Source organism: Lemur catta, chromosome 14 (assembly GCF_020740605.2).
Source record: "Lemur catta isolate mLemCat1 chromosome 14, mLemCat1.pri, whole genome shotgun sequence".
Taxonomy (NCBI): domain Eukaryota; kingdom Metazoa; phylum Chordata; class Mammalia; order Primates; family Lemuridae; genus Lemur; species Lemur catta.
Window position 1 is genome coordinate 23,316,332 of NC_059141.1, and position 72,089 is coordinate 23,388,420.

The following is a 72,089-nucleotide window of genomic DNA, read 5'->3' on the forward strand; positions in this document are numbered from 1 at the left end:
CGGGGGACTTGGCGGTGAGAAAGGCCCGGCCCAGATCGGAGGGTGGAATGGACGTGGGGAAGGGTTTGCCTGACCTCCCACCCCCCCGGCTCAGGCCCGGCCGCTCGCACTCCCCGCCTCCCTCACCTTTGCGCTCGGATCCCGGGCCATAGAGACAGCGACGCGCGGCTCCGCGGCCCCACGGCACCAGCTGCGGGAGGAAGGGGCCGCGGCCGCAGGCGGGGCGGGGAGCGGGGGCGGAGCCGGGGGTGGGGCGGGGTCCTGGAAGGCGGGGCCGACAGGGTGGGGTGCGGGGAAGGGCGCTGTTCTCCTTCGCGCCCCCCACCCTAACGCAATAGAGACTGACTGAGGGCGAGGCTCACACGCAGCCCTCGGGTATCTGACGTCCCCCCTCCTCCAGGAGCTGCGGCCCTCGTATCGCCCCCTGGTGGTGGCCTCACCACCCCATGCGTCCTCCACATGCTTATAACCCGCCCTCCCCTCCCGGTAACCCTAGGGCCCCTCCTACTTGCCCACTGCTGGGAACGTGCAAACCTGTCCTCTGGATGGGGGTGGGCAGCGCTTGCCCTCTCAGAGAGCCCACTGGCCTGTCCTTTAATCGGGACCTCACTTCTCGTGCTCCTGCCACCCCCCTCTGCTTTCGGCCTAGGGTACAGATGGCTACAGCAGGTGGAGACCGGACATTGGGAAAGCTCTTGAACACAAGACAGGGTCTTGATTCCCAGGTTCAACGGCCTGCCTCCGCCTGGCTGTTCAGCTTGAGGTCTGAGGGGGTGAGATGTGGTTAGGCCTGGAAGGGATGAAGTATCAGCTTGAACTGTAGTGCACACAGAAAATGCTCGTTTTCTGGATAAATAAGCCACAAGCTTTGCACCTGTTCACTCATCAAATCTTAGCCCTAACCCAGGTTCACTTCAGGGACTGGGTCACTCAAGACACCTGCCTTCCTCTAAAGCTCATCTTGGAGACCATTCTTACTTCCAGTGCACCCTCCTAGATAATCAAATATCCTGTCTCTCCCAGGTTGAACCACCTCACCCAGCAGCAATCTAGAAAACCCCTTCAGAATCAACTCCCCAACTCCTTTAACTCAACCAGCATAGTCCAGTGCAAACACAGGCCTCCTTCCCACCGCCTATTAAAGTGCACCCAGCCTATAGGGTCCAAAGGAAACCTGTGCTCTCACCATGACCCAGCCTAGTCCTCCCTCCTTCAACCATGATAGTATTGATGTGGGCCCAAGAGGGACCAAAATGATAAGGGCCAGGGGAACACATGAAATTGACTCTTGCATGTGCCTAGGAGTCTGTACAGGACTCAACCAGCATATTTCACTGAAGAGACCCTGGGAAAAACACTTCATCCTTCTTTGTGGATTCCCCAAAGCTTACACAGTTTGGCACATAATCATATACAATCTTGTAGTTTGGGCTGGTGTGTGTGACTGCAGACTGCTAGACAGCAGGGCCCACATCACACTTCCACCTCCCCCAGCACTCTGCAAATAGGAAGTGTGTGGGGTGGGGAAGGGAAACTAGCAGGGGAGAAATGGAGTAAAAAGTGTACAAATATTTTTACAAAGAGTGTCCAGTTTTCTTTCTTTTTTTTTTTTTTTTTGTGAGACAGAGTCTTACTCTGTTGTCTGGGCTAGAGTGCCATGGTGTCAGCCTAGCTCACAGCAACCTCAAACTCCTGGGCTCAAGTGATCCTCTTGCCTCAGCCCCCCAAGTAGCTGGGACTACAGGTACATGCTACCATCCCTGGCTAATTTTTTCTATTTTTAGTAGTTCCTGGTTAATTATTTCTATTTTTAGTAAAGGCAGGGTCTCGCTCTTGCTTAGGCTGGTTTCAAACTCCTGACCTCAAGCAATCCTCTCACCTCAGCCTCCCAAAGTGCTAGGATTACAGGCATGAGCCACCGCGCCTGGCCTCAGCTTCATTTTTTACTTGTATCCTTGTCCCATCCTGAGGAATTAATAGCCCCATGTCATGGATGAGAAAAGAGGCTCTAGGAGGTTAAGTAACTTGCCTTGAAATTCATTCTTGTGTTTGTTTAGAGAGAACAATCAAGACTGGTAAAGTCTGAGAAGGGGGAAGCAGGGTAACCCTGAAGGGGAAATATTAGCAAAGGCAAAAATGTGCAAGTTTATGCACAGACTTGTGTTGGGGGATAGGGAAGTGGCATGAAAGAGGACAGTGAGTTTGATTTGATGGGAGGGTTCCTAGTGGGAAATAGAAGGGGAAAAAAATCAGACAGTAGTTTGGAAAAGATCACAGAAGAAAACCCAAGAAATGCTGATGGATTAAGTAAGGAAGCCTGGGCTGGGGGCAGGGCAGGAAGACTGCTAGACCCACGGTACCAGATAGGAGAGAAATTAAACTGCAGGGGCCCAGTGAGCTAAGAGGCACAACTGCCCAAGTTCTCAGAGAACCCACAGTGCTGACTTCAGATACCTCTGGTGGTGGCAAGTAGGCCAATGTGGTAGGTTCAGTATCTCATTCAACTTAATTCTATGAGCCAAGCCTTGCTCCTCTGAGGTGCTGATGGCAAACTCAGACATTTTTAAATGAGCAAAAATGTATGATTTCAATGCTGAGTTCTAGATGGCACTTGCCAAACTGTCACTGGGCAGTTACTTCAGTATTTCTGATAATATAGATCCAGACCACAGTCCATTTCTCTCTGCTGTCCTCCCACTGAGATCTCTGAACCTAATGAAAGTATCAGATATAAAGGCCATTAATTGCACTGCCTATAGGAAGCCCCTTGGTAATATTTCTCTATGCAAATCCAGCTAATAAAATGTGAATGAGGTGAATACTGACAGTGGAGAAGAAATCAAACCACGAAATGAATCCTAACCTAACCATGAATTTGTGCCCTGGGACACAGGCCAGTCACTGTTTGAGCAGGCTGCTATAGGATCCCATTTGGAAACCTTCTGGAGTACTTCACACACACCCCCCCACAAATTTGAGTTTTGCTTTTGCTAGGCTATTTCCCCAACTCTGACATAAGAATGCAGCTGAAGGTAGTGCTGGCTGTCTTCAGCAATGATTCTCAGCCACCTACACGCCAGGGTTTACCTCCAGACTTTGCACAGGGCAGTTACTCACTGTAGCAGGGATCCTAGGTGAAGGGGGTGGGTATGATTCCTGAAACTTGAGCAGGTTCCCTGAGGCAAGAGAATTCTGGCCTAGTCAAGTTGTCCTGCTTCCTGTTCACTGTGGCAGCATTTCTGTTCCTGCTTTGCCATCTCTCCACCTCTTGTTTGCCCAGCACTTTCCCTTTAGGTGGTGTGATCTTTATTTTGGCCACATATACAGCTGAGGCGCTTCTTCAGTAGGGACTGTCACCAGTGCAACAATGCTGTAGTCTCACAGTTCGACTGTGCCTCAGAAGCCTGTTTTGCCTGTTAAGTTTTCCTCCCAGCAAGTCGTCTTGGAGTCAGACCCAAAGGTGGGTCTTCTTGTTTGCCCTCTCTTGACTCCAGCCTAGGGAATGGTTAGCAAGGAAAAGGGAGTGTCAGGACATGTCCATAAATGCTGGAAAACTACCACCCACAACTGATTTCTCAGCTTAGCATGCTGGGTTGTTTAAAAAATTTTTTTTTTAAACCAGCAGAAACAGAGCTGGACAGAGAAGCCTCTGGAGCTCCCTGTGTCCAAAGGAAGAGAGTACAATTACAACTATAGTCTTTGGAGATATGGTTTGCTCAGGTGTCAGTACACACTAAGGTATCTATATTCTTAAGATCAATTTTACTTGTCATCTGAGAAGAGCCTCAAGTTAGAGCTAAATAATAACAGCTAGCATCTATAGAGTTCATGCTATATGCCAGGCACTGTACTAAACACTTTACATGCAATAGCTCACTTAGTCCTCACAAACCCTGAGGCAGACACTGTTATCATTCCTTTTAACAGATGAAGCAACTGAGGCTCAGAGGGTTTAAGTAACTTGTCAAAGATCAAATGGCCAGTATGGTGAAACTGGGATCTGAGGTCAGGCCTGGGGGCAAGGTCAAGGTCCTTAACTTGTACAAGACTGTGCTGTCTGCCCCCTGGTAAGTACTTATGGCAGTGTCTCTGCTTCTGCCTGGGCTCTTACTTCCCCATCCCTTCAACCCACTGTTGGAACAAAATGCTCACAGGTCATTTCCTCCTAGCCAGCCTGTCAGAAAGGAGAAAGAAATACTGGCATGGTTCTAGAACTCGAGGCTTCTGAGCAACAATGCCTAGCCTTTCTATGAGCTCGGAAGAACAGTTTCTCCTGGGAGAAGGTATCAACCTCTGTCTCCCCCCAGTGGGTATACTCAGAGCTGTATCTGCTTGGCAGGTTGGAGACGGTCCTGCCTCTGCACTGTGTGGCTTCCCCTTTCTTGGTTTCAGGACCTAGAACAAGGGAGTCAGGACAAGGGTATTCTTTTCCAGTTTTCTCTGCCCAAGAATGGAAAGTATTTACTATGGATACCAGCAGGTAAGATTCATGAGAGCCTTGTGTTCACTACTGAGTCCTCACTGAATCCTAAAGAATATCTAGCATGTAGTAGGTACTCAATTGTCAGAATGAATGAATAGCTGAATGAACATAGTGAATTAAGAATGAGATTACTGAATTCCTGAGTACAAAATATACAGCAAATTATTAACTGGGTTATATAAAAGTGAACTGCGTACAACTGTGGCTTTATACTTTCCAGAAACAGGAGACATTAAGCTAAAAAAACTGGATAATCAAAAGCAAGAGGAAGAAATCAGTTTAAAAACTAGGGATGGGGCCGAGGCGGGTGGATCGCTCGAGGTCAGGAGTTCGAGACCAGGCTGAGTGAGACCCCGTCTCTACTAAAAATAGAAATAAATTATCTGGACAACTAAAAATATATATAGAAAAAATTAGCCGAGCATGGTGGCACATGCCTGTAGTCCCAGCTACTCGGGAGGCTGAGGCAGTAGGATCGCTTAAGCCCAGGAGTTTGAGGTTGTTGTGAGCTAGGCTGACGCCACGGCACTCACTCTAGCCCGGGCAACAAAGTGAGACTCTGTCTCAAAAAAAAAAAAAAAAAAAAAAAAAAAACTAGGGATGGGGCAGGGGAGGAAACAGGGCGTTCTAGATACTTAGCCATCCCCACTCCCAAACAAATATTACCAAACACATGTTCAAACCGAGAAAAAGCAGTTTTAATAACGCACACACATACATTCATAGGACTTTAAAACAAGATGTATAACATCTTGAGGGAAAAAAAAAAGAAAGAAAATAAAAAGGAAATCTGCCATTACTGTCTAAGAGCTGGTGGATCGACTGGCTGACAGGACCGCCCAGGGTAAACAAATGCACAGATAATGAGAACCAACACCGTTAATGAGTAAGAGTAACATCCACAGATCATGCTAACTGCTCTACATGCCCAGCCACCTGTACCCTACTCTTGCCTCCTTAGAGACAAACCAGAACAGTCATCTCCTAATCTTCCAACTCAGTCGCTTGTTAATGGGCCACCTCCTAAAATTTCTGTTTTTTTAAATTTAAAAATTACTCTTGGCTAAAAGACTCCACATATTATTACTGGCCAGTCCCCACCAATTATATTTGTTTTGATAAAAATAAAAATGCAAATGCTCTAACGGAGCTTGGATTATAACACACCATTTGCTATCTTTTATATCTGGGGAGATTTTTGTGAAGTCCAAAGCAAGCTACTATTTGCGCTTCAAAACAAAAAATGCCAGTCTCCCAAAAGATGACAAAGGTACCACTGCCATCAGGAGATAAGACAGAAAATGTACAAATGCTGTTACTTGACTGCTACATAGATGCATTTTGTGCATGGAGAGCCTCTTCACTTAGCATGATATAATAGAATTATATTTTCAGATAACAAGAAAAGCAGTTTAGAAAAGGCAGTTACACACAAAAGCATAAACACAAGTACCTTGATTTTCAGCTTGCAAGAAGGGTAATAAGCTTGACATACATATCCAAAAATTAGACAAGGTGATTTTTGGCACAGTAATATTGCCAAACACACCGCCACTCAGTGCAAGCTTTGTTTGCCAAGTCCCCAAAGTGGCCTGACATTCTCTGTGCAATGAACATTTTCTCCCTCTCCACTATCCCATTCACTGGGCAATAACAGCAGGAGGGAGACAACGTGTGGGGACTTAAGAGGGAGAAGGAAAATACTTGATTTGAGAGAAAAACCATGGGCTACTTGTGCTAAAAGAGAATCACAAAATTTTTATGAGAACCCAAATGCAAATACTGGACTGTAACCTGGAGACTGAAGACCTCTACCAGAGTCATAAATACAAGGGCCTAAACTGACGTCTGGCCATTTATTTTAAAGGGACACATGAAGTATTTTTCTCTAATGGAGAAAAACAATTAAAAATAGAGTTTTCTTATTGGAACTGTTAAATAAAAATGTATCAAAGTGGTTTTAAATTTGATGGGCAGTTATCTGTTGAAACTGCAATATAAAAGGGTCACTTAAAAAAAAACCTGAATAACCCACTTGTCCCCCCATCAATATACACGATTAGAAAATATTTACACACTGTAATTACAAGCAATATAAGCAGTATTTTATACTTTTCAGGTTTTGTACACTTTACACAATGCAAAATGAGAAAAATATGAACACTTATAAAATTACACACAAATAATGTATCTACAAAGTATTAAATTACAGAGTGAAAGCCCCCATTGTTGGGCAGATAGATGCCAGAGTTTCAAGGTTCTGTCAAATATAACTCTTTGTATCTATCTCTTTTACCATAAGTGGCATTTTGTAACAATACCCTTGAGAGGTAGTATCAAGATAATATTCTTACCAGTAAACTCAACACAGAATAAAACTTTGTTGGTCTGACTCTTAGAGCCTCAGTCAGCGTTAGGTTCTTGGAAACTGGACTTATTTATTCTTCCTGATAAAATCTCTAACTGCCCAATGCTTGACATGAGCTCAAAAGTTACTGATGCTTTTTTAAATGATAAATTGAAGATAAAATGTTTTTTACTCCTAAGCCTCAATTTAGAGGTAGAAAGTTATTTTTCAAAATTCATTTTCTCAAACCATAAACATCAAGTCCAGTTCCCTTCCCCCTCCGTCATCTTTCTCCTGCACAACTGGAGACACTAGAGTGCTCAGGAGAACAGGTCACCCAAGCCAATATAGAACAAAAAAAAGTTGGCATTCTCTTTCAGCAAACAAATCCTCCTAAAAGGGACACTCAGTCAATAGAAGAATTTTTCAGTTGGCTAGTGAGACTCTATTATTACCAAAGACTTCAAAGGGCCCTTGGCTAAAACCAGCATGTGCACTTCTCCTAACCCTGCACCATTTAAACCAAAGGATGGCTTTCCAGTGTTTAAGAATTTAGAGCAGCTGGGGTTTTCAAGTGCAACAACTTCAGGTATAAGCACATGTGTGCACACACACACACACACACACACACACACACACACACATACACATAGTGTCCCAAAGAATAGATATCATCCAGGTCTCTGCCAAAGTTATATACTCAAGAAAAACAGGTTTTTGGAAACATATTCAGATCTTTAGGCTTTTACAATATAGACTTCTGTAATATGGTTATCAACAGCCAGGATTCTAAGATTTAGCCAAGATTCTAAGATTTAACCAGTATTTAAAAAAATATATGCACTTAAAAGAAATTCAAAACAAACTGCACATGACTGTTTTGGCATAAAAACTGAGCCACTATTTTACAGCTTAGCTTATTCCCCTTAAGGGGATCTGACAATATATCAAACTTGTGTTTCTCAATTATATATTTAAATGCATTTTTTAAAATCTAATAGATTTTTAATCTTGAATAGTGAAGGAAAATGCATGGATCGAAACTTTCCTGTGGTTTATAGGAGTTAAAGAAGAGATTTATGCGTTTTATTACTAAACTCAGTTCTATGCTTTCCCTTTTGATCCTAAAATAACAAAGAAGGAAAATTAAATCCAAATGGAACTTGGTCTTGGTTTCCATGTCCAACTCCTTAAGTTGGTCCAAACTCATTTCTTACATATTTCCTGTCATTCCCCAGTGCCACAAATACTATTCTAAAGAAAGATAATGGCTTACAATTTAACAAGAGGAGTTAATAGGGATAGGTCAGACATTTAAGTATTAGCTGCTTTTACCCCTCCTCTTTTTATAAGACTCTGCTCTCTTAAAAGGTCAGTTGCCTTAACAGTTAAGCAGATCACATTTCATATCTGCTTCAGAAATGACAACTTCTTCATTACCAGCATCATACTAGATAAGCAAGTGGCACATTGGCTGTACATTTTCTTAGCATTCCATTGAATTCTGTAATAATCCTTTCTTCTCCTCTAGGAAAGGCTCTTATTTAGTTTCTCTTGGTTCATATTTTTGCTGCTGCAACTCCTGTTAAGAATCTGGTACCCAGAAGTCATGAAGCTGCCCCTAAAAAAGGGAAGGGGGGAAAAAAGAAGATAAAGGAAAATTTAATCATATTATGAATTAATCCTTATGAAACATCAGACAATAAACTTTGATAGTGGAAGTAATAAAATCTTTATATTGTACATGTCACTTAAAAGTTATGGTGATCAGATTCAAATTTCACATTCTGTGGTTGAACAATAAAAAAAAGTCTAAAATAAGTACAGGTTATTTTTCTCACCCGTAGGCACTGAGAGGGACATATTTAAGGAGATTAATATGTTAAGCTAGGCCGGGCGCGGTGGCTCACACCTGTAATCCTAGCACTCTGGGAGGCCGAGGCGGGTGGATCACTTGAGGTCAAGAGTTCGAGACCAGCCTGAGCAAGAGTGAGGGCCCCCCCCCCCCCCCCCCCCCCCGTCTCTACTAAAAATAGAAAGAAATTATCTGGCCAACTAAAAATATATATAGAAAAAATTAGCCGGGCATGGTGGCGCATGCCTGTAGTCCCAGCTACTTGGGAGGCTGAGGCAGTAGGATCGCTTAAGCCCAGGAGTTTGAGGTTGTTGTGAGCTAGGCTGACGCCACGGCACTCTCGCTAGCCGGGGCAACAGAGCAAGACTCTGTCTCAAAAAAAAAAAAAAATATGTTAAGCTAATATAGTTTTGCTATTAAATTATTGTTTTAATGCCACATCAGCACAGATGGCCAGCCTTAAAAAAAAAAAAAAAACCTACTGAGGTTAGAAATTACAACAATAGCCGGGCGCGGTGGCTCACACCTGTAATCCTAGCACTCTGGGAGGCCGAGGCGGGTGGATTGCTCAAGGTCAGGAGTTCAAGACCAGCCTGAGCAAGAGCGAGACCCCGTCTCTACTAAAAATAGAAAGAAATGATCTGGCCAACTAAAATATATATATAGAAAAAATTAGCCGGGCATGGTGGCACATGCCTGTAGTCCCAGCTACTCGGGAGACTGAGGCAGTAGGATCGCTTAAGCCCAGGAGTTTGAGGTTGCTGTGAGGTAGGCTGACGCCACAGCACTCACTCTAGCCCAGGCAACAAAGTGAGACTCTGTCTCAAAAAAAAAAAAAAAGAAATTACAACAATCACAAAACATAAATTAGTGGGATTGCTCTTCCTGGTTAATATTCAGTGTTCCTGTTATGTTGATAAAATACAAGTAACTTCCTGGCCCTGGCTACTCAAAGTTTAGTCAGTCTGTGGACCAGCACCATTGGCATCAGTCTGAGAACTTGTTAGAAGGGCAGGCTATCTATCTCAGTTCCCACTTCAGACCTATGAATCAGAATCTGCATTTCAGCAAGTTACCACTTGATTTCTATGTATGTTAAAAAATTTGAGAAGCATCATTTTAGACAGTTCTCCATAAGTTAGTTTGTAAACAAGCAGGATGGAAAACTTATTAGCAGGTGTTAGAAAATGCCCCTCTTAGGCAAAGCCTCCTTAGATATAACACCAAAAACATAAGTGACAAAAGAAAACAAAATAATAAACTATACTTCATCAAAATTAAAAACTTTTGTGCTACAAATGATACCACTGGGACAATGAAAAGACAACACACAGAATGGGAGAAAATATTTGCAAATTATATATCTAATAAGGGATTTATATCTTGAACATGGAGAATTCTTACAACTCAATAACAAAAAGAAATAATCCAATTAAAAATGGGCAAAGGATCTGAATAGACATGTCTGCAAAGAAACAATACAATAAATGGCCAGTAAGTACAAAGAGAAGATGGTCAACATTATTAGTCATTAGGGAAATACAAATTAAAACCATCTGAGATTCTACTTCCCACCCCCAATGTGGCTTTAGTCAAAAAGAGAGACAATAAGAATTGTTGGTAAGAATGTGGAGAAATTCAAAATCTCTTACATTCTGGTGGGAATGTAAAATAATGGAGCCACTTTGGAAAATAGTCTGGTAGTTTTTTAAAACGTTGAACATAGAATTACCACATGGCCCAGCAATTTTACTCCCAGGTACATGCTCAAGATGTTTTCATTTGAAAACATATTCACACAAAACTTGTATACAAATGTTCATGGAAGCATTATTTGTAATAGCCAGAAGGTGGAAACAACTCAAATGTCCATCTAATAAGTAGATAAGTAAAATGTGATATGGTCATACAATGGAATATCATTTGGTAATAGAAGCCACAACATGGATTCACTTATCATTATTGCTAAGCGAAAGAAGCCAGTCACAAAAGACCACACAGTATATCTCAATATATCTCATTTATAGGCAATGTCCAGAATAGGCAAATCTATACAGACAAAGTAGATTAGTGTTTGCCTAGGGCTTGCGGGGAGTGAGGAGGAGAATGAGGGTGGTGGAGAAATGGGGAGTGACTGTTAATGGGTACGGAATTTCTTTTTGGGGTGACAAAAATGTTCTAAAATGAGATTGTGGTGATGGTATTCACTCTGTAAATATGCTAAAAAACATTGTACACTTGGAGTGAAATGATGGTTTGTGAATTATATCTCAATAGAGCTGTTAAAAAAATGTTCCTCATTGAATAACCTCCATTTGATGCAATCTAACATCTTAAAATGGGCTCAACCACTCCCGGAAATAAATTAATGACTATAAGTCAAACAAAAACTAAAAAAATACACAAAGCATGTATTCTGTTATACTGTACTTTGTTTCAAATAATATGAAGAGTACCATTTAGCAAAGATATTAAGAATAAAACTATTTAATAAAATGACACCTGAGTAGGCCGACAGTTCTGGATTATTTCCTGCCATTTCCCATGTATCCTGGCAACCAAGTCTTTCACCTTAAAAGTAATCAAAAAGGGAAAAAGTGATCAGATCAAAACATCCTCATCTACAATCAACACTTGAAACAAAAGATCTGATAGTTGTGACAAGCCCATACCCAACAACTCAATTTGATTTCTGTCAAGAAAGAGGAAAAAAAACTACTCATCTTTTGGAGGGGCTTTCAAATCACAGCAATTAATAAGACTTTCCGGCCGGGCTCAGTGGCTCACGCCTGTAATCCTAGCACTCTGGGAGGCCGAGGCGGGTGGATCGTTTGAGCTCAGGAGTTCGAGACCAGCCTGAGCAAAAGCGAGACCCCGTCTCTACTAGAAAAAATAGAAAGAAATTATATGGACAACTAAAAATATATATATAGAAAAAATTAGCCAGGCATGGTGGCACATGCTTGTAGTCCCAGCTACTGGGGAGGCTGAGGCAGGAGGATCACTTGAGCCCAGGAGTTTGAGGCTGCTGTGAGCTAGGCTGACACCACGGCACTCTAGCCTGGGCAACAGAGTGAGACTCTGTCTCAAAAAAAAAATAACAAAAAACAAAACAACAAACAAACAGAAAAGACTTTCCTTTATCACCTTTATCATTGAAAACATTCAATACTAAGAATTCAATTTTTCTGTTAATTATTAAATATCACCCAGGTACATTCCATTTGAGAGAGGTAGAAATTATAAAAAAAAAATTAAAATAAGATAAACAAAAAGATCACCCAGAAAAACATAATCCCTGCCTTCAGAGGAACTTACACTTACTCTTTAGACTTGCTGGCTTTTGAACACCCAGACTGAGAAGCTGAAGGGTGCTCCGTGTTATAGGGCCCAAGGCTTTGGCTGTTCCCTGCCTTCCCAGCTTTTGAGTTTGAAAGACTCAAGGCCACAAAAAATATTTGTCATTTGTTCCTTTCCACATCAGAAGATCCAAAATTCACTGTTACTTCTCTCCATGTTTTTGTCAAGTACTATGAATCCTCCTTAAGTACCTGATATATTCCTACGTTAGGAGGTTTAGCAAGTCTCTGTACTAAACTCTAATTTTACCACAATAATAAAACTGTACCACTCCAGAGATTCTCAATTAGCTATTGAACATAACTGCTAGAGAAAAATGTTTTAAACAAGTCAGGAATTTTATAGCTGGTTTAAGTTTATAAAGTAAATTGCAACCTCTGCTTTTTCTTCCATCTAGACTTCAGTAAATTTTTTCTAAAACAATCACCAACTTTTCTACAAGAGGCTTTTGGAGAGGCACAGGACTCACCTATTTCAGCAGGACCATCCCCTGAAGCAATCTCCACAGAGCACTGTGTCACTCTCCACACTAAGTAAGAGGAGCCCTGCCACCAATCTATGCCTGGGCTCTCGGCTTTAAGAAGCATAAACTTTGGGTGATCCCCTTTTAGCATGTCTGTCACCAACACCCACTACCACTGAGTTTTAAAGGCCAGTAACTCTAGTCAACATTCAAAAGCATGTGCTTCTGAAACTAGAGTTTCTACTCTAAGCTATCCCCTACATATATTTGAAAATCTGAAATCTGATATAATTTCAATAGCGGCTTACTTTTATATTTAACCTAAATTTAATAAAACAAATACTATACTAAATCCAAATGGCACTGTTCAAATGACTAACCTTTGCAGCTAATTAATGTAAGATATAAAGTTACAAAGCTAAGATTTCATATTCAATGACTATCCAAACACAAGAGGCAAAAAAGAATCAGCACTGCATTACATTGCAAAGCTAAAAGATGATCTGGGAATAAAAAAGTCCTTAGAAGAAAGTTTTAAAAAAGAGTTGTTTAATTTTATGTTTCAGGAAAAACTGTCATTCTATTGATACTAAAGTTCTGGGGTGAGAGGTTGGGTGGATGATGAGAGATTACTTAATGTGTACAACTGTTTGGGTGATGGATACCCTAAAAGTCCTGACTTCACCACTATGCAATCTCTGCATGTAACAACATTACACTTGTACCCCATATATTTAGACAAAAAACAAAACAAAACAAAATAAAACCCCTAAAACTGCTTTCCTACTCCATACTCATATTTTTGGCTTTTCTACTGACTTCAAATATATAAAACTTTTAGGAAGAAAAGCTTACACACTTACTGCTGAATTATTTCCATCCCAGAGCTCAGACTGGGTGATGTAGGACCCACAGATTTGAAGAGTCCTTCCTTTAACACATTCTTCAATGGAACATTCAAACAATAACAGCTAATCTATTTCTTCTCTATGAATAAAACAAGTTTTCAACCATCATAAAATTCATAACCACTGTTTCATAACTTGTATATTTACTGAAACAATGCTTCAACCCTTGAAGCTAACTTAAACATGAAGGTTTTAATTTGTATAATGGAGAAAAACTAAGAAGTTTCATTAATATTGGAAGAATCTTTGTCCTTGGGTAATAGGAGTTTCAGAACAGAAAGTAAAGTGAAAAGTGTATTTGCTTTGAGATTTTTTCCTTTCACTTTCAATCTAGCTAGAAGCATTTAGCAGAAGCTGATTTCTGTTATTAAAGGGGAAAGTCATATTCCTAATCTTATATGTTCTTTTTTTGATAAGAGGCTTATATGCTTTTCTTCCTTAAATATTAATGTAGCCAAGATTAAACAAAAAACTAATATATAAGGAAAAAAATACTTACCTTAGTTCTATAAAAAAGTCTTGCATCTTCCCTAATATCACATTTAACATGCTTTTCCAAAGCTCCACAGAGTAGCACGAAGTGTTTCTGTGCAACACAAATGCAAGGGATGAAAAACAGCTCTGAAGCATTACAAAGTAACAAAGAAGAGATCATACATTTGGAGCAACTAAATCATTTAAAAACCTATCATTTTCCAGTCTGATGTTAACCATCCAACATAATAGCAGTCATATCAGTAAAAGTAGTCACTTCCATGACAATAAGACTGCTATAATTTATTCACAGTTTTAAAAATATGCACAAAAATAAAAGTTGTTTTGCTACAGATTAACTCACATTAATGAAAATTAACCCTAGGGTTCAGACTGGGTGATGTAGAACTCAAGAAATTAGAAGAGTGCTTCCTAATACATTTTCAATCTCTTTCTTTCTTTTTTTTTTTTTTTTAAAGAGACAGGGTCTTGCTCATCCAGGTGGAGTACAGTGGCATAAGCACAGCTCACTGCATCCTTGAACTCCCGGGTTCAAGTGATCCTCCTGCCTCAGCCTCCTGAGTAGCTGGGGCTACCAGTGTAAGGCACTATACCTGGATAATTTTTACATTTTTTTGTAGAGATGGAGTCTCACTATGTTGCGCAGGCCAGTCTCGAACTCCTGGCCTCAAGTGATCCTCGCACCTTGGCCTCCCAAAGTGCTGGGATTATAGGCGTGAGAGACAGTGCCCAGCCCTTTAACACAGTATCTAATGGAATATTCAAATAACAGCTAATCTGTTTCTCTCTCTATGAGCAAAACAAGCTTTTATTAATAGAGGACCATACTGAACCAAAACTTGGAAACATTAAGTGAATAATGAATTTGAGAAATTAAGTGTCTTAAGTTTTAGAACGTATAGTGCTAAACAGATACTCTCATACATCCTTGGTGAGAATATAAATGAACACTTTTTGGGAGGGAAATGTGACAATAACTGTTGTAAAATAATTAAAATTTGAAATATTTATAACCTTTGACCCAGGAATTCTACTTCTAGTAATTTATCCTATAGATATACTTGCACAAGGGGGCAGAGATATACATGAATAAGCATATTTATGTTAGCACTATGTATAATCACAAAAAATGTGATGTTCATTAATAAAGGTTTTGAAATATCATAGTTATTAGACAGAAGTGCTAATATCTTAAAGTGGAAAAAAAAGACAAGTTGCAAATAATACTAACAGTATGATTCCATTTTTATTAAAATAATTATGCTAGTATATGCATAAATTATGGAGAAATTTACAAGAGGACACTGGATTGTAAGAGTCTTTCACTTTCTGCCTTGTATGGTTTTATAATAATCACTGACTGGTTTTTAATCAGAAAAAACAATTTAGAAAATATTAAAACCATAAGAACATCACAAGATAGATAACTATATTAGATTCCAATCAGGAGAACAAACATAGTTCTATGTACTACAGCACTTATAAAAACACATGAACCAGTCTTGTGTCCCTTCTATCATACCTAGGAGGTACTAAGTTTTAAAACAGGAATTGGAATAGCTAAGATATGAAACGAGGAATGAAACAAGAATTTTCCCCAGGAATATGGGAAGACTAGAATAATTCAAAATGAAAACCTTAATATGGGGAGATAATTTAGAAATACATTTCTAAAGTAGCCTGACTTATCATCAGTGCAATGCTGAAGGCAAATGTTATTCCTAAATTTAAAAAAAAAGGGTGGAAGAAGAGATGGGATGGGAAGAAACCAGCTACAAGCTGACCCATTTGGGTGACCTTGGTATCTTATGAATATATTACACTGTTGTCAAGTTATGATAGTTAAGTTCCACTACAATAAACAGAACTAACATTTGCTGGCAATTCTTTTCAGTATGATATGGCTACAAGGTTACTATTACTCCCTTCTTTCCAGTGTACATTGGGATTTCTATAGCAAAACTAGTTAACTTTTATTAAGTTTTCTCCTATATAAAGCATGCTGATTCAGTCCATCGATAGTGCCACCTATTTAAAAACAGAAACAACAACAAAAACACTAAACACTACCTACCCGTTGTCCAGAAGAAAAAGAGTGAGAACAACTAACTTCACCGACTAAATGAAGAAGAATGTAGGTCAGGTAATATGCCTGTTAGAGAAATGAAAAAAATTAACACCCATGAATTAGCTAACATAGATGTCATGACAATTTATACATTAGGAAAGTTTCCCAGGAAAGATAAAGGATATCCTAAAGTTAACCCAGCTGGTAAGTAAGTAGCGCTTAAACTAGGCTTATGATTTCTGACTCAAGGGCATTCTTTTTACCACCTTGTGACTGACTGCCTTTATAAAGGGCTACAAAAAATACTCTCAGTATTAAATTACCAACAACCATCCTTTGTCAACTCTGAAGTTTACTGAAGAATTTCATAACAGTAATAAATTTAAAAAAAATCATGTACTTCATAATTATGTTTGCTAGACTATATCTCATCTCCAAATCCAGAAATGCCCATGCTATCAGTCTATGGTTAGGAAGTTGGTATCAGTTATGTTCACAAGTACTCTTTGTGACCTAGCCCTGGATACCTGCTTTTCAAGTTCTAAATGAAGACTGTCATCAATAGTGCCGTTTGGTTGTTCAGCCCTTTTCTTCAAGACCATTTTCTTTAACAAATCAGAAGGCTTCATCTGTACAAGATAACGATGTAGGACCGATATCTATCAAAAGAAAAAGGAGACAATGAACAATACTAAGCAATACAATTGTTTTCTCTTAAGTTATTTTTTCCCAGTGTCTTCCCTGTTCATTTTGTCCCTTTAGCTTTCTCCATAGTCCAGTGATATCCATTTTCCCTTTACCTAAAACTCCTTAATTGCTTAAAAAGGATTTTAAGTTAAAGATTTATTACTTGTAGTTTAGGATAAATGCTTAGGAGGAGACCAAATGATATTACAAGAGAGGCCATAGGGATTGTTTCCTCTGTGAAATTATTTAAAAGTGAACAAAGTCGAATCTCCTTATAGATAGAAGTCATTGAATTCTGAAAAGAAACACTACAAGTTGCGGTAAAAATCACAACTAGATTGTGTAATTTGAATATCAACTAGTGAGTCTGAGGGTTAATTATCCATGCAGTTTTACATGGGCAAAAAAGGAAAAGGTAACAGAATAAAAGTTAGGAGGAGATGGTAGAAATCCTATCCCTGGATCTCTTTTTTTTTTTTTTTTGAGACAGAGTCTCGCTTTGTTGCCCGGGCTAGAGTGAGTGCCATGGCATCAGCCTAGCTCACAGCAACCTCAAACTCCTGGGCTTAAGCGATCCTACTGCCTCAGCCTCCTGAGTAGCTGGGACTACAGGCATGCGCCACCATGCCCAGCTAATTTTTTCTATATATATTTTTAGCTGTCCAAATCATTTCTTTCTATTTTTTTTTGGTAGAGACGGGGTCTCACCCTTGCTCAGGCTGGTCTCGAACTCCTGACCTCGAGTGATCCACCCATCTCGGCCACCCAGAGTGCTAGGATTACAGGCGTGAGCCACCGCGCCCGGCTCCTGGATCTCTTTTGATGGCAGGAAATATCACTGACAGGAATGAGAGCTATTTGCTAATTCACCTTGGTGGCTCAAGAATGGTCCCCATATATCTGGAATCAAATCTACTTCAACTCTACTAAAGCAGAAATCAGCTGTTGCCATCAGTCTCTCTGTACCATAGCACCTTATACATACTTCTATCACTGTTACTACCACACTAACTCACAATGGTTTATTTTGTTTCAACCACTAGATTATGTTTCTAAGGGCAGAGTCTCTAATCTAATCCATTTTTTTTAAATCCCCAGAACCCGGTAGAGTACCCTGTACTGAACTGTAATTCAGACAAGAAGAATGCAAGGACATCCATATCCAGTTTTATGCTGGATTTTCAAATTTATGTAAGAGTAGCTCTATTAGTGCTATCAATGTTTATAAAAAGCCTTCAGAACTTCTCAAAGAGTATGACTTCCAAAGGACATGTTTATACACACTTATATACACATGATATATTGCCTTCTAGAAGGCAACCACATTTTAAGCTCTATGATCTAAAAAGATTAATATTAAAATAGGTAAAAGATGAAATTAATGTACAGCGGTTCTGCAATTTCTAATCTTGTGATTAAATTGCTTGATAAGTGGAACTAATTCCATAAATGATGTCATATTCATATAACTGCACACTATGATTTTCCCAGTAGCTTATTTACACATTAATTCATCTGATTGTCCACAACTATCCTATGTGGCAGAGGGTATAATACTATTTCCATTTCACAGATGAAGAAATTGGATCTTGTTAGTTAAGTACTATGCCTAAGATTACATGAATAGTATTCATGCCTGTGAGTTGAGATCTAATTCTAGGACTTCTGACTTAGGATTTATCAATTTTCCTTACGCTTCACTACCGCTCCCATTTATTAAAAACAAAAATGTACATATACCTGCAGATTATTGGCATTAGGGACATCTTCATGTTTCTCATCCAAAAGCTTTGAAATAATCACTAGACTGAGGCACTGTCTCAGTTGCCTGGAATTAAGAATTTAAAAATATTTAGAAGGTATTTTAATCAATACTGCTTGAGAAGCAAATGAATGAGTCAATAGGAATTCTAGTTCTAATTGGAAACACAGGAAATGTTTCAAAGGAAAATTGTACAAGAACATAGAAGCTGCTAGAGAATAGTAAAATTTTCATATAAATATTTGCAGATAAAGTTAGAATTGCTTAAAGTTCAGTAAATCATTAAGAGCTTTTATCTTTGCTGATTTACTGAAAGAAAACCTATTTTATTGCTGGAATTTCCTTCTGCTAAACAAAGAAAAAAAGAAGCCATTTCATTCGCTGTTATAGAATGTGTCGTCTGTATTAAGTTATCAGATAAACTAAACTTTAAAAATTAAGAATACTACATAATGATCTGAGTTAAGAATCAGAATTAGGCTATCAATGCCTTTTCCCACATACTGAATATGAAATAAAAATCTGATCTAACATTCAAAGAATGATGAATGGAAATAAAGGATCCAAACCATTTCAATAATGTAAACATTATAAAATCTCTTAATGTTTAATTCTCACTTTTCAATACCTTCCACGTGATGTCCAGTTAGGAACCAGCTGTACCAACCACAGAAGGTTGTGGGGATGACTGGAGAGTTCATTTATGCCCAGACAGAGTTCAGGCACCTGAAAAAAAAAGAACAAGCAATATTGTTTTTCAAACAGTACAGCAGAATCAAACATCCAGCAGATCATCTACATCCCTTCTTGCCCTAATGGAAGCATTATTGTAAAACAGAGCACTCATTTTTAGAAATAGCATGGAGTCTAGATAACAGGTAATATGCCTGTTAGAGAAATGAATAAAATTAACACCCATGAATTAGCTAACATAGATGTCATGACAATTTATACATTGTGTGGTAAAATGAACACAATACACAGATTCAGTTTTGTCTTAAACAGAATGAACAGATACATTGATCAGAATTTCACTTGGCGTTCATGTTTTGTGCTACGTCATCTCTTCATCTATATTTAAACAGTCCTCCTTGGAAAAATAAACTGATCTAAACACAAGTACCAGTTTCCAAATGTGCATAATGGGAGTTGTACAAGATTATAGATGTTCCTGATCTGGGATTTCTTACATTTTAGGGATCCTATTCCAGTATTTTTAAGCCTAACACCCTCAAAATATATACAAATATTATCAATTTTTTAAAAAAGCCTAAAAGTTGCTTCAAAATAATCTGATGAGTAGAGGAAGGAAATATGGGGTAGGCTTAACAGATTAGATAAGATTGATTATATCTTGACAATTATTGAAGCTATGTGATAGGTACTTAGGGGTTCATTATACTTTTTGTCCCACTTTTTACATGTTTTACATTTTCCACCAAAAAAGGTTAAAAAATATAATTTTTTAAAAGGTCTAACAAAATATTATATAACAAAAACTACATATGTTCCTCCTCCACAAGGCTGCAGAAGTTCAACTTAAATTTTTGTTGTAGGTATGACTCATCCCATCATTTTATTTAGGTCTCTGCTCAAAGGTCATTTCAGAAAGACCTTCCCTGACTGCCTCATATGAAATAGCATACCGTCCTTGCCTTGCTACTTTTTATACCCATGCCCTGCTTTCTACATGTACTTATTATCTAACCCTTTGACTAGGACACAAGCCCCATGAGGGCAAAGGCTTTGTCTTTTTCACAGCTGAATCTCAAACACTTACATTAATGCTCAGTCTACAGGAAATCTCCAATAAACACATTTTTGTTGAATGAATAGCTGCAGTTTTAGAAAAATTATCATAAATTTAAATAATACAGCTCCATCAAACACAGTCTTTTCTCCTGTTCATTTTTAATCTGCCAAAGATCTTAACTAAGGTTAGAAAGGGTATTAATTCTGCATGCACTGTAAAAGCAAAATTGTGATGCTTTGCAAAAAACGAATACTGAAGTTTTAAGTAATGTTACCTTTGTATTCCAATCTCTGATGTTTTTCATCAGGTTTATCAGGAGGCTTTGGAAGTCTACTAGAGGAATCTGTTTCAGCTGCTTTTCCAAACTCATTTTAAACAACATTAAAATCAGCAACATTATTTCACGATCCTGGTAACCTTCTGGATGTATAGATGTGCACAAGCCTAGAAACTTTTTGACATAAATGCATAAACAAAATAACTTCAGGAGATACATTTTACTTGAAGAGTTTTAATTATAAAATCTTTTTGATAAAAGATCCAAAAGAGAACTCTACAGAAAACTAATATGTCTAGAACAAAGAAGGTAAGAAATATTCAATGTTAGTAGTTGAATTAAATGGTATTCTCTTCTTCATTTTCTGTTTTCAAGATTTTATGAATGGTTCAGTATCAATGATTTGATTCAGCTGCTAAAAATGTTTTCACAGTTACTAATTCTTGATCCTTAAGTTATATTGTAAATAATACTTTTTTCTTCATATATCACACTGCTAAAGATTACTGGTTTCCAAACTATTTTAATAACATAACCCTGACCTAAAGTTCCCTTTCATTTCTAATATTAAAATAAAAATAAAAATAGCAATAACAACTTTTATTGCTAAGAAATTTTAGAGACTGGAAATCAGCTGGTAAGAAACCAGTGATTTTTTTTTTTAAACCATTAACCACAAGACTAAATGGTTCTAATTCTGCACAAAAGATACACAAAAATGTTTTCTCCTACCTTAACCACATTTAAAATGTTGGTTTCAGGAAGAGTTGAAAAAATTGGTTTACAAGATGAATTTTCATTCCCTTTGTCCCCTGATGTCGTCTGTGTTTTAGAACTATTGAGGAGTGAATAAAGCAATGTGAAATTAGGCACAAAATAATTACTCACTTTTAAGAAATATTGAACAACTTTTTTAAACAACTTTTTAAAAACTATTTTCGTGAGGTATATTTTATATACAATAAAAGGAATGTACCCATTTTAAGTTTTGATAAATATGTGTGTGTATATATATGTATATATTAATGTAACCACTATCTGAATCAAGAAATAGAGCATTTCCATTACCCCCAAAAGTTCCTTCATGCCACATCCAAGTCAATCCAATATCCCCCACTCAAGGCAAACACCAATCTAATTTCTAATCTATGCATTAGTTTTCCCTTGAACCAGCTACTTTTTATAAGGTATTATCTTCATTGCTCTTGGTATCAGAAAGCTATGTAGAAGGTGGCTCTGACTATAAAGAACTCAATAGTTAAAGGATTCACAGTGGCCTAAAGAAACTGCCATAGTGTATAAACAAACAATTTAAAGCACTCCAATTCTGGTTGAGGTTATCAGTGAAGTTTCTCGAGGAAGAGATGCATGAACTTGGCTTTGAAAAGATAGATATTTTTAATTTTTTGAAAAAAAATAATACATTCATATGGCTAAAAAAATCAAAAGGTACAGTATGCTGTGATAAACCACCCTCCCAGCCCAGTTCTTCAGCTACTCATTTTCTTTCCCCACAGATAATTACTACTAGTTTTAGTTCTTCCTTCCACAGGCATTTTATGTACAAACAAACAAATATGAATATTTATCCCACTGTGGTATAAGAAATATATTTGGTCTTTGTCCCCAGTTCCTGGCACAAAGCTCCTAAAACCCTTGGAACTTCAGATGGGGGTAAGAGCAGCCTCTTTTGTTAATCATATAAGCCCCTTTCAACCACACCAGGGTTTATGCTAATGAAATGACTCTTGAAGTACTGGCGACCAGTTGTCAGAGCAACCAAACAAGTGATTAGAGGGTTGAAACTTTTAGTTCAACCTAGAGGTCTAGGGATTGAGTTAATCACCAATGGCCAATGTTTTAATCAATCATCTCTGTGTAATAAAACCTCCATAAAAATCCTAAAGTTCAAACAGCTTCCAAGTTGGTTAATGATCAAGATGCTGGGAGGGTGGTGTACCTGGAGAGGGCATGCAAGCTCCATGAATTCCCATCCCCATACTTTGCCCTATGCATCTCTTCTATTTGACTATTCTTAAGTTGTATCCTTTACAATAAGCCAGTAATAATAAACTCTTTTCCTGGGTTCTGTGAGCCATTCTAGCAAACTATCAAACATAAAGAGGGGGTTGTGGGAACTCTCAATTTATAGCTGGCAGGTCAGAAGTACAAGAAGCCTGGACTTGTGACTGGCATATGAAGCGAGGGCAGTCTTGTAGGACTGAGCTCTTAACCTGTGGGGTCTGCACTAACTCTGGGTAGTTAGTGCCAGAATTGCATTAAATTTTAGGACACCCATGTGGTGTCCGCAGATAATTAGAGACATTACAATATGTGGAAAACACACATATTTGGTGTCAGAAGAGTTGTGAGTATGGAGAAAATAGAGGGTTTTTTCACCCTTTACCACCCCACAACCTTTAATACAAATGGTAGCATACTATATGCTGTACTGTACCTTCCTTTTTTCACCTAGCAGTAATATCTTAGAGATACTTCCATAACTCTGTGTGAAGAACTTTCTTGTTTTTAAAAACAGCTGCTTAGTAGTCCTTTGTGCCCATTCCTAGCTGTATAACCTTGGGGAAAGTTACTTAACTTTTCTGTTCCTGCTTCACTTGTACAATGGAAATGAAAATACTACTTATATTTGTAGAGACTATTAGGTGACCCTTAGAATAGTGTCTGGCACATAGCAAGCACTAAATAAGGGCTAGTCACTGTGATATGGAGGAACAGCAGGCCAAGAGCAAAATAGAAAATGGACAAGAGTAAAATTGTAAAGTCTTAAATATGAGGTATAAAGGTTTGAGAATAGGGGAGAGAGAAGTTCCTTCAACAGTGAAAAGACTATTTGGAGGAAAGGAAAGGAGATTTTTGCCAGGCTGGGCATGAAAAGAGGATCTGAATTAGACTGACCCTGGGAATGAAAAGGAAAGAATAGCAATGACATAGGTAGAGAAAAGGAACACACGGATGTGAGAATTGATGGGATACAGAATAGAAAGAAGTTAGGACATACTTAGGACTCAAATTTTAAGTCTATATCTAGCAGGATAACGATTAAGAAAAGGACTACACCCGTATACCTTAACATCTCAATTCCGCTTATCTGAATATTTACTCTAACAATATACAAACATTTTTAATCCACATCTACTGTTTGTATAGAGAACTTGCTATAATAAATATGCATGGCGCAGGGTGGGGAAAATGAATATGGATATACACACCAGCAAAAAATAGGTAAGTTGCATGTGAGTCCTGGTAGAAAAAGAAGAGTGAGTGTGATCACATCTGAACAGGATCCAGACTCATGCTCATGTTTAAACAGGCATTACATTACATTCTTTCACCAGCTCACTCCTGCTTCACTGTGCCCACCTTTGCTCACCACTCTACAAGAGTGACTACAGCCAAAATCTCCCTACTCTAGTCACTAAATCTGATTGAAGCAACTCTTCAATTGGTAAGTAACCAATAAAAAAATTCTTATTTTGTTAAATTATATTTGCATTTATTATGTCTTAACGTAATCATTATATATCTTTATTACACTGTTTATTTCCACTACTGTACAGCTCACTGAAGAAAGAAAAATTAAAGTCTGTTGCATACAACATACAAAATTACCACAGAACTAATGTGTTCGTGGTAACTTTTTTTAAAGCTAGGTATTCTATTAATATTGAGGGGAAACGGGGTTTTTGGATGGGTGAAGAAAACATGATTTTTCCTATTTAAAGTGATGAAATAATAGTCTCTATCTAAAATTTTGCTATCCAACATATTTTCAGATACAGATTACATCTGAGTAATAAATGATCCTGTATGGGGTGAAAACAGAACTGGAGAAATGAAGACTTTGGTTTTGGATAAGTTATAAGAATTTGCATTTTTCTCGTAAGTGAAGTTGAACATATTCTCATGATGTTTAAGGACCATTTTTCTTTTCTTTTCTGTAATCAGTCTATTCTATTCTATTCGATTCCTTTGTCCATTTTTCTAATAAATGGACAATTTCTAATTTCTAATAACAATTTCTTCTAACAATTTCTAATAACCTTTCTAATAGGTTATTGGTCTTTTTCTTACTGACTTAAAATTAAGCCTTTGTGTTTCATATACATACAAACACACATTTTTTCTTCCTCCTTCACACATTTTGAGATTTTTGACTTTGTTCACAATGATTATTGTCATGCAGATTTTTTTAAAAAAATGTGGTCATATGAATTAATATTTCCTCTATGGTTTCTGGGTGTTAGTTCATACATAAAACTAGCTTCTCCTTTTCTAGGATTATAAAAAATTCTGTCAGTTTCTTCTATTATTTATTTTTCAGAGATGGGGTCTTGTTCTATCGCCCAGGCTAGAGTACAGTGGCACAATCATAGCTCACTGTAACTTCAAACTCCTGGGCACAGGTGATCTTCCTGCTTCAGCCTGAGTAGGACTACAGGCCTAGACTATAGGTGTGTATGGCACCATGCCTGGCTAATTTTGTAATTTTTTGTAGAGATGGGGTCTCGCTGTGTTGCCCAGGCTGGTCTCCAACTCCTGACCTCAAGTGATCCTCCCACATTGATCTCCCAAAGTGCTAGGATTACAGGCATGAGCCACCATGCTCAGTTATTCTATTACTTTAATGTTTTCACTATATACACTTAAATCTTTGATCTATCTACAAGTTTAAGGTATGAATCCAAAATTTCTTTCCAGATGCCTACCTGGTTTCCAGATACTGGAAAATACCAGATACAGAACAGCTCACTCTTTCCTTATTTTTTGAAATACTATCTTTAGTATATATTAAATACCTACATATATTTGGGTCTACCTTGGATTTCTTTATTTTGCTCTGATGGAGCTTTGTATCTTCATACTTGTACCATACTATTTTATTATCTGCTGAGGCCAGTCCTGCCTCTTAACTTTTCTGGAAAGTCTTACTTATTTTTTCCCCATGATTTTAGAATCATTTGTGTAGAAGCAACTCCCCTCCCCGCTTGCAAAAATCTCATAGACATTTCTTATTGGGATCTTATTATTTATGATGCTGAACTTTCATATCTGAAAGCATGGTATGTTGTTCCATTTAATAAGGTCTTTTTGTCCCTTAGTAATGTTTTATACACACACACAGTCACACACACATTTCTAGTTAAGTTTACTCCTAGATATTTCATTTTATTTTTTTACTATTATAAATTAAGCCTTTTCTTCCAGTGTATCTTTTAACTAGTTACCATCCAGATATCTGAGTTATTGATGTCTCTTTATTAATTTTATACCCTGGCACCCATACCAGATTCTCTTAGTTATTTGTCTAGTTTTTCAGCTGACTCTCAGGAGTCTATGTATAGATTAAATCACTTTTACAAATAACCAATCTTTTAATAACTCCTTTCCAATTTTTATTATCTCTTATTTTTTTCTCTTGTCTAATTTCCTTTGGCCAATAGCTCCAAAACAGTGTTAAATAAAAATGGACAGTCTTCATGTTTCTATTATTTTTCTGCTAAACATCATGACAGTTTTTAGATTAAGACAGATGTTAAAAACATATCTAATTTAAGAGTGATCTCGGCTGGGTGTGGCGGCTCACTCCTGTAATCCTAGCATTCTGGGAGACCAAGGCAGGAGGATTGCATGAGCTCAGGAGTTTGGGACCAGTCTGAGCAAGAATGAGACCCCATCTCTACTAAACAATAGAAGAATTAGCCGAGTGTCATGGCACATTCCTGTAGTCCCAGCTACTCAGGAGGCTGAGGCAGGAGGATCGCTTGAGCCCAGGAGTTTGAGGTTGCAGTGAGCTATGATGATGCCACTGCACTCTACCTGGGGTGATAGAGCAAGACTGTCTCAAAAAAAAAAAAAAAAAGGAGTGATCTCAATTTTGAGAGATTTAAAAAAATTCGAGACTGAATCTTGAACTTAATAAATTAACTGAAATTATATGTAAAAGTAGTTTGAAATGATGTTTTTAGAGTTAATTATGAAAAGAAAACTTACACTAGATTGTCTTCATTAAAGTCTGGCTGAAAATTCTCCAGAGGAAACAAAGATCTAAAATCAATCCCCATATTGAAAAACACAGCTGCTATATCAGACAATGATGGGATCCAGGGCCAAATTGGTGAGTCACTGAAGGTATCTAGTTAACAGAAGAAAATATTTTATTCCAAATTGTTGGTCTACAACCCCACATTTGCAAGCTGACAGTCAGCATGTGAAATATGGATTATTACAATGATTTTATAGAAATGACAGCTGCTAATTATAGGCTAACAACATAGTTAAGTTATAGAATGATCACAGGAATTAAAGATTTCCAGACGAATATGAAGAAAATGACATTCATGAAGAAAATATCTGAGAGTGATGGATAAAATAGTGTAACTCTAGAAGGAGGCAAAACATTTTGAAATGACTAGCAATAACATCCCAACTACCGATAACACAGGAAAATTTTATCACCTTCAGTGGCTTGGGATAGTACCAATCCCCAAAACAGATAAAACAGGTAAACTACAAAACTTCTTTTATTATCGGGGCTCTTAAAGATGAGAAAGCAACTGTCACATTTCTGCAACGGATGCTTTCAATATGCCTTAGTGCATTATCAGTACAATACTGTTGCTTACCAATAAGCCAATTAAAATTACTGGTTAAACAAATAAATATTTATTTAGTGCAACTATTTCCACTTACTCAGCAAACTAAGCCATGATTTGGTAAATATTAGGTAAGAGTTGCCACTTGCAAGATCATATACCCCTTTTCTCTATGCAACTAGAAAAATGCTAATACTCAGTTTTCTGAGTTTCATTTCATTACTAAGGATGTTTGAATACAGAAATAATTTTTTATTCCATATAATACACACTTTAAATCACAGTAAATTCATATACTTACCATTTCTAATTGTTATTTCCATTAACGTGCTTAAAATTTGCACTGATACAATACAGTCTGTATGAACGGACATCATCTGTCAAAAATAGATAAACGATAGGGTATTAGAAAGAAAACACTAGCATTCACTTTTTGCTAGGCACATATAAAGGTGTTTTATGTATATTTAATACTTACAATAACCTTATGAAGTGGTTCTTATTACACATATGAACAAATAGGTTCAGATAGATTAAATACCATACCCGATGTGACACATGGAGAAGATAGAATTTAAATCCAGGTCTGACTCTGAAGTCAGGGCTGTTTTTTTTTTTTCTTTTTTGGGAGGGGGACTTGCTCTGTTGCCCAGGCTGGGGTGCAGTGATGCGATCACAGCTCTCTGCAGCCTCAGCCTCAAGCTCCTGGGTTCAAGCAATCCACCCATCTCAGACTCCTGAGTAGCTGGGACTACAGGTGTGTGCCACCACAATCAGATTATTTTTTTTTTTTTTTCAATTTTTTAGAGAAGAATCTTGTTATATTGCCTAGAGTGGTCTCAAACTTCTGGGCTCCAATGATCCTCTCACCTCAGCCTCCCAAGTGGCAGGGATTACAGGCACAAGCCACTGTGGCTAGGCCCAGCATCAGGACTCTTTACATTCTAACATGCTGCTTGTTTTTATAACTTCCATTTATAATTTGACAAATACAACAACTGAAACCATCAAAAAATATCTTTCTAATATATATCATGACATGAAACCAAAAAGCCATAAAGGAAAAGGCTGCTAAGGTTGATCACATCAGAGGCAAAAACCAAACCATAAACCAGAAAAAATAATTGAAAAAATAAGATACAACTATACAAATTAATATAATATTTTCTTTTTCTTTTCTTTCTTTCTTTTTTTTGAGATGGAGTCCTGCTCTGTCACCTGGGCTAGAGTGCCATGGCGTCAGGCTAACTCACAGCAACCTCAAACTCCTGGGCTCAAGTGATTCTCCTGCCTTACCCTCCCGAGTAGCTGGGATTATAGGCATGCGCCACCATGCCCAGCTAATTTTCTCTATTTTTAGTAGAGCCGGGGTCTCACTCTTGCTCAGGCTGGTCTCAAACTCCTGACCTCAAGCGATCCTCCTGCCTTGGCCTCCCAGAGTGCTAGGATTACAGGCATGAGCCACTGCGCCCAGCCCTAATATACTTTTTAAAAGATGCTCAATATCACTAGTAATCAAGAGATGCAATAAAAACCAATATCATGGCTGGGCACGGTGGCTCACGCCTGTAATCCTAGCACTCTGTGAGGCCAAGGCAGGTGGATCCTTTTAGCTCAGGAGTTGGAGAAAAGCCCGAGCAAGAGCGAGATCCCGTCTCTACTAAAAATAGAAAGAAATTATATGGACAGCTAAAAATAATATATATAGAAAAATTAGCTGGGCATGGTGGCGCATGCCTGTAGTCCCAGGTACCCGGGAGGCTGAGGCAATTGGATTACTTGAGCCCTGGAGTTTGAGGTTGCTGTGAGCTAGGCTGATGCCACAGCACTCTAGCCTGGGCAACAGAGTGAGACTCTGTCTCAAAAGAAAAAAAAAAAGATTGTGTTAAATAAATAAATCATGGTATAGTCTGACAAAAGAATACTAGAAAGCCATTAAAAAGGATAACATATCTATACTCTGTGATGAAAAATTCAATAAATTTATTGTTACCTGAAACAAAAAAGTTATGAAACATATTTACATGTTCTGTTTATGTTAAGTTACATAGCAATTTTTGTGTGAAGAGAACACTCTAGAAAACACTGACCAATATGTAACAGATCCTGAAAATTAGAACTTGGGAAGAGTTCAGCCATCTTTCTAAAAAAAATTTAATCTCCTTTCTATTTCATTTGAACTTTTCACAATCAAATATGAATTCCTTTTGAAAATTGTAAAAAAAAAAGTAGTAAACTCTTTCTGGTCTACTATAATAAATTTAGATGTTCATGATAAACATCACAAAAATGCAAACATTTTTATTACATTTTAACAATTAAATTTACAAAATGCTAGTTAGGACTATGGCATGAATTCTGACATACTTTCTAAAAAATACTTAAAAGTTAATATAGCCTCTCCACTCTGAAAATGGACTTGGAATTGAAAAGGAGAAACAAGACAAAGTGTCTTACACAGAGAAAGTGGTTACTGAATGATTATTAGTTGGTTTTCGAAGAATAAATATGAAGAGTATAACACACTGCTTAAATGAAGATATGTTTGTATACGTCATAATTAGGGTTTTAAAGGTTATAATGATTGGGGCCCACAACAATAAGACAAAATTAAGATAGATAAATGCAAAGTCTTACTTGTAGATTTAAGAAACAATATATACAGTTACAGAATAATGAAGCCCTGACATGACAGCAAATGAAGTTTTGAATTGTAATCATTAGAATTATGTCGGTAGGGTAGATGGGTAAGAGGCTCACTGGATTGCTGGTAAGACAGACCTTATCTGGAACATATGTACATTTATGGAGGAGACACTCTAGGAGTGACACTGACAAGCTAAAGGTCATTTAGAGAGATGATCAGGATAGTAAGACGGATTCAAAATTTATTATCTTTTACAAGAGAATGTTTAGTGTGGGGAAGGATGACAGTCATGATAGTTGTTTTAAAATAACTGAAAGACTGTTAGACAGATGAGGTTTATTATGGGAAGCTGTAGAAAAGATAATTAGTACCACTAGATAAAAACCACAGGGAGGCAAATTTTGATTTAATTAAGACTGTTAAAAAAAAAAAAAAAAAAAAAAAGAATTACTGGGATCCAAATAGTGAGCTCCTAACCACTGAAACAACTGCTCCTGCCTCACAGTCTTTGCACCACCTGCTGTTCTCTCTGCCTAAAATGTTCTTCTCTCACATAGCAGCAAGGCTCATTCCATCACTTTCTTCAGATAGGTAAGAGTCTCACTGAAGGTTCGGCAGACCTATCTGGAGGATGTGTCCTTTATTTGGGGGAGCAGGGGTGAGGGGAGGAAGAACACTTTAGGAGTGACACTGATAAGCTATTACTTTATACAGATCTCACTTTAATAGCAAGACCATCATCAACTTATATTAAAAAAAAAAGCAGGCCCCACGAGGTGGCTCATGCCTGTAATCCTAGCATTCTGGGAGGCCAAGGTGGGAGGATCCATTGAACTCAGGAGTTTTAGACCAGCCTGAGCAACAGCAAAACCTTCGTCTCTATAAAAAATAAGAAAAATTAGCTGAGCATGGTGGCATGCACCTGTAGCCCTAGCTACTTGGGAGGGTGAGACAAGAAAGATCACTTGAGTCCAGGCGCTTGAGGTTGCAGTGAGCTATGATGATGCCACTGCACCCTAGCCTGGGCAGAGTGAGACTTTGTCTCAAAACAAATAAAAAATTTAAAAAATACAAAAAGCAAACTTGTCCACCCTGGTACTCCCTGTATCTACCTTAGCCTACTTTAATTTTCTTCACAGTGTTTATCATCTGACACAATATATCTGTAAATGTATATGCACACACACACATACACACACACTTGTCTGTCTCATCTGTACTAGAACATGGGCTTCATGAGATCAGAGACACTGATTTTTTCACTGCTGTTCTCTCCAGTGCCTGGTACAGTTGGCACTCAAAAATGCCAACTAAATGAAAAAAAATGAAAGGCTGTACTAGAATATCTATTCAGTTCTCACCAAATATGAGATTCCTTGAAATGCTATCTTAAAGCCCACAGGAGAAACTCCATATGTTTTTCCCATTTCTTATTTCACAGCTTCACATATAATAACTATAGTTCTCTGATATCATTGATTTTTTTTTCCTGTTTGTTTATAGGATTTCTGGGATAAACATTTACATATTATAATGGATTCTTTTATACTATGAATCCTTTTCTTCTAATGTATATTCTTCATACATTTAAGATTTTATTAAAGTGAACACTCTAGTAACCCGAGAATAACTTTTATCATTCATAATCCTTCTTGTCTATGCAATGAGGATAATTCCAACCTAACTGGGCACTTACTACAGTACTTGTAGATATAGAACCTACTGTACTAGAAAAAGCCTTTCCATAGCCTCCCAGCTCTGCCCATATATATTATATTTAATCTTAAATTGATGCCTTCTAGATTATACAAATGTCAAGAGCAATAAACTTCTATGTTAATGATGTTTTTTGCCTGAAGGTCCAAAGTATCTAGAGTAATACTAGGATTCCACACATAAAATCAATGATATCACTGATATTTTAAAAGTTACCACTTAAATAAAACAAAAATTAAGATAATTATTTAAGTGGCCATAAGTATTAAACATGAGTGAGGAAAATTGATAGTTGGATTTACACTCCCCAATACATATATTACAAATGGGAAAATATTAGTATATGAATTAGAAATTATACTAGAGATCCTGAAAATATATATACATAGGTATTCTCATAAACATAAAAAAAAGTTAAAAAGAAATTTAGGTATGTAAGCATTAGAACACTTCTTCCAAAACTAACTACAATGAGCTTCAAGTCAGTGACAAGTTAAAAAAAAAACTGAATTAAAAAATAACTCTAATAGTATTAACCGGTGTGATGCAATGTCTCAGGCACAACTACTGTTATTGACTATCTTGTACAACTGTCTACATTATGATTTCCTTTTTAATCTCTTTATATTAACTTTTTGCCTCATTTTCACCCACTGAAATCATGGGTTTGATATACAGGGTTAACTTTTTCTCTAGTAATGTGAAAATACAATTATATTCTAAAAGTTTGTTTTTGACTGGGAAATACAGTAGGAGTCAACTATAACCCTCCAAACATTTCTCTTACCCGAAACAGCCACTTTAACACAGGTACAGGACACTGGACATAGTGATAAGCAGAGGTAAGGAAACCTTGTGTTGTCAAAAAAATCTGATCCGTTTTTCCTGATCTGAAAAAATAAAGTAAAATCAATATGACTGTTAGCTTCATGGCAAAACACTTCTACCACTACCACCACCACACCTGATGTAATCATGGAAATGAGCAAGCATATTACTCTTGGTCCATGGAGGTGGACTCTATACCAATATGGATGAGTTGCTCATAAAAGAAATGCAACTGATGGCCTACAGCTGATCCAATCTGTTGGCTTGGCTCCACGTTTACCTGGTTGACAAAGCTACATTTGTTGACAGCGTGGAAAGAGACCCTATCAAGTCTCAGGACATCTGCTTTTGCCAGCTTGGGGATATACTTCATGAAACTCAGGGCCAGAATTAATATGATCTCTTTAGACCTGAGATGTCAAGCACTTAGAGAAATTAGACCAGTTTGGGTAAAGACTACTAGCTGCCCATCCCAACACCTATTTTTACCTTTCTTCTTAATAACTGAACCTTGATTTTTAGCTGGGAACACTGGCTCCCCAAATAAATATCACTTCCCAGCCTCCCTTGTAGCCAGGTGTGGCCCTGTTGACTAACCCATATCCAATTAACCATAAGTAGAAATGTTATGTGGAATTTATGGGAATTTGAACATAAAGGCTAAAGTTTCAATACCACCTGGAAGCTCCAGGTGCTAAGAATGGTAAAGAAACATTACGTGGTGAAACCAACACACCGGCCCTTGACTTCCTACCTCTGTATCTCTTTCACATAAGAAAGAAATGTACTTCTTTTTTTTTTGTTTGTTTCTCAACAGTTCCAATTGCTGAAAGAAATGTACTTCTTGTTTAAGCCATTGTTATTTTGACAGTTACCACTATTACATACTGATCTTAATCCTACCTAATAAAGGCATGTAATGTGCCAAACAACTATCCTACACTGCTTGCTATAATTCAATAAGAAAACCCAAGAGCAGTAGTAATAAGAGGATTAGGAAACTTGATAGATCATAATGAAAATTAACCTTTTAGAAGATTACATTGTTCAGAAGTCTTTCAGAGTAATTTTTTACACATAAATAAGTAACATATCTATTTTTCTACTTACTTAAGAATAAGCTTTTCTACAGCACTTTGTCCAATAAAACCAGAGTCTCTTAAATCCAAGGTATACTGATTGAAAATTTTTCCAGAATTGAGGAAATTAAATATTTCTTCACCTGGATGATGATCAGGAATAGCATCAACTGTAACTGAAAATTTCTTTAGAAATTCCCTGAAATGCAAACAAAGTCAATGAATACCAAATAGTTACACTACACATAGTTTTGTACATCAAAGCTGGGTGCAAAGAAAACTATTTTTTAAAACCAATGTTAATCCCAACTTAGAAGGCTAGCGTGAGAAAAAGTATGTTTTGCTTCTACCACTTTTTGCTAATAGTTATTCAAGAGCCACTAAATGTGTCCGTGTGAAAAGGAACAATAACTAGGAGAAAAGACAAAAGATGTAACTTGGCCCTAACATCTATCTGTCTTTCAAACCCATCACAGATGGATTAGAAACCCATCAAAGATTATTCAGTAAGTAAATGGCCATCAATAGCTCATTTACTTTATAAAAACAACTAAAAAATGTAAAAAATTAATAGGGGCATATATACATTATGAAAAATGTTGTACCTGTGCTCTTCCAAGAGGCCATCCTCATCATCTGTACTGTCTTGATCTCCGATTCTGATTGGGGATTTAATGCCTCGGCCCTGCCTTATGTCTTCTTGTAGTTGCTTCTGCAGTTCATCTAGCCTAAGAATTGAGAAGAATGCTATAATAAATAGTTTCTGTAATCCTAGCACTTTGGGAGGCTGAGGCAGGAGGACTGTTTGAGGCCAGAAGTTTGAGACCAGCCTGGGCAATAGCGAGACCTCTGTCTCTACAAAAATTAAAAAATTAGCTGGGCATGGGGTCATGTGCCCATAATCCCAGCCACTAGGAAGGCTGAGGCAGGAGGATCACTTGAGCCCAAGAGTTTAAAGTTGCTGTGAGCTACAATGACACCACTGCACTCTAGCTCAGGCAACAGAGCGAGACCCTGTCTCAAAAAAAACCCCACTAAATTAAATTAAAAATATATATCTAATAAATAGTTTACCCTAAAAATAAAAATCTTTAGTTATCTAAAAGCAGTACCAAGGAAAACCCTTATTAAATACCTCGTTATATGACAAATTTTGTTATACTATAGGTCAAATTATGTCTCCCAAATACATCATGATGTACAATTTTTACTAAAACACACAAGGTCTATTTTAGGTCTTCGGCTTTTTTACCCAGCTACCAGTATAGTATTAGAATAGTGTTCCATCGCATAAAAGACTTGACTATTTCTTTACAGCTAGGACTTCAAGAATTATCTGTGCAAATCATTTAGAAAGTGGGAAAGAAAAAAAATGGCAAGAAATAAACACCACTAATTTGATTATCCTTTCCAATCTTTAACGCTCATTTGGGTTCTAGTAGACCAACAATCTGATAATGTTAATTGTGCTTTCTAGTAGCAGTAGTTGTTGTCATTGTCATCACGATCATCATAATACTCAACACTTACTGAGCACTTATGTGACATCCCCTGTACTAAGGGCTTTATGTATTAACTCTTTTAATCCTCACAAAAACTCCATATAATACTTTATTACCCATTTTATAGATAATGAAACAGACATCAGAAAAGCTAAGTAACTTGCAAGAGTTTGCAATGCAAAGAGATGGGATTCACAGCCAGAGAGTCTAGTTCCAGAGTCCTTGCTTATACTGCCTCTCCAAGATTAAGTTATTTTAACCAAGGTTCTTCCCTCGCCCCCCCCAAGACACAGTCTCACGCTGTTCCCCAGGCTAGAGTGCTGTGGTGTCAGCCTAGCTCACAGCAACCTCAAACTCCTGGGCTCAAGTGATCCTTCTGCCTCAGCCTCCCAAGTAGCTGGGACTACAGGCATGTGCTACCACGCCTGGCTAATTTTTTGTATATATTTTAGTTGTTTGGCTAATTTCTATTTTTAGTAGAGACGGGGTCTTGAATTCCTGAGCTCAAATGATCCACCCGCCTTGGCTTCCCAGAGTGCTAGGATTACAGGTGCTTTTTTTTTTTTTTTTTTGAGATAGTATCTCATTCTGTTGCCCAGGTTGGAGTGCAGTGATGCAATCATAGCTCACTGCAATCTTGAACTCCTGGGCTTAAGCGATCCTCCCACCTTAGCCTCCCCAGTAGCTGGGACTTCAGGCATGCACCACCACTCCTGCCTTTAACCAAGGTTCTTATTCCCAGTGTATGAGTATAGAACAGTAAATGACCAGTAAATGTATTGCTCTATCACTACAGAAAAGAACTCCATCTGATAAAACTAGCACTTCTGCCTCTGGTCTGTGCAATGCTCAATTTTAAATAAACAACTTCAGATTTCACATCACAGATCGCATGAATTTATGAAACACTTAAAGAATTTTATAATAGAAACACAATTTCTCTAATTAAATTCAGAGAGGGAAAGACTTTTGACCTAAAAATTGTAAAATTCCTATAGTCAGCTATTCAGTTATCGAGTTTGAGATTCATGACGTATACCAAATTCTACATAATCAAGTCTGCTGAGCTTTTAGTGAAGCTCTCTGGGCTAGTTTGAAGGATATTCCCTAAATTAATAAGGAATATATTTTTTCCCTCTCATTAGCAAACACAGTTTGCAACTAGTCATATAAATGTCGTTAGGCTCATTATGATCCTCAACTCTCTGATTTCTCTTGTGTGAGTATGTATATGGTTGGGGTGTTCATCCTGACTCTAAGTTTTTCCTCAAGAGTAACTTCATACAAATATTTAAAGAATTCTACCTTTGCAAACAACAAAAAACCCTCTAAACAACCCAATGAAAAACAAAGAATCTGAAAAGACATATCTCCAAAGAAGCTATACAAAAGGCCAATAAGCACTTGAAAAGATATTTAACATCATCAATCATTAGGGAAATGCAAATCAAAACCAAAAGGAGATAACACTTCACACCCATTAGGATAGTTATTATCAAAAAAAAAAAAAAAAAAAAAAAAAGAAAGAAAGAAGAAAGGAAACAAACAATTGTTGGCAAAGATGTGAAGAAATTGGAACCATTACACACTATTGGTATGAATGTACAATAATGCAGCTGCTGTGGAAAACAGTGTGATGGTAATTAAAGAGAATTACCATATGACCCAGCAAGTCCACTTATAAGTATATACTTAACAGAATTGAAAGCAGGGACTTGAAGAGATATTTGTATACTCATGTTCATAGCAGCATTATTCACAATAGCCAAAAAGTAGAAGCAACCCAAGTGTCCATTGACAGATGAATAAACAAAATGTGTTACATACATAATACAGTGGAATAATCAGCCTTAAAAAGAAAGGAAATTCTGACATATGCTATGACATGGGTGAACCTTGAAGACATTATTCTAAGTGAAAGAAGCCAGTTATAAAATGACAAATACTGTATGAACCCACTTATATGAGGGACCTAGAATAGTCAATTTCATAGACAGAAAGTAAAATGGCAGTTGCCAAGGTTAGTGGCGACGGGGAGAATGAGGAGTTATTGTTTAATGGGCATGGAGTTTCAGTTTAGAAAGATGAAAAGGTTCTGGAGTTGCATGGCAGTGATGGTTACACAACAATGTAAATGTCACTGAACTATACACTTAAAAACCACAAAAAACTCTACCCATGCTTTTGATCAAGAATTTCAGCCATTAGATACTAATTGTGACAAACAGAAAGGAATTTATATTATTACTTAATGCAGTATATACTATAAAAACCTGAATCTCCTGATCCACCCTATGAACACCAATCCACCCTATGAACACCGATCCACCCTATGAACAAGAGAGCATATCTTATTTCTAACACATTTGACAACAGGAGAACTATTATAATGGTACTAACACAAAATGCATGCTAACGTCTCATTTTTTTAAAAGGTAAATTGAAAGTATAAAGTGCTCAAAAAAAAAAAGGAATAAAAAACCACACAAACAAGGAGAATGTTAAAATTAGCAAATTAATCTTGATGCTAACTAACCTTTGTGTGTCTTCCATCTCCTTCACTAGACGCTCTAAAGTATTTGTATAAGTGCCAGTATGAACATGTTCCTAAAACAAGAAAATTTAGAAATACTTTACAATATAAATTAGTAGAAGAACTGGAATGTTTTAAGTTATTCAGAGTACCAGAGACTATTTTCTATTTTAATAACCTGGGCCAGGATGGTACCTTTCTTAAAGAAGAATTTTCATCATCATGCTTTATATCTAGTATTTTGCACTGTAGGCAATTTGATTTTATCATCTATTAGGAAATCCACTACTTATAAGACCCTGCTAGGCTTAGGATCTGACTGCAAACACCCAAGGGCTCTGTGGCTACCTTGTCTTTACTTTTAAGTTCTATTTTAGGGGAATCAAACTAATAATTTTTAGGTGTTCCCATGGAATACTAATACCTTCCCCACCAAATTTTACAGACATCTTAGAATTTAATTTAGTTTATTCCCAAGATAGAATGAAGCATTTTATAAATAAAATTGCACACCACAATTAACAACATTTCTACACTCTACCTTCATTTACAGCAGTGGTCTCCAAAGCAGGGGGTGTGCAAGGTGATCCATTGGGGTGCAGAAAGAAAATAATAGAACTTCTATTTATATGGAACTTCTATAGAAACTCCAGTAGAACTTAGTCTATAGTAACTTCTACATAACTTCTATAGGAAAATACTTATTTTTTTCTTCTTTCTTTTAAATTCTGTTTTTGCATGTTTTAGAAAGTAAACAGTATTATAGTGGTACATGTATATAATCTTTAAGTATACATATATATTGGGATACATGCTGAAAAATTGTTTTTACGAATAGAAGTGTGTTGAGATCAAAAAAGTTTGGAGACCACTGATTTACGGTAATAAAACTAAAGATATGGGGACTCATTTACCAAACAAGAATTATACCAGTTTTAGTCTAATTATGAGTTGTAACAAAAAGTGAATTTTAAAATAAGTTCTAACAACCTATTCCTCTTTTCACTAATCAATCCACCTTTCCCTCTTCAAGTAAAGATAAATGTCACAGAGCTACTTACCATATAGTCTGATGACTGAGATCTAAGCCCCTTGGAGAGAACAGGAGGCTTTCCTGTAGTTGCAGGAGTTTGATTGAAGTTCAAAGCCATTATTTCTTCCAGTGATTTTAATGTTTCCTCTTCCTCATCACTGTCTAGGTTGTAACCTAAACTTTCTTCATCACTATCAAAATCACCCCTTAGTTTTCTTTTCAGTGCATTGCTACCTGCATTGGAATTTCCTGAACTCTCTTTATCTGAAGGGACTTCAGCTGAAGGTGCTGTAGGGCTTGGGATACATGGCACAACTTCTAAAGCAGCTGGGGGAGACTTTGTAGGAGTGCCATATTCTGAATGCAAAGATTCCCCAGAAATTTTCCCTGAAGATACATTAGGATCAGCCTTATTAGTCTTTGCTTTATGTTCTTTGTGTTTGGAGGATTCTGCAGAATGCCCAGAACATTCTTTAGATGAGGAACGCTCTTTATCTCTTTTAGGAACTGGAAGAGTGCAATTTTTAGCATTTAATGGTACCCGAGAGGAACCAGCACTTGGAACATGGGAAAGTAAAGGCAGAGGTTTTGTCTCCTTTGATGTCACAGAGCTAGCACTTTTATTTTTCTGAAGGTTGCTAGCTTTTTTAATTGCAGATTTTTCCTGAGGTAAAGGTAAGTGGGGTTTCTGTATCTTGGTCTCTTTGGTACTTGCCACACGGATTTGGTCACTATTCCTGGAAGAATGGTGGCCAGAATTTGAAGGTGCCAAGCCTGCAGAGGAGCGATCAGTTTCATCATTTGGTTCCTTGGATATATCTTCCAAGCGCAACACACCACCAGGTGTCTTCAGTGCAACACCACCAGGTGTCTTCAGTGCAATATGTTTTATAAATTTTTCTCTCTGATGTGGCCCATCAGGACGCTTCTCAAGGAAGGACTCTTTTGCTTTTGGTATCATGGATTCTCTTGTGCTTTTCAGATCTGAGTCCACAGAATTCCTTTTTCTTTTGTCAGGGAATTTATTCTGCTTAGAGCCTGCTAAAATTTAATTTTTGCCAGATTAGTGAAAAGTATACTTTCCTATTTTAGTAAAGTTTACTCAGTGTCTAGAACACCCTGATGAAATGTTTAAATTCTAAAAGTTCAGGTTGAGATTATTCACCACATATGGAATAAGGAAAAAGAGTTAATATCATCATTTATCAACTAGATAAATACTGGTGTCTAAGAAATTTAAAGCTAATGACAAACGTTCATTTTCATTCCAAAGCTATGAAAAGTTTATTACCTTAATAGAATTAAAAGTGTCACTCCCTAAAATATAAACAACTGCATATCTGTACCAAGGAAAGGATTCCACAGGCGTTTCTCCTCAAAGTGGATACTCTTTTAGACCTAGGATTACCTGGTTCCTGAAATGTTAACACTTCTACATTTAAATGTATCGTACTTTAAAACACATAAAAGATAACTAGTTGAAGGCAGATGAATTTTCTCATTTAAAAAAAATTTGGTTCCTTGTGTCAAGGAAAAAAAAAATTTGCCCAAGTCTTTTACCCAAGTATTTAATTGCTGTTTCCTCTCTCCCATGAATACCTCTAGTTTTCAGCTGTGTTGTGGGTTGAATTATGTCCCTCCAAAATGATATGTTGAAGTCCTAATCCCTGGTACCTCAGAATGTGACCTTAATTGGAAATAGGGTCTATATAGGCATAATGGAATTAAAATGAAGGTGGATCCCAATGCAGTATGACTGGCATCCCTACAAAAAGGGGAAATTTAGACACAGAGACGTGCATGGAGGGAAGACAAAGTGAAAATACACAGGAGAAGACGCTATGTGATGAGTGATGCAGCTACAAGTTAAGGAATGCAAAGGATTGCAGGTAAACTCCTAGAAGCTAGAAGAAGTAAGGAAGTATTCTCCCCTAGAGTTGCCAGAGAGAATAGGGCCCTACTGATACTCTGATTTCAGACTTCTAGCTTCTAGAACTATGAGACAATAATTTCTGTTGTTTTAAGCCACCCTGGTTTTGGTACTTTGTTACAGCAGCCTTAGGAAACTAATACAAGCTCTGTGTGTGTGTGTGTGTCTCTCTCTCCCTCTCTCTCTATATATATGTAATAATTTTTTTAAGAGACAGGGTCTTGCTCTGTCTCCTAGGCTGGAGTGCAGTGTCATCATCATAGCCCACCGCAGCCTCAACTCCTGGGCTCAAGTGATGTTCCTCCCTTGGCCTCCCAAAGCACTGGAATTACAGACATGAGCCACTGTGCCTGGCCTAACACTGTCTATATTTATTATAGCCTCACCCAGAAGCACTTTAATAGCCACATATATTTTAGTTAACCAGTTTTTAAAAATTCATATTGTGGGGCTGGGCGCGGAGGCTCACGTCTGTAATCCTAGTACTCTGGGAGGCTGAGGTGGGAGGATCGATCAAGGTCAGGAGTTCGAGACCAGCCTGAGCAAGAGCAAGACCCCATCTCTACCAAAAATAGAAACAAATGATCTGGACAACTAAAAATATATATAGAAAAAATTAGCTGGGCATGGTGGCACATGCCTGTAGTCCCAGCTACTCGGGAGGCTGAGGCAGGAGGATCGCTTAAGCCCAGGAGTTTGAGGTTGCTGTGAGCTAGGCTGACACCACGGCACTCTAGCCCGGGCAACAAAGCGAGACACTGTCTCAAAAAAAAAAAAAAAACTCATATTGTGCTTAAAAATGTGATGTTTTGTTAATTCACTCTTAAAATTAATTATTCAGGAAGGGCAACACGGAAGGGGGACAAAGTAGGGATAGCTAATGGGTGCAAAAATGTACTTAGATGGAATGAACAACATTTGATAGCACAACAAAGTGACTATAATCAATAGTAAGTTAGGGTATGCTCTAAAATAACTAAAAGAGTGGAATTGGAATGTTCCTAACACACACAAAAAAACTTCAGTATGCGGAATTATATAAAAGAAACTACTTCAGCCACCACTGATGAAATTTGCAAATCCTGGAAATGAAGAGAATAATTTTTTTATCCTGTCATTATCAGAGAAAAAAGCTGAATAACTTGGTGGCAATATCACGAGGAGCAGCCTCTTATACTTGCAGAGCTAGCCTAATAATATTTTGTTCTTCCATTCACCTTAGTGCAAAGTAATCATTTATTTAGTACAACAAATGTGCAATGCAGTGAGTACAGGAGCAATCTCCTGGCTGAGAAATTATTGTTACTGTACAATAATGTCAAAATTTACCAAAATTTGATCATAAAATCAACACTGTAAAAATTAAATGAACAAAAAATACATAAAACTTCAGATTTATTCCTGTACCCTAGAAGTTCCTTCCATGATGGTAAAATATGGTTTCAGCTTTGGCTGAAGATTGATTTTAACAGTTGAAAGTGCTTGGTCAAATGCAATGCACCTCTAAAATATAAATAAAATGAAGTAATACATGAAACCTGAAGAATGAGTCAGAACTTTCTCTCTGTACCTCTGTTTCTTCATCTCTAAAGTAAACCACCTTATAAGATTGTAAAGATCAAATGAATTAAAAGCATATAGAACAGGGCATAGGACATAGAAGTGCTCGATAAATTTTGGCTATTATTATCATTATCTCTAATGTATCTTATTGAATGTAGGAATTTGTAAAGTCCATTTTTCAAACTTTGTAGTTATAGCAGGAAAAAAAAATCTGATACCCCAGACTATTAACAGTTTTTATTTCTGGGGGCCTTTCATTTTCTGTGTTACAAATTTCTGCAGTGTTTGAACTTTAATGTTCTATTTTCTAGTTACAAAAGAAAGGAAAGATACTTTAAGAAGTACTGAAGTAGCAGTAGCTGTTTGTTATGTATTTTCTCATCCTATAATAGATACTAAAATATCATGTGGATGTCCTTGAAATTTGCTATTAAAATGGGATCTTTGTATTTGAAATACTGGGAAACACCATCTTGGATATGGTAACAGTTTCAACCTTATACAAAGCAGTTTCAACATAATATCAAGCCCTCAGATAGTCCACAATTCCAAGAATGTGAGATTATGCTTCTTGATATAGCCAAAGATTCAGAAGTAGAATATTGAATGCCAATATGAGAAACACAGTGTTAGGAACTCTTGAAGAAGGCAGAGAAGATTAAAGACAAAACACAAATTACACATACTAAATTTAGGACTATTCTTTGTGAATATAATTTTACCAAAGTCCTAATTAATATGAGATGCTCAATTCACCTCTAGGAAGGGAACTACATTTTTAAACAAATTTGTACTTTTTAAGTAGTACCAAAAGTAGCAAATTTATTTATTAATAGGAATTGAGAAATTTAATTTTGATTCTACCTGAAGTAAGTTCCCATGAATCAGAAGAGGATCTTTTTCTTGAGACATGTCCATTTTCCTATTAGCAAAATGAGAAAAAAAAATAATTAGGAGTTGGGGGCAGTAAAGAAAGTGAATTTTTCTTCATAACATTTAAACACAGATTTCTAGATTAAATAAAGCAAGCACCTATATTTGGAGGTAAAAGTTTAACTTCGATAATAAAATATTTAAAGGTCTTAAGTTTTATCAAAAAAGGGGCATTTGTATCATAAAATGTTAAAAATGAAGTCAGTTTTCATAATGCTAATTTAGAGATTTACATCAATAACTCCAGATTAATATATTAGACACTGTATTATTATTTTGATAAAGAAATCACAACCCTAATATTGGCCAATCAAATGGATACAACTCACTCTCCAATAATTCTGTTTAAGGTCTAATGCACAGCCAAACACTGAAATCTTATTAAAAATGGGCCAAGGCCGGGCGCGGTGGCTCACGCCTGAGCCCTCTGGGAGGCCAAGGCGGGTGGATCGCTCGAGGTCAGGAGTTCGAGACCAGCCTGAGCAAGAGGGAGACCCCGTCTCTACTAAAAATAGAAAGAAATGACCTGGCCAACTAATAATATATATAGAAAAAATTAGCCGGGCATGGTGGCACATGTCTGCAGTCCCAGCTACTCAGGAGGCTGAGGCAGTAGGATCAGCTTAAGTCCAGGAGTTTGAGGTTGCTGTGAGCTAGGCTGACGCCACGGCACTCACTCTAGCCCAGGCAAAAAAGCGAGACTCTGTCTCAAAAAAAAAAAAAAAAAAGGCCAAATATTACTAACTTCTACTAATCATTAGCAAATCTCACTGGTGAAAGCATCAAACTCCTTGCAAAGAAGGCTTAGGGTATACATTTACAAATATATCTTTCAGTAATATACAATGCAGTAATCTGTATTCACTCTAACAATGTCATAGTTTGGTTTATTTTTGGTCTATCTAGTTTTAAAATTTTCTAGCACCTTATTAACATTGCACTTTCTTGACATCTGATCTTCCTTTATTTGCTCTGTATGTAGAGAAGCAATTTCAGATTAACAACTTGACTTTCTAGAGGAAAGTGATAGCTTTTATGCTAATCTAAATGTGGTCTATTCTGAAAAGAAAAATCTGATGAGATTAAGATGAATTTGGACAGTTTTCTAAGTCACCATCATCTTCTAAGTTTCCTAAGAGTCACACTGAATTGGATTAACTTCAGATTGCTGGACTCTACCTCCGCAGTTGCTGGTTTAGTGGGTCTGGGGCGGGGCCTGAAAATTTGCATTATTAACAAGTTCCCAGGTGATGTTACTGCTGCTGGTCCAAGAACCACATTTTGAGAACCACTGCTCGAAACCATTTTCTGCTCTTTTTATTTAATTTTTTTAATACAATGTAAATGCTATGTAATCCTGCTCTTTTAGACTTTTCCATTCCTAAGTATTTCCCATCAGCAGAGCCTAATTTAAAACTGACTGTACTTGCCTTAAAATAAAAAAAGAATGCTTACTTTTCCCATTAAAAAAGATCTTTGTCCCTGGTCTGAAAAAAATTAGGAGCAAGAAACACTGCTTTACTGACTTCACTGAAGCAGTTGGAGGAAACTCAATGATAACAACATATATACAAACTATGCATCAGTATTTCTTTAAGGAAAGATACCAATGTGATGTAACAATTAATAAATACTTTTTGATTCAGCATTGTAAAAATGATATACCAGTAGCAAAGCTAATTCAGTAATTATTGCACATACCAGGTTTGAAAGATTACTCTTTCCAGGTATGACATCATGTTGTTTACTTTGTTCCTGCCTTGGTTTACATTTTCTTCCTACACTAGAGGATTTGAAGGAAAGATTGCTTGCTTCTGAAAAAGAATTTTCTGAGTTGATTCTTTGCTCCATTTGCTCCTTTCTCAACTTCTTTAGTTCTCGTTCTCTGCAGTAAGAAGCTAGTGACAACTGGAACTTAGCTCCCAGTGCGCTTTCTCCTGGCTGGTGCCTGGACAGGCTGCTTCTGCTGCTAAGACTTCTAGAGCTGTTCTTGAACATGTCAGCTTCTGTCACTGTGGCCTGCTTTTTGGAGTCTGCATTGGTCTTGTCTCGCTCTCTATCATTCTTCTCCCTGCTGTTTTCATGAATAAACAGCGACTTTCTCCTCTCTGGAGATCGATGTTTTTTCTTTAGTGCCTTCATCTCCTTTGACAAGCGATATGAAGAGGGAACATAGATATTTGTTCCTTTGGATAAACATTTGGAGACTAGTGACACACAAGGCCGACGTGACTCATGTACACCATGATCTTTATGGTGTTCTTTAACACCTTTCATGAAAGCTTCTAAAATAGGGCTCTTTTCCGACGGTACCCTTTTGGGTTTAGATTTTTTTGGTGATGAAAGTTTCCTCTCAAACTGCTCTGTCCCAGTGATGGACAATCCACTTCCTCCATATTTGATGTTTGATTTTTGTGGAGAATCCAACATATGTCTGTCTAAATAGCCAATTGAAACATATACAAATTGCATGTTACTAAAAATAACACTTATATTTTATATTAATATTTTATCTCTTACATGTCTTGAATTGTTCTAAATGAAAAAAGTAGTATTTATCTCAATTATTCTCATTTAAAATGCTAAATTAAATTATACTAAAGCTACTACAAAAATTGTCAAACCAATAATATTTGGATAACACATTTTATTGGGAGGGGCGTAAGAGAAATTAAAGCATGATTTGTTAAGAGCCTGTCATAAAGCTCCCTTTTGCTACATCATGTACCTTCCTATGGCTCTGTAGGTTACTGTATTAGAGAATCAAAATACTATGCATTATGAACATTGTATTATCGATTGGAATAATATTTTAAATGTAAGAAAGCATAACAAAAGGACTTTCTTCATATTTAGAACTTAAGTTTATCTTTGTAAATAAATACTGCATCTTCATTCTATTTTCAATTTTGAACACTATGTTTAATCAAACAAAAGTGTGTAGAGTAGGTCAAATCCATCTCCTTTCCTGTCCCCAAAATATCCCATAAAAAATGTCATTAACAGTATACATACCTTGTTTTGAAGCTGGTTTGAAGAAATCTATAATTGACTGCTTCCTGAAAATAAAAGCATAACTAATATGGCATCACATAGCAAATATTAAAACCTCAGTAATTCAGATTAAATGGAGAATGTAAGATTTATATTTAATAAAGTATAGGCTGGATTTCACAATCTGGTTTAACTAATCAAGTTCTGACAATGGCAATCATGCTTTGTTAAGCTGTTCATAAAAAAGTTGAAAATATAATTCATCACTTCCTATAGGACCTTATTTATAAAAACACAACTGAGACTTATATAATCCATAATCCTAAACCGGTAAGACTATAGTACAGACCCAAGGAATTGGTACAGAGTACTTCTTAAAAGTGAAATGCTCACTGCTGCATGGCAGAATGGAAGAACTTGGGGACAGGCATATGATCCTATTTGTTGACCTCTCCAGGGATTGGTACAAAATAACACTCAATAGATGTATGCTGAATAATGGATACTATAAAAATGGAATAAAACCTGAACAGATGCTCATAACAAGAATAGAACAGTAGATGGTAGAATGGCAACACAGTTGATTTAGCTGATCTGGGGAGGCAGGTGGAGTGCGCAGGGCAAACGCAGAAAGGATCAAGTACTAAATTTCTATTACCCTCTTTACATACTACAGTAAAATGTTAATGTAAGTAACAGCAGAAATTGGAATGAGCCTTAACAACTAAGTAAGTACTTTCAAATTCTTAATTTTTTATCTAAGAATCTTCAAGATGTTTACAAAGACAACACATTGCCTGGGAAAAACATAAGACAAGGAAAAAAGGCAGAAAGTTAACAAAAATAACAAAAAACAAATTGCTTTAATTTTTAAGGATTTCTGTACCCTAAAGTCTGAATTTCACTATCCAATCAAGTTCTGATAGTGGCAATAATACTAAAATCAACTAGGACATTAGTAGAATTTGTATTCTGATTTGTTCATTTATTTAGAGTTGTCAGCTGCACAAAGGGGGATGTTATATACAGGGCAAAAATTAACTTTTTGGCAAATTTTGCTAAAATTTCATTTTACTGAAAGAGAATAAGCCGTGGACTACTGGCTTACCTAAACATTTATCTACTATGAGGTTGGAATACTCTGTGAAAACTTGAACAATCCAAGTCCCTTGAAGGTTAAGCTTCCTGTATACTTTACTGGTCATGATAGAAAAGCACTGCACATCTTTACTGGTTTACTGAGATTCTACTGTGTTTGAGATGTTGGTAGAAAAGCTAAGTGGTTATGAGATGAATATGAGTGACAGGCTATGGAAGAATATATGCATTTTTTTACAGAAAATAAATTATATTAGGCAAACTAAATCCACCAAAGAGTAAAGGAAGAAATGCTAGAGGTTCTGCAAAGCGGAGAAGGATGATGCCTTGTTACTGTGTTCGGGAAAGATGGGAAAGGACTCAGAAACAGCTAATTTATTCAAAACAAGTTAATACTAAATACGTTTTATGTTAATTACTAAACATGATATGTAACACTATATCTCTTCTCTAAAATATTAGATCTTAGGCTCCTTTTTGATTAATATATCAGAAAGATTAATACATCAGAAAGAGAAAAATGGTTTGGGGTAAAACACAAGAAACCTGTAAAATAACCAGGAATGTAACTTTCAAGAGGTAATAGTTCCCTAAGTTCAAATGTACAGAAATACATACTTATTTATAAATAACTGGTTAAAAAAGCCAATTTTAACCGCTTCACAAACCCTTATCTGAACTTTTAGGGGCCAAAAGTGTTTTAGAATTCTGACTTTATCGGATTTTAGAAAAGGGATAACTGGGATGCATTATGTAAAGGCCCCAGTGGGGTCTGTTGCAACAACCTGTAATGAAACCATTGATATTTCTCCAGCAAAATTTATGAATATTCACACTTAATGGGATAAAGACCGTAAACAGCCTTACATTAGTTGTGGTCAGGTTTGGCTGCCAAGTAAGACATGGTGCCAAACCTACTGAAAACATTTGGTTTTCATAGCTTTCTGGCTTTCAGAATTAAGATAAGGGATTGTGCACCTATACCACAATATTAGAACATGAATTTACTGTTAAACTTCTGTTACAAGCTTTTAAACTTAAAATAAAAAAGACAGTACCAAGTTCGTAGAGAATTTAAACATGTTTTATTGTCAGAGGATGTCATTTAATAAAACTCCCCATCTCATTACACAGCTCCCACAAAAACCTTTACAAAAAAATTGGCCTCTTGGAGAGGCATAATGTTACTGAAAGAGAAAAAATGTCACATTCCAAATTTGTATGTTCTCTTAGGCATGAATTAGCGTGTCCACCGCACTACAAAGTAATTCGTGGAAGGGTTTTTCTCATCACATCTTACATAATTTCACCCACAACATAGAAAAGGTTTATACTACTAAAGCACTAAGATCAGTAGAACTGAGAATATACCAAAAACGACCTAAATATGCATTAAGCAGTTAGGGCCCCGGGTCAAGCTTTCTTAAAGGACAAAAAATCACGCTCTACCTAAGGCGGGTTCTCCGTAGCCATCGAGCAGCTGCCCAACTACAGAAAAGGAAACTCCAACTCCCAGAAGCCCCTGCGCGGAGGCGGGGCAGAGGTTTGCCCGGCCCCGGTACGCCAAGGCCTGAGCTCGCGGAGGATGGCGGGAACTGGAAGAGCGGCCGTCTGCAGTCCTCCCCTTGTACCCTTGCCCCCGCGACCCGGCCCCTTCTCAAGCCCTCTGCACGGTACCTGTCCCCAGGACTCTCTGTTCTCTTTCCCGCTGCAGCAGGAGCGGTACTACCGGGTCTCAGATGGCAGCGCGGGGGCGACGACCCCGGGGCTGGGGATGAGGGGAAACCTGGCCTAGCGGGCATGCAGCGCCTTGTCATGTCGGCGCCGCTGTCGACGGCGGCATGAGCTGTGGCTGGAGAAGTTGGGTGCGTGGTTGCCGTCTTGCTGCTGGGACTCGGGGAGACTGTCGGAGCAGAGGTGGGCGGCACCCCCTTCTCTCTTCATGGCGGTTCTCTCTCTTCGGAAGTGACTCCGGTGTGAGCGGGAAGGAACCTGAGGACCAGCAGGGGGCGGGCCTTACTTGAGGCGTCACGTTCTGATTGGCTGGAACAAAGGTCATTCAGGTGGTGGCGCAATAGAAAGCTGCAGCCTCTCCGGAGAAGGTGGGGTTTGGAGCAGGGGGAGGGGAGGAAGAAAACTGCTCCCCCACCCCGTCACATGCGCCAAGGGCGCGCGCCTTCGCGTAGGGGCCTCTTCGGCCTTGGCGGGCGTGCGGGGGTGGAAAGGAGAGGGCTGCCGCGGGCTCTGCGGCAGCTGGTGACACCCGCCTGGTTGAAGGCGAGGGATGAGATTTGCTTTAACAAACCCGAGCCCAGCAGCTGCCCTCGGTGAGGGTGGGCAACACTTGGGCTTCCTGTGTCACACAATTGTGCCTCAGAAATCCCCAGCTGTTCATTACATCTCTTTAGCATCTTAGGCCAAAATGCCATAATGCTGTCACCATTGCCTTGGTAGTCTACACAGCCCAATCAGAAGACGTCTGTTCTGTGAGGGTTCTTAAGTGTTAGTGGTAGATTTTTTTGTCTTTTGTTAAGAATAAGAAGAAGACAAAACATTGAAATAAAGACAGTTTTTATTCCACAAAAGCATTTTGTTTCTCATGAGTTATCCATGAAGTCTCTGCAGCCGGCTTCCTTGGAGATTTTTGAAAAGAACACACGGTCAGCTTTCAATTTCTCCTGTTAAACGTGGACAGCATAGATTCATAAAAGCTGCCAGCAATCTCCAATCCTCCTTTGTAAAGGGCTTGTGCTTTGGAGGATGTTAGCTAGGGTTTTCCTTATGAAATGAGAGGCTTGTCAGAGTATCTCTGAACCTCAGTTTCCACATGTATAAAATGGGTATATTGCTCACTTTCTGGGTAATTGTAAACCATAGAAGAAAAAAGCAACGTAGACTGCACAGTTTAGATTCTCTCATGTAATAGTACTGAGCAAATTATAGTTTCCTTTGTTCTCCAGACAGATTCTTAGAGTGAGTTTAAAGTCCTACAAAATCTTCCAGAGACAGGTCAAATACTGTTATAACTATTAACAACCAAATCTTAAGATGCCCAAGCTTTAATTGACAGGGCTGTTCAATCAATTGGATGGAACAAAATCTTAAATGACACAAAGTATTTCGATAGGTCTTTTAAGTTTATTGTATAGAAAGTGAACTGCTTTGGTTGCTAAGAATGCCTGCCTGACTGACCTGAAGTTTACATCCTTTCCCTTCCCACGTAGCCCTGAGGAAGAATTAATGAGGAATAAGTGGGCAACAGGCTGGCAAAGTAGAGGGTAGAAGGTAAACAGTGAACATACAGGTCTCCCTTCTAAAAAGCATATATGCACAGCTGTATAGTAATGATTGTGCAAGAAAGCAAATCCCAAAATACAGGGCACTTTTCTGCTCTTTATTATAGAGTAAACTGAAAATTTACTATACCTACCATTGTTTCCTACATGGAAAAGAATATAACAAGTGCTTAAAATCTGTTCAATGAATAATGACTTATACATTTGTTTATTAAGGGCTTTTTACATGTATTATTTCCTATCTTTTGACTTAGTGCTTTCTATTTCTACACTAGGAAGTTCCTACTTGTATAACAGCACATCTAAAACATTTAATCCGATTTGTTTCATTGCATGCTTGATCCATAAAGACTAATGCATAAAAACATGTTCTGCGTGATCAATTAGTTGTTTTTCTGGGATTGTAGTATTTGAATTATCCAGCCTCCAAGGTGTCACTTTAAAGTCTACACTCATGCTATAAAACAATAGTTTCCATACTTTTCTTAATCTGAGTAACAGATTATGGAGTTAAGTGAGGCAAGAAATCCCTTGATCAATAAATGGAGATGTAGTCATAATGAAAACACAATTTTAAAAATCTCTTCTTAACAGGAAAGTAGTTCTCTAAATCCTCAATAACCATCAAGGCTCTTCTTTGCTTAAGCAGTGTTTGAAAATGGTACAGATTTGGGTTGCAAGGTGACATATGTTCAACATACCAACAAGAATAGCTGGGAGCCCCTAAGGTTTTTCTCCTCTCTCCTTACCCCTGCCCTCAAATAGTGTTGGACAGTCTATTTAGTATTTATACCCCTTTTTCTCCAATTTTAAATGTGTTCCTATATACCAGAGACAAATATACACACTAACACAATTATTGTAAGGGCTTTTTATGCTTTAATTTGTAGTAAGCCAGAAATGGCCAGGAAACTGTACACTAGGTAAAAGATGTTAAAGAGCTCAGGTGTGTGCATATGAGGAGACATGGAGGGGAGAGAAAAGGTGGGGTGGAGCTGGGGGAAGGGACGAAGACTAAGACTAGAGATTTAGGATGAAACCTTAACTGAAATTGGAAAAAAATGTAGAGAAATTAAGGCTGGATGACCATAAAAGCGTAATTTGGGAACATTTCTGGACATGGGAATGAGGAAGCAAAGACCACAGGAATGGAGTGGCTTCTATGCATGAAGCTTCTATGGGGTACAACTCAGCTCAGTTTAGCACCCTGAGTTGTTAAAGACAAGAGCAGCAGGAGGAGAGCAGGCTCTGGCCTTGATGGGAAGGAATGGGACAGCAGTGGAAACAATGTTACATGAAAAACAGATAAAGTTTGCTGGGAAACTCAAGCTCAAAGTGGGAGTTCTGAGAGGAGTGACAGTATAACTCATGCCAGAGATTCCAAGCAGTCACAGAGAGAGAAAACATCTTGGGCAGATTGGCTCACACTGTACCTTAGCAGGCAGGGACTAAGAGAACAAAAGGTCAGTGACTTACAAGGAATGTTACTAAAAAGTAACTCTAAAAAGTAACTTTGATTCTACAGTAATAATAAATTTTTGCTCTGAGATTGCTATGCCATGGAGTTAACTTCAAGGCTCTTATTGGAAGGTGCTCTGGGGCAGGCCAAGAGACAAAGACCAATTTGCTATGGAACTGCTGGGAGGCCAAGAATGTGCATGAAGGTGAGGGTAGAGGGTGGCCTGGGAAGGGGATAAGGAACAGACTCAGAAAAACAGGAAATAATTAACTTGAAAGGCTGACAGAGAAAGAAAGACCACGTGATGCTCTCAAGAGGAGATGGCAAGCTCACAGCATCTCAAGATCCACACAAATCGTTTTACAAAAGGAGGCTGGTCTCAAAACTGCCCAAGTGTTTGGAAAACGCACAGGCTTGGTTATTAAGGGGCTGCTGGGGAAAAGCTAGATGTAATACCCGTAATGTTATGTAAGCTGTACTTCCTGGGCATAATCAGCAAAACTGCAAAAGCAGATCTGATGTTAAGGAAAGTCAGTTTCTTGTTATTTCATTATGGAATGGTACAAAATAGTTTCTCACACTTTAGACAGATAAGGAACTGTGATTTTTGACATATCTGAATATTTCCTACACTATTATTTACTTAACATTTTTCTTTAAATCGCCTTTTAAACTTAACATTTATTTTAGAAGAAAACTTGAAGTCATTCCCATAAGTAGAAAATCAGTATCACTTTCCTAAAATGGAAGGTAATTGTAAAAGCTAATAAATAATAAGGGACTAATTATATAAATATATCCAGGTTTCTTCTAGAGTCACCTTGTTTACCAGTGGTGGTAGGCATAGATATTACTCATACATATAAAATATAAGAAACTCTTTAGAAAATATTGGTTTTAGGGACTCCAGCCTATAGTTAGGTGTTTTTCACACCTGGTTAGCAACCCATTAAAGGGTTTTGAAATTGATGTAATGGGTCATAGACCACATTTAAAAAAAAGAAAAAGACAATGGAATAGAGCAACAGTCCCCAACCTTTTTGGCACCAGGGAGTGGTTTCATGGAAGATAATTGTTCTATGGGGGGGGGAATAGGGGGATGGTTTCGGGATGATTCAAGTGCATTACATTTATTGTGCACTTTATTTCTATTATTATTACATTGTAATATATAATGAAATAGTTACACAACTCACCATAAGGCAGAATCTAATGCCGCTGCTGAACTGACAGGAGGTGGAGCTCAGGTGGTGATGTGAACAATGGGGAGCAGCTGTAAATACAGAGGAAACTTCACTAGGTCAGCCGCCACTCGCCTCCTGCTGTGCAGCCCAGTTCCTAGCAGGCCATGGACCAGTACCGGTCTGCAGCCCAGGGGGTGGGAACCACAGGAATAGAAAATATTGGTGCAGCGCACACAGCATATAGGCATGTGTTGTTTTGCAAAATGTTTACTTCTCCAGTTGTATATTATTTTATTTTATTTTATTTTATTTTTGAGATAGTCTTGCTCTGTTGCCCTGGCTAGAGTTCAGTGGCATCATCATAGCTCACTGCAACCTCAAACTCCTGGGCTCAAGTGATCCTCCTTCATCAGCCAACCGAGTAGCAGGGACTACAGGCTCATGCCACCACACCAGCTAATTTTCCTATTTTTTGTAGAGATGGGGTCTTGCTCTTACTCAGGCTGGTCTCGAACTCCTGACCTCAAGCAATCCACCTGCCTCGGCCTCCCAGAGTGCTAGGATTACAGGTGTGAGCCACCATGCCCGGCCTGTATATATATTTTATATGGTGGTGATATAAAAGTATTTCTGTGGCTGCTGCTGTGGGCCATGGTCAAAATGTTTCAAAGTCACTGCTATAACCTGTATTCCTGTTTCATATTTCTGTGTATCAGTGGCACTGAACAGCAGAGGCCGTCTGGGGGATGGGCTTCCTTTGGTCACTCAAGCTGCTAGGGGCTCTCCTTAGGCCCTTTTATGGCTATACCCTCCACAAATGGGGGAGACTTGTCAAGGGAGTGCCAGGAACAATCAAGCCACATTTCTAAAGAAGCTTGCCTTTACCCTTCCCATGCTGTAATAGCTTCTAGAAGGGGAGGAGTGGCCAAAGTGACCCTACTGAGTCCCACCCCGTCCTCAGGACTGTAGGTGAACAATGGGAGAAAAGGGAGAATGATGCAAAACAGGCAGAAAGGTCTTATGTTTCTCTTCCAACTTGCTGCTCACATGGAACCGCATTACTCTGGAACGGGAGAGGGTCTATTGGGGACAATAGGTTTGATTTCACGCCTTCTTGATGCTCTTAGAGAACTCAACACACCTATCATAACCCATAAGGCTTTTCTTTACAGGGCTCTGGATGGCCTCTTCAGGACCATTCCCCACCACTCCCCTCGAGCTTTAATCTTCAACAAGACCAAAATACTGAACCCTCTATGCCAGACATGATAAGATGGCCTCCTGAAGGTGTGTGCCTTAGCTTCCAAAGAGGTTTTTTACAAACATGGAACAACATTTTAAAATCAAGTGATTTTAACCCAGCTATTTGGGAGGCTAAGGTGGAGGGACTGTTTCAGGCCAGGAGTTTGAGACCAACCTGGGGAACATGGTGAGACTCTTTCTCTAAAAATACAAACAAAAAAAAAAATCAAGAGATTTCACACAAAATTCTAGATTTTTGGCTTCAAGAGGTACAAGGTGGCAGGGGGGTGGTCCTCACACTTATGCCTTCAGAGGCTAGGTAGGCAATTTAAGTAAGTAAATCAGGTCCATTTTCCTAACTTTTATAGAGACTTGGTATCAGAGATATATTTCTTAACAACAATGACAAAGGCAAACACTTATTGGCCAGTATGGGTCAGGCTCTGTTCTAAGCACTTCATGGATACTGACCCATTTACTCTTCATCACATTCCTATGGTTAGAAAAGGGTGGCCTTTGTCCAGTGTCTGCACAAGAATGATGATAAATGGCACCTGGTACTTAGCCTCAGAGAGGAGAGAGGTGACACCATGGGAGAATCGAAGAGCACGTTCCCCACTGAACAGGGGCAGCCTCTCCAGGGCACAGTCTCCATGGGGGAATGCGGGGCCAGTCTTGCCTCCTCTCTTCTCAGTGTCAAATCCTGGGAAGTAGTGAGGTGAGACATGACAGACCTGCAGTGAAAGCATGCAGCCCCTGGATGTTTTGACATGTACTCAAACATTTGTTTATTTCTATAGTGCTATGAGATCATGTTCTCTTAAAGCAAACACCTCCTGGAGCCCAAAGAGGAGAAAATAGTGAGTGCCTTTGGTGCCCAGAGGAGCATTACAGGGAGTAGGCAAGATTCTCAGAGGTTCTTAAAGAAATTGCCATACTTTACCTATGGTCAATACCTATAGGGATTTAAAAGGACCAATGGCCAATATCTATTAAAAATATAAAATGCACATGTCCTTTGATGCAGCAATTTCCCTTCTAAGGTATCTTAGAGATAAACTTCTATGTTCACAAAGGTAGATGTATAAATGTATTCATTGTAGCATTATCAGCATCAAAAGACTGAAAGAGAATTAGTCCTCCAACAAGGGACTAGTTAAATAAATGCACATCCACACAGTAGAATACTAGGCTGCAGTTAGGAAGTCTCAGTTAGATACACAAGATGTGCAGGACCTAGGGCCCTACGGCCTGGGTTCAAAACCCAGCCCTGTCACTCAGTAGATCTGTGACCTTGAGCAAATAACCTAACCTCTTTGTGCTTTGAAAAGGGAATGATGGGTCGGGCGTGGTGGCTCACGCCTGTAATCCTAGCACTCTGGGAGGCCGAGGTGGGCGGATCCTTTGAACTCAGGAGTTGGAGACCAGCCTGAGCAAGAATGAGACCCCATCTCTACTAAAAAGAATAGAAAGAAATTAGCTGGGCAACTAAAAAATATATAGACAAAAATTAGCCGGGCATGGTGGCAAATGCCTGTAATCCCAGCTACTTGGGAGGCTGAGGCAGGAGGATCACTTGAGCCAAGGAGTTTGAGGTTGCTGTCACCATGGCACTCTAGCCCAGGCAACAGAGTGAGACTCTGTCTCAAAAAAAAAAGAAAAGAAAAGGGAATGATGATACAGATAGTACCTATCTCATAAGTTTTTGTCAGTTTTAAATGAGTTAATACAAGTAAAGCACTCAGAACAGTGCCTGGCATGTAATAAGTATAAGGTTTAGCTATTATTACTTATAACATAAACTGGTGTGGAATAATCTCTGAGATATATTAAGTGAAAAAATTAAGTTGCAGAACAGTGTATGCTACAATTATGGATATATTATGTTATTGTTCATATAAACCAAAGGAGTTATTTACATGTATATGCTAAGTCTCTCTCTGGAAGGATGCTGTGTTTCCTAAGTGATTTTCTGACTGCAGCCTTGTATTCTATGTGGGTGTGCCATCATTTATTTAACTAGTTCCCTATTATTGGACTAGCTGTTCCTTTCAACCTTTTGTTACTGATAATGCTGCAGTGAATCCCTTTATACATCCATCTTTGTGAACATAGAAGTGTATCTTTAAGACATTAGAATGGGAATTACTGAGACAAAGGACATATGCATTTTATATTTTAGGTAGATATCAGCCATTGGGCTTTTTAAATGTTCAACTTGCTAGAAGGTAAAGAAACTCATGATAGTGGTAGCCGCTAGAAAGAGGTGTTCCCCTATTTGTAAAATTTATATTTTACCAGTTGCATATATAATTTCTCCAAAGAAACATGTAAGTACATATCTATATCTATTTATGTCTATTTATCTAATAAAAAAAGAACAATGGTTTTAGATAAAAAGTGCAAAATGTACTTGTTATGCAAAATGTTCTGCTCAATGCCTTCAGAGGAGACCTTGCCAGACAGCCTCTGCTATCTCTGTTAGCCTCTGTTCCTTTCTCCCTCTCTTTTTCTCAGGTCTCAGCACTGACACCCCCGCTCCTATCTGCTCCTTGCGAAGCAATGTAGCCTGATAGGGGATTTGGTAGCAGAAACATTTGTTGCTAGGTTCTCAAACTCAGTGTGTCTGAAACAACTCTATCTTCCCTGCCCAAATCCCAAATGTGATGTTCCCTCCTCTGGTATTTCTTATCTCAGTGAATTATTTCATCATCTCCCCTGACCTGTCATCGAAGTCAAAAACTTGGGAGTCCTACTAACCCTTTCCTTTGTCACCCTCAGCCCTATGTGTTTTCAGTCACCAAGTCTTATTGATTTTGCACCTGAAATAGCACTTGTATCCTTTCTTCTCTCTTACACACACCCCCCCCATTTGACTTATAAAAAAAGTATAAAAGATATAGACAAATACAAAGAATAATGTTACAAACACATATTCACCACTCCAAAATCACAACTCTCAATATTTTATCCAGTTGTTTCTCTTCTTTTCTGGTCTTTTTGTTTCTATAATAAAACATCACAGGTCCTTTCCCACTGCCACTCCCAGTTTAATTTTCCTCTCCCTTACTATTGTGTTTTTCAAATCCACTAAACATTTTTTACATACACGTATATTTAGTCATCAAGAATATGTAGGATTATTTTGTATATGTTTAAAAAATTTGCATACATGTACATTTTATTTATACATGTAGTTAATATGCCACATTTTATTTGTCCATTACAAACAATGCTGTCATGGACATCTCTGTACATGTTTCTTTGTGCCTATGTGCAAGAACTTCTATGGGTTATGTAATCAGGAGGGAAATTACTGGGTCATAGGGTATTTGCATTATCAGGTTTATTGTATGCTACCAAATTGCTTTCTATAAATGGCTGAATTACAGTCCCACTAGCAATGTATGAGAGCACTGTTTTCCTCATGTCTGCTCCAATATTTGGTATCGTCATCCTTTTTTGGTTTTTCCTAATATGAAGGGTGAAAATGGTTTTTCATTGTTTTATTTTGCATTCTCTTAATCATTAGGTTGAATATCATTTTGGGGGGAGGGCCCATTTGGATTATTCTTTTGTTAATTGCCTATTTCTATATTTCGCCCATTTTCCACTGTTTATTTACTTATTTTACTAAGTTGTTTATATTTTCTTATTGATTTGTGGAATTTTTAAAAATATGTAGTTTGAGTACTCAGAAATCCTTTCCGTCCCTTCTGCTGCACCCCTATACAGGCCCTGGTCAGCCCTTGCAAAGTCTTTTGCAATAGCTTCCAAGTTGGTCTCCTGCCTCCTTCAATCCATCTTCCGCACTGCAGCCTGAACTGTCCTTCTAACAAACAAATCTGAGAATGCCATTCCCAAACTGATGACTGACAGGCAAATAAAATAAAACATAAACATCATCATCAACAACAACAAAATCACACAAACCCCCCAAGCAAATTTTAAAATTTGCCATACTAGGTACTCCATGATCTGATCCCTGTCTTCTGTGCAGTCATACCGTTCTTCCCCATGCATCTTACATTGAGCCATTCAGAACAATAATATTGGCCATTCTTTAAACACATCAGCCTCGTTCATGCTTCTGGGCTTTTGTGCAAGTCATTTGCAGTACTACTTTTCTTCCTAGTAAAAATTTCCCTGGCATCCCTAAAGAGACCTGGTTGCTCCTTGTTCACCTCTTATATATGATATGACTCCACTATATTTATGACCTTGCATTGAAATGATTTATTATATATGTCATCTCTCTAGATTGAAAGCTTCAGTTGGACAGGGCTCTGTCTCTTCATCTCAAGAGGCAGAGTAGTTAGGAGTATGGGCTCTGAAGCCAGAACTGCCTCGGTTGGAATCTTAGCTCTATTACTATTCAGGAAGTTACTCAGCTTCTCCATGCCCCAGATTCTTCATTTGTAAAATGGAGGTAGTAATAGTACTCATCCCATTGGCTTGTATTAAATCAGTTAATGCATATAAAGTGCTTATAATAGTGTCTGGTGTCCAGTAGGTGCTCAATAAAGGTTAATTCTGATTATCCCTATTTATTAATCCATTATTAATAACTATTATTTATTCATAGTAGGCACCTGGCATACTTGCATACGTGCTTTATTTACCTGCCCTGAATGTCTTAATGTCTTTTTTAGAATTGGGACTGAGGATGTTGAAACATCTGTCCACTGTTCTTGGGGTGGGGCATCCTCCATGGGGGTTATCTCCTACAGCTGGGTCAATTCCCCCAGCCTATCTCCTGCCCAGTGCTGACATCCTCTGATTTCTTGACACAAGGCCCATTCCTTGCAAGGAGATTCCTAGGGCAAAAGGCTGCATTGGTGCAGGAGCAGTGCTAGCCTATGCGGTACTCACACATCCCCAACTAAAGTTTCAGGAGTAATCCCCACTGTTCACTGAGTTCTGGCTTGAGTCTTAGTTAACAGTGCCCCCTTCTTCCTTCCTTCTTTTCCCAGGCCCTCCATCCCAAGCGCTTAGCTTCCCCACCAGAAACACCTGGCGGCATTAGAGAAATGCATTACACAAGATGAACCTGAGAACATTCTTTGGATTTTACAGAGCTTGGCTAGTAGCCCCTCTGTGCTATTTCCACCCCAGGCCTCTCCAGGCCACTCACCAAATCCGCCTTTTCTCTCCTCTCTTCGCTCTTGAAGCAGGCTTCAGTCTGAGGTCTCAACATGTGGTAACCCCAAACCATCTGTTCCAAGATCCCCCAGAATCTCTAGTTTCCCATGTTGGGGCCTCACACATTCTTTCCCATAATGTTCTCTTTCTGAACTCTTCCTAGCACAAAATCCGTACTTTGTGTTCTTCCTATGACCAGAGCAGAAGCAAACCTTTCCGGGCTAGTCCAGAGGAAAAAAATGTGCTTTGTTTTTGTTTTGTAGAGCATGCCTAGAAATGCCGTGCCTGATTTTCTGGAGGCTCTTAGAGTGCTGCTGGCTTAGATCACAAATGAAAAATTCAGTTGTGGACAGGTGTGAAAGTCAAGGGATCAGCCTGGGGGATTCTGGGAGTCTCCAATTCAGCAGAACAAATGGCAAAACAACAGGTGTCCACAGATGTACCGACCCATGAGGCCGTCATACTCAAAGCTCGCTTTGGGATTGAATTCTCTCATGAAATCTTCCCCCTCTTTGTGCAGCCCCCACCACCCAATCTCTGCAGGGCCTTGGAAATTATGTATTCTGCTGACCTTATGTTACAGGTACCAGGAGGTTACGTGTGACTCACTCAGGATTAGCTGGCTTTAGGACCCAAAGTTCTGACATTTTCAGGCTGTTTGTTAGTCATAGAACGTTGCAGCCTACGTACAGATGTTGCATAATAATTAAAAAGTATGTATTGGTTTAAGTAAATGTGCAGGGGCAGCTACAACTGATGGAACAGAGTCCTGTTGAACTGGGAACCAGTCGATGGTCCTCAGAGTCAGAAAGTGCTCTCTTAAAACAAGAAGACACTTTCAGGCTGGGGAAGAAGGTATATTATAGAAAAAAAGAATCAATATAACTTTCCCTAATACTGGGATCAGAAATGGGGTTCATGAACTTCGGAAAGCAGGAGTTCCACTGACTATCATAAGATAGGCAGAAACCAGAACCAGGGACTAGGAAAGAAAAAACTTTATAAGCTTTGTCCCACCTCACACTCATTATTGCTATTTCCTGTTTGCTTCTTGGAGTGATGGCAGAAAACACTTAAACCAAAAAGGCCTGGGTATGAGTCATCAGGAGCATTAACAAAGCAGGGAGCTTAGGGAACCAAGTGCTGCTTCTAAGCCAGGCACTTAGAGGTGGAGGACCCCAGAGGATGGGTGGCAGCCTCCAAAGGAGAGGAAGCAGGTTGAGTAGCTGAGTCTGTAGCAAAGGAGGAAGAGGAGAGCTTTGGGTGAGGTACACTGTGCAAGGTGGCAGCAGCTGGTCCTGAGAGAGGACGGGGTCAAATAGTAGCAAAGTTCATGTATGAATGAAGGTTGCTTGTAGCAGTGCTGTCTCTAATAGCCAAACTGCAAACAACCATTGTGAATGTCCATCAAAGGGGATTATTAAAAAAATTATGGAGCAGCTTTACCATGCAATGTTATACAGCCATTAAAAGACTGAAGAGGATATAAATGTGCTGATATGAAAAGATACCTGGGGTAGGTTAAGTGGAAAAAGCAAAGTGCACAACAGCATATATATTGTGAAATCCCATTTGCATGTGGGTTTTCTTCTTAAGGAGAGGCATGTAATATTCTCTTACAGATTCTTGTGTGTACTGTCCATAGACAATATCTGGAAGGAAATACACAAAATTGTTAACAGTGTCTCACTCCACTCAGTCCTCTAGGACTGGGACTTATTAAGGGAGGTACCAGGGAATTATTACTTTCAACTTCATAATCTTTTATCTGTTTGAAAATTTAAAAAACCATTTATAATTTTTTTTTAAATTCTTTTTTGTAAAAGCCATTGAGGGTTTTAGCCATGTGAATTTCAGGACTGATAATATTTGAAAGCTTTTCTCTCAATGGTAATTTCAAATAAGAATATGGACTTCAGTCTTCTGACTTCTTCCTTCACTCAAGAGGGTGGACAAAATCACAGTATTAATACCCACTCTTTTCATGCATATGCAGAATATTTACAAAGAATGACCATATTCTAAGCCATAGCAGGATTCAATGAGATATCAGTAAACTGATAGCATACAAATAACATTCTCTGTTCACAATGCCATAAAATTAGAAATCAGACAAAAGTACCATATTTAAGTGATAGTTAAATAACCAATTTAAGACAGTCTAATTCTAAATTCTCTCTCTAACAGAGATAACATAAAGGAAAAACTTGTACTGATAAATAATTTTCCCTGCTTTTTTTTTTTTTTTTTTTTTTGAGACAGAGTCTTGATCTGTTACCAGGGCTAGAGTGCTGTGGCATCAACCAACCTCACAGCAACCTCAAACTCCTGGGCTCAAGCGATCCTCCTGCCTCAGCCTCCCAAGTAGCTGGGACTACAGGCATGCACCACCACGCTTGGCTAATTTTTCCTATTTTTAGTAGAGGCAGGGTCTTGCTTTTACTCAGACTGGTCTTGAACTCCTGACCTCAAACGATCCTCCCGCCTCGGCCTCACAGAGTGCTAGGATTATAGGAATGAGCCACTATGCCTGGCCAATTTTCCCTGATTTTTACCTTCACCCCTAATTATGATGAGAGCATTCACTGCTCCTGAGTTGAACTACACGTGAATAAATGAACAAGTTAATTTATATCTCACCTCTTTCCATAAAGATTTAAAAGCAGTTCACTTGCTTGTGAACTCAATTCTGAATGGAAAAACCCTCCTTGCCAGTGGTTGTAATACAAATTTATTAAAGTCATGAAAATTCCTCCAAGATCCTAACACTTGGTTACAAGCACCAGCATTTGAAAGACCTTGTTTTTTCTCTGGAAGGAGCTCACACCTGCCAATCACAATAATGTTTAGATACTGACATGGACAGATATATGAAAGAAAAAAACAAGTTGCAAGACAATGTGTAATGTGTATTGTACAAATCATTAGATTGTAAAATTTGCAAAGCAGGCATATGCTTGGGGTACCAAGAAAGCAAAAAACAAAAGCCAAACCCCCCAAAAACCTATAATTTTTTGAGAGAATATATATATTTTAAAAAGCACTGAAATAAATATTAAAGGAAAAATGAAAACTTTGACTTTTTGCTTATTTTATTGTTTATATTTTTATCTTGAATTACACATGTGTGAGGCCAGGGGACACAGTAAACATTTCCAGGTTTAGGGCTGCTTAAGTTCTAAGTCTGGCCATGATTTTATAATACTAATTTTGTAAAACTTTACATATATATGCATATCATTAAATGTTCATATATGCTGAGAAAGCAATCTGGATAAATGTACCTCAACTTAAAAGTGGTTATATCACTGATGAATAGAATTTAAATTTCTATGTTATATGTTTCTGTAAATTTTGACATTTTTATGATGAGTATGGGTTATTTTTGTAATCAGGAAAACAATGAAGATTAAATACAAAATTAAACATAAAGTGCAGGCAGTGGACAGTTAGGCTTTGTCTGGGAATATCATTCATCAGTTTTGTGGTTTTGTGAATGGTCTCAGCTCCATTTTAAGCTACTGAGATATTGCTGCCCAGTCTGAAGGCTTATCCTTGATTCACTACGGTTTCTTCTGATTCTTCTGTGCCCTCCTGCTGCCACCTCTGACTTCTGGCCACACTCTACCTGTCTCCCCTTGTCCAGCTGGGCTCGGTAGGCATTCATCTGTTAAGATTCCAAACTCTGTTTTTCTCTTTTCCAGCTTATCTTGACCCCCTGGAGTTGACATTATTTCAGACCCTCCAATAAAACCTCAGCTCTTTTTCCTATGTAAACAGGTCCTCTGGCTATTTCCTTGTATGATTCAGAACTTTATGTAAATGTTCTGGCAAGCTGGATAAATGCGAAATGTGGATGTGATCAGTTGAAGATATTGAGCACAGTGGGTTTTCATAAAGCTGTGTTTAGATGGGTGGCGGCAATGACACCAGCAAAAGTCAGCCTCTCCCAGGCAGAGGATGCTCACCGGTGTCCTGACTGCCTAAGGATGAAGGCTAAGCCACAGGAACACAGAGCCAGTCTAAAGACGGCCAGTTGGTGGTGAAGAGACTGCGATGTTTGGGGAGGTGGGGGTATCAGGTGGTGATGGGGGACTTCGATGGGCTGAGGGACTTTTCTGGGTGGAGAATTCATCAGGGGCTGGAGCTTCCTGAAGACAAAGGCTGCTGGGGCCAACTGGGATTTACTGGGCTTTAGCTAATCCTTGTCTTGGAGACACACAGATTACCTGTCTGGCCTATTTGTTAGTGTATTATACGGAGAGGAAAACCCAATAAAAGAGAAGCCTGGGGGAACAGAACTCCTGTGAGGTGAAAGGACCCTTCCCCAAGGTAAAGCTCATGGCGACTCAGAGCTGGTCTTGCTTGATGAATAGTTGGCCACCCAAGGAGAGAGGGGGAGAGAGAGAGAGTCGGGAGAGAGCAAGGGGAGGGTAGCACCCAGTGAGGGCTTCCAGGAACCATATTAGAAAGGAGCTAAGAGGCCCAGGAACCAAACCTTGTGACACCTGTAAGATTCTTGATTATGTGTGGCTTCCTCAATTGCGTTGTTTATATTTTCCACATCTGTTTCCATGGTGATTAGCAGTAAATCAGTAGCAGCAAAGCAGTAAAATCTTCAAAATAAAATGTGTTTTCCTTTGGGAGCGTCAAGGAAGGGGGAGCTGGGGAGGCTGGCAAAGACAGCTCTCTGAGGGGACAAAAGCAGGCTGGTCCTGGGGCCCACTGCAAGGAGGAGGAGCTCCGGACCTGGCAGCAAGCTTGGCTCAAGGTGGGACTTGGGGGGCCTTAATTAACAAACAAACAAAAAACCCAACCCTACTCTCATTTTACTTGTCCTTTTATTGTGGCGCTGTTGTGGAGACAATAAATTGCCCTGTTAATATTTCCTTTTATATTCCAGGTAGATGTAAGAATGAAACCATGGCTCACATGTTCCTACGTTCCCAAGCGCCTTGTACAGAACAGCCTGATATACAACTGTACACATAGCTGGGCTTCAATATAGTTTTCTTTCTTTTTTAATTAAAAAGAATTTTACTTCTATACACACAAGCATAATGCATAAATGTGCCCTTTTTGGCTTTTGTTTACTCTTTTTCCTTGGTTCTCTCCTCCCCCTCTTCTGAAATCCATATAATCATTTGCAAATAGAATGCACACATATATATACAAGTTTTTAATCAATATATATTCCAAAAAATATGATTATGTCATTTTATATGTTTTTCTGCCACTTGCCTTTTCTCCTTCAACAATACCTCTTGGAAATCCACCAAGTAAACTTCTATAATACCGTCTCATTCTTTTTAATGGCTGTGCTATAATTTATTCAAGGAGCCCCAGCTTTCTAGATCTGGTAGTTCACCTCTCTTTCCAACCTTGCCTTCAGTGACATCAGGCTGGCAGCTTGAAATTGGGCATGATGGGAGTAATTACATCATAGAAATCTGCAGACACTATAAACCAGGGCTTTTTCCTGGTTTTAACTAAAACACCACTTGGTGCCTATTAATGGGTTTTAATTTGTTCCTATTTTTTCCCTTGGAGTTTGAGAGAGAATGGCCAGTACAAACAAACAACGCTGATGTGTATATGTATATGTGTGTATAATCTCCGTAATCTCCTTATGTACTGGTGTTTGCATTTCTGTGGAATATAAGAGTGTGATTGAAGGGTCAAAGGGAATACATATATTTAATTTCTTTTTTTTAATGCAGGAACCACCAAAGTTTTAGTGTTTAATAATTAATAGCACAACTTACCAAGGTCCAAGATGTGAAGATACCATGTTCAAGAAACTGGGGGATAAATCACTCTATAAACTAACTATATAGTATGTGATAAAAATGCACATTTTATAATATAAAACCTGTCTACACATAGTAATCAGCTGCAAAAAACCTGTCTTCTTTTGGCGTGGAAAAATGGTGTTCCAGATTTCAGTGTAAATTATTATTATTATTATTTTTTTTTAAAAGAGTTGACAATTTTATTTTCACATTTCACAATACAAACAAAAACTGCCCTTTTTTGGTTCCACTTCTTCCCTTCAAAACTATTCTCTCTTTGATAGGAAGGGGGAGCAAGTCTTCCTTATCATGCTGTTAAGAAAACATCCAGAGTCACAGCACCATGATCTCCTGGTGAAGCAGAACAAGTAATATAAAACTGACATAAAGAGACCTCCCCTCTATCCTTATCTGTCTGGTCAAGTCATTCCAGGCCGAGTGGGCACCATCATGGGATGGGCAGGAGGTCTCATCACTGGGGGCCCAGGCATCATTGGCATGTGGCCTCCCATGGGTGGCCTCATTCCAGGAGCAGGTCCCACTGGCATCATCCCAGGAGGAGGAGGGCTCATCATTGGCATCACGGGAGGGGCCCCCATATGGGGTGCTGGCATCATACCAGGACGAGGAGGACCTAGAAGACTGGGGGGAGGTGGAATCATCACCCCTGCAGGAGGAGGAGCAGAGAATGGAGTAGGAGGTATTTTTCCTTGTTGAAATGCAGCCGTTGTTTTGTCAGTCAGGCTCTGGGCCTGCTCTTCCATCCATTTTTGATAGTAGTCTTTCACATTTTCTTTGTGTTTCCTACCACTGCAGTGTGTCTTTCTCACATATGGAGAGTCATGGGTTAGGTACGTATCGCAGTAGTCACAATAAAACTTGGGCATATTCTCTCCAGGCCATTCTCAGTGTAAATTATTAATATTAGCAACCTTCAACTCTTTTGTGTGGCAGGTATCTTATTTTCACCTTTCAGTTTTTCCACTCCAGCCTGTGTCATGAGGTCTCTGATGCTTTTCTCAAGATCATCAATGTGACCACTTACATCATCAATTCTTCCAATGATCTGGTCAGACGTGGTCTGAAATTTACCTTGCATCTACTGCAGGCTTGTCTGCTCCACCAAGGTGAGATCCTGCAGGGTCTTGGGGTCAGTCTCCGCCATCTCCTTGGTTACCAGCTTGGTGGTGATGGCTTAGACCATCACCCACACTTCCATTTCCATCTTTTTAATTTCTAAAGATATTGCCAGAGCTGGGTGCAATGGCTCAGGCCTGTAATCCTAGCAACTTGGGAGGCTGAGGCAGGAGGATCAATTGCAGCTAGGACTTTGAGGGCAGCATAGGCAACATAGCGTGACCTTCTCTATAAAAAATAAGAAAATTAGTTGGGCGTGGTGATATGTACCTGTACTCTCAGCTATTCAGGAGGTTTAGGCAGGGGGATCATTTGAGTCCAGGAGTTTGAGGCTGCAGTGAGCTATGATCATGCCACTGCACTCTAGCCTGAGTGACAGAGGGAGACTCCATCTTTAAAAAAAATAGAAAAAGAAAAAAGAAAAAAAAGAGATATTGCCAGATTATAACGGATTGTAGAAATTTACATTTCTACTAGCAATGTAAAAACAATTTTCCCTGCATCCCTGTCAGCAATGGAAATTACCCTCATTTTAATTTTTGCTAGTCTGAAAGGTATAAAATTATATCTCATTGTATTTTAATTTCCATCTCTCTGAATACTAATAATTTTGAGCTTCTTTTCCTATGTATGTTGACCATTTAAATATGCTCTTTTGTGAGATGCTTTCTGATATCTTTTGCCCATTTTCCTATTGGGTTATTTGTCTACGTTTTGTCCATTTATAAAACCTTTTTGTTTATTGTTTTTAATTATCTGTCTGTCCTGTACCTTACGAATATTTTCCCCAAAATCTATTATTTGTCTATTGACTTTATTTTATCTTTTGCCATACAAAAGTGTTTATTAATTATTACAAGGTAAAATATATCTACATTTTCTTTTATGGCTTCTGGATTTCCAGTCTTGGTTTACAAAGCCCCCTCTTCCTGCCTGTATTGAACATGTAGCCTCCTAAATTTTCAAGATTGTTATTGTCTTATTTTTTACATTTGTATTTAATCTATATAGAGTTTATATTTGTATGTGGTATAAAATAGGAGTCCAGTTTTATTTTCTTCCAGATGGAAGTGGTCTTGGCACCATTTATTAGATAATCCATTCTTTTTCATGGAACTGAAATACCAACTATGTCATATAGTAAATTCTCATATATATACTTGGTCTATTTCTGGGTTCTCTATTTTATTCCACTGATCCATTTATCTATTCCTATGCCAATACCAAATTGATTTAATTACGGTGGTTTTATAGTACATTCTGATATCTGGGAAGACAAGTCTCACCATTTATTTTTCTTCTTTACATTTTTATTTGCCATTCTGAAGCATTTATTCTTCTATATAACTTTAAGATGATTTTATTCCATGTTCCCTCCAAATCAAAACTTTCTTGTTATCTAATTAGAATTGCATCAAATGTGTGCATTAATTTTGGAAAAATTGATATTTTTATCAATATTGTTTCATTCTTTCCAAAGATATTTACTGAGTACCTACTTTGCAACAAGCTCTGGGGATATAGCAGTGAAAAAGATAGACATGGTCCCTGCCCTCTCTAAATCCAGCTTATTTTGTTTATAAATAAATGGCCCAGCAATTCCACTCTTGGGTATATACCCAACAGAAATGAAGGCTAACATCCACCATAAGACATGTACAAAAATACTCATAGCAGCCTTATGCGTAATAGAAAAAAACTGGAAGTAACGCAAATGTCCCAATAGTAGAATGGACAAATTGTGGTATAGTCATATAATAGAATACCATATAGCAATGAAAAAGAATGAAATATTGATTCCCACAACAACATAGATGAATCTCACAGATATTACATTGAGCATAAAAAAGTGGCCACGAAAGAGTAAATATTGTGATTTCATTTCTATGCAGTTTATTTTTTTCCTTTTTTTTTTTCCTTGTCACTTGCCCTCCTCTGGATAAAAGATGCAGTTTAAAAACGGGTGAAACATATTTAGAGATAGGATAGAATGCGGCTACTCTGAGGAGGTGGAAGTATATTGACTGTGTAGGAACTCAAGGGAACCTTCTAGGGTGTTGGTCTTGCTTCATGTTTGATCTGGCTAGTGATTTCATGAATACTTATATAGTATATATTTATCAAGACATACACTATTAACCATCCATTTTACTGTTTGTAAGTTATACTTCAATTAAAACAAAAAAGGATAAAAGTAAATTCATCCTCACAGAATTGCCCCCTTCTGCTTCAGGGTGCCTAGGAACGACAGCCATCTGTGGACCTCTGTCTTCTGCCTTCTTCATCTCTGAAAAGCTGAGTTTTCTAGTGCTTTCTAGGCTGGGCTATTGCAATCTTGATGCTGCTGCAGCTGCTACACATGTCACGATTTTCCAGCCCCCTCTTTAAAAAATACATTAAAGAAAGTCTCTCTATGGACTGTAGTACAGTATTGTGGAAAAGCAACAGACCTAGACCAGCCAGCCCAGACTCCCTCTCCCCGACTGGTCAATAAGAAACCCTGGTTTTTGTGTCTTACCCCCAAAAGAGTTATAAAGTTCAGTAAGTGCCTGGAAAGCAGGAAAGACTGTGCAATGCAATCTGGATCACCCATTACCAATTTGCTTTGCTCACCCACCGTAGTGGCTGGGCCTTATGCTTCCTAGGGGAAAATGAGCAGTTTGAATGCCTGCCCTGCCCCCCCTTCTCCCATCTCATCCACTCTCCTCCCTTTGTTCTCCATAAATGTGTTCCCTAATGTGGTGGTGCCCATATTCGTGGCTCTTTGGGGAGAAAACTTTGAGTCAAACTTGGGGCTTTACATGTAACCCCAAGTTGTAAGCATAGGATGTAGCCTGCAGCGGTTACAAAAGGCAGATTACCATGCGGTGCAGCCGACTCGCAGTTATTTCATGCCATTTTGTATTTCCGCTCTCTAGGGTAGTGACTCATTGCTTTCCAGTTCAATGTGAGGACATGTCCCACAGCGTTGACTGCCTGATGCTCCTGGAGGACATTCCTAACCCACCACTCACCAAGTTATTAGAAATCTAACTCCGAAATCACTAATCCCCAAATAGCCTCTATTCTCTCAACTGCTGGCTTCCTTGCTTTGATTTTATGCACAGTAGTTCTAAACTCAAGGCCAAAAATTCTACCCCATGCCGAGCCACTTTCAAAGGAGAACCAATATGCTAAGTCTAGAGGGGGATTTGAATAGCAGCTAATTGTCAGTTTGTCTAGTGAAAAGAGCTTCCTCTCTCCCCTGAGCAGTCTGGTTATTTGTTAAAGTTTGCTGGGGTTTTGGAGCACCTCGCTGTTAGGGGCAGCTCAAACTCAGCAGTTTTAATTATTAATCAGGTCAAAGGCTGATGACAATTTTTCTTCTCTTCAGGGGAGGGTCTTGAGAGTTCACAGGAGGGGATGTCCAGGCTCTTGTCCTGTGATGAGTGGAAAGGAGGGAAGGAGGGAAACGATTCAAGCCAGACCAGTCCCAAGTTCTTAATGGTTCCTTGCCCTAGACAGACTGTGTTGGAAAGTCGCATAATCTGCGTCTGGCTTCATTTTAAGTGAATATAGGTCTTTATCCTTTCCAGGGGGTTGTGGCTTTCTAAGTTGAACAAATTCCAGACTTGACAGCACATGTTAAAGGGTATCCCGTTGTACCCTTGCAAATTGGAGGGCAGAAAAGGCGGATCAGTCTTTGGATTTGTCCACTCTGGGGCATCGAGTTACTTGGGGTGGGGATGGGGGTGAGGAGGGCTCCTCTTTGTTTAGCACATTTTGGAGAAGGCATGAGGCTTTTTCTAGTTTGGGTTTGCAACGTTTCAGAATATGCTGACGCTATTCCTGCCTTGCCTCCCACACTTCTTTCCTGAGCCCTGTGGGTCTCCTTTCTCCTTTTGGCCTGAGACCCCAGCTTGACAAGATCCAGAAAGGTCTCTTTTCCATCTGCGTATTCGTCAACCATTCTAAATGATTCCAGCAGGCTCTGCCTCCCACCCTTGTTGCTAGGCAGATTCCCTTGTTGCTAGGCCACCACTGCTTCTTCTCTGCTTCAAAAAGAGGTACAAATTTCCGGTGACCCACTCAACCATCCACCCACCCACTCACACACTGACAAAGCAAGTACTATATGTGCAATGCTGTGGCTGGCCAGCATAGAACAATTCCAAATGGAAAAAGAGGCAAATCCAGGGGTGTCAGATATGGAGGTGACCTGTTGTCATGGGGGAGATGAGCACGCTGTCTCCTGAGAGTTTTCTCAGGGGACAGCCATTGACTTGGAGAATTTTCTCTGGTCCAAGGTTTGACCCTCAGCCTTATGGGTGCAGAGAACTCATTTTATGTGCAACCAGAAACAGATCCTTGTCCTGGTGGCAAAAGCATATTCATCAGGCTTGAAAGACTGATGCCCAAAACCAGAATGTGAATTTATCAATTTATAATAAGTCTTTCACATGGATCCAGGATAATCCTGGAGGCATCACATTTGCTCTGTGGAGGCAGACTTTTTTGGAAACAATGGTGTCACTGAAGGATGTGAGAGAGTTAGTACGGGCACAAGTTTGCACGGGAAAGGGGGCATATCTGTGTATCTATTTTAACATCCTTACTATATGCCAGGCAACATGCTAGATGGTTTACAGATGTAATTTTATTAGTTCCTCATATCAACCATGAGAGGGAGCTACAAAACACTCATTCCCAATTTATAGAAAAAGCAGTTCAGGTTAAATGACTTAAGTGAGGTCATCTGGCTAAGAGGTGACAAAAACAGAATTTGAACCCAAAGCGCAAGGTTGGACTAATAGATCCCAGCTACCTGGCAATGGTAAGATGACATGTTAGATTGAGGGCAAGTTGGATAATGGATGCTGAGGTGCGGATGAATCAGCCTGGTGGAAATTTCCTATAAATGGTGGGACATGTGGAAGTGGAACTCCACTGAACCTAGAATTAAAGGCATCATCCAGCAGTAACCTCACCTCTTCTGGAGGTGCACTCAGAGCAGCTTTGGAATTCTTGTTGATAGTGGCAAGAGTTTGTGCTTATGAGCCCCAGTGTACTGACAGAATACAGAAAATCACTTGGGCTGAGCAGACATCTGAATGAGGTAGGGCAGGTTATCTGAGGGCATTGCTAGGGCTCAGAGCTTATAGAGAAAGGCCCCTGGGATAATGGCTTCACCACCATCCTGCCAAGAGTTCCAGCACCTAAGCAGACCAAGAGACTAAGATCTTAACGTTAAGGAAAGACAGAAGCAGTCTTGGGGAGAAGGTGGCATGTTTGTTGATGGAGCAAGTTCACTGAGCTCTTTGGAAGGGGCAGCCTGGAAGCTGAGTAAGAAGGTCGACAGACGAATACCGTCCTCGTCCTGGGGCCTGGTCAGGAGCCCTGGGAGGACAGACACACAGCACAGCTCAGATCTGGGAGCTGGATCCAGACAGGTGCCTCAGTGGCAGGTTCTGAAAACCACCAAGAGCTCAATCAGACATGGCAGTGGCGTTAACCTCTACCTCAGGCTACGGTGTGAGCATCTTTGTTCTGTACCCAAGCCCTAAAGAATGGAGGAAGAGTGAGGAGCGGGAGGTCTGGGTGTCCAACAGCTGTACCTGTCCTTCCCTCCTTTCCTATTCTCTTGTTCTTGCAACAGACTTTTCTGGGACTAGATGTAGGTAATTCTGGGGAAGGAATCTGTGCTCTGTAAGTTGTCTGCTTCTCTGCTTTTGTAATTTACTTTTTTGGCTATCCCCCCAGTTTCCTAGTGAAGTGCTTTTTGAACAATCTCAGCCTTGTCTGGACGCCTGAGATTTGCCCACATTTGGACCAAGACAGCCAAGAGGTTCCAGGGCCCCTGGAAATTTAGCATGGTGGGGCCAGCAGCTGTCTCAGCTGGATTTACAGGCAACAGCTGGTGGAGCCAG

General features: G+C 38.7%; 2 protein-coding genes across 3 annotated transcripts; both read right to left on the reverse strand.

The window, feature by feature from the left end:
• Positions 1-5,159: 5,159 nt before the first annotated feature.
• Positions 5,160-49,300, reverse strand: SLF2 (SMC5-SMC6 complex localization factor 2). Of its 2 annotated transcripts, XM_045568602.1 has the most exons (20): positions 48,609-49,300; positions 45,855-45,898; positions 44,541-45,277; positions 42,771-42,828; positions 38,442-39,454; positions 37,384-37,454; positions 33,951-34,073; positions 33,377-33,544; positions 32,226-32,328; positions 27,377-27,452; positions 26,474-26,615; positions 21,191-21,293; positions 20,456-20,632; positions 19,057-19,154; positions 18,407-18,494; positions 16,507-16,638; positions 15,986-16,063; positions 13,916-14,002; positions 11,188-11,256; positions 5,160-8,451 (listed from the first exon to the last, which is right to left on the reverse strand). In XM_045568602.1, exons 1-20 carry the CDS (start codon positions 48,746-48,748, stop codon positions 8,416-8,418), a joined length of 3,543 nt encoding a protein of 1,180 aa, XP_045424558.1. In that variant the 5' UTR covers positions 48,749-49,300; the 3' UTR covers positions 5,160-8,415. The 2 variants fall into 2 exon arrangements, with proteins under 2 accessions (XP_045424558.1, XP_045424559.1); XM_045568603.1 differs by lacking the exons at positions 5,160-8,451; positions 11,188-11,256 and adding an exon at positions 11,550-11,568 and having other exon boundaries at positions 48,609-49,051.
• A 15,931-nt stretch (positions 49,301-65,231) lies between these two features.
• On the reverse strand, positions 65,232-65,944 carry LOC123650122 (U1 small nuclear ribonucleoprotein C-like). Its single transcript, XM_045568607.1, has one exon. The coding sequence runs from the start codon at positions 65,931-65,933 to the stop codon at positions 65,466-65,468; it is 468 nt and encodes a 155-aa protein (XP_045424563.1). The 5' UTR covers positions 65,934-65,944; the 3' UTR covers positions 65,232-65,465.
• Positions 65,945-72,089: the final 6,145 nt, after the last annotated feature.

Coding starts and splice junctions, on each gene's coding strand:
- SLF2 (XM_045568602.1), bottom strand. CDS start 48,748: ATGACAAGGCGCTGCATGCCCGCTAGGCCAGGTTTCCCCTCATCCCCA. Junction 45,278..45,854: donor CAAACCAGCTTCAAAACAAG/GTATGTATACTG, acceptor TTGGCTATTTAG/ACAGACATATGTTGGATTCT. Junction 16,639..18,406: donor CTAATGCCAATAATCTGCAG/GTATATGTACAT, acceptor TTCTTTTGATAG/ATATCGGTCCTACATCGTTA.
- LOC123650122 (XM_045568607.1), bottom strand. CDS start 65,933: ATGCCCAAGTTTTATTGTGACTACTGCGATACGTACCTAACCCATGAC.